The 72,089-nt window shown below is 39.7% G+C and overlaps 2 protein-coding genes across 2 annotated transcripts; one reads left to right on the top strand and one right to left on the bottom strand.

The window, feature by feature from the left end:
* Positions 1 to 11,866: 11,866 nt before the first annotated feature.
* On the top strand, positions 11,867 to 13,725 carry LOC128376921 (trace amine-associated receptor 1-like). Its single transcript, XM_053336769.1, has 4 exons — positions 11,867 to 11,975; positions 12,987 to 13,196; positions 13,269 to 13,592; positions 13,688 to 13,725. The coding sequence occupies exons 1-4, from the start codon at positions 11,867 to 11,869 to the stop codon at positions 13,723 to 13,725; spliced, it is 681 nt and encodes a 226-aa protein (XP_053192744.1).
* Positions 13,726 to 30,962: 17,237 nt separating this feature from the next.
* LOC128376920 (adhesion G protein-coupled receptor F5-like) lies at positions 30,963 to 66,755 on the bottom strand. The gene is made up of 41 exons (XM_053336768.1): positions 66,644 to 66,755; positions 60,555 to 60,661; positions 60,407 to 60,461; positions 60,080 to 60,232; positions 59,830 to 59,994; positions 59,157 to 59,309; positions 57,687 to 57,845; positions 56,558 to 56,701; positions 56,276 to 56,446; positions 55,831 to 55,971; positions 54,528 to 54,698; positions 53,369 to 53,518; positions 52,853 to 52,997; positions 52,024 to 52,059; positions 51,422 to 51,493; positions 51,080 to 51,151; positions 50,893 to 50,964; positions 50,497 to 50,565; positions 48,631 to 48,702; positions 48,289 to 48,360; positions 48,102 to 48,173; positions 47,706 to 47,774; positions 45,830 to 45,901; positions 45,488 to 45,559; positions 45,301 to 45,372; positions 43,452 to 43,520; positions 42,866 to 42,928; positions 40,926 to 41,134; positions 40,102 to 40,208; positions 39,925 to 39,983; positions 39,673 to 39,812; positions 39,380 to 39,592; positions 38,193 to 38,399; positions 37,938 to 38,087; positions 37,667 to 37,842; positions 33,724 to 33,888; positions 32,203 to 33,603; positions 32,046 to 32,087; positions 31,706 to 31,765; positions 31,471 to 31,537; positions 30,963 to 31,387 (listed from the first exon to the last, which is right to left on the bottom strand). Exons 1-41 carry the CDS (start codon positions 66,753 to 66,755, stop codon positions 31,314 to 31,316), a joined length of 5,850 nt encoding a protein of 1,949 aa, XP_053192743.1. The 3' UTR covers positions 30,963 to 31,313.
* Positions 66,756 to 72,089: the final 5,334 nt, after the last annotated feature.

The following is a 72,089-nucleotide window of genomic DNA, read 5'->3' as shown; positions in this document are numbered from 1 at the left end:
ACTTATGAAAACCATCTGGAGTGAAAGACGGGACCAGTATTTGCACCAGACTGGACATATAATCCTCCAGCTAAAGTGTGCAGGTAAAGATAAGATAAATTACTTCTTTAAAATATCTGAGTGAATAAAAGAGAGAAAATAAAAATAAAAAATACACTGAAATAAGTAGTTTCAGGCCATAAACTGGTGGCTTCAAACCGTTGGCCTATATAAAGTAAAGTGAGCTATGGATTTTAATATCCACACGTCAGGAAATTATAGTGTTTCCTAGACACACAGAAAAAAAAGCCATATGTGGAGTAAAGCAAAAGCAAATCACAGTTCTCTATCAACTGGAGATGAGATAGAGTAATATGTGGTACCACTGATCATAGTGTCTGTACTGTTCTCCCTGTGTGTTGTTTGCTTTTGAATACGTTGACACAGTTCAACAGTCAGTTAAACTCAGGTACTCTCCGAACCAGGATCGGAGCGTCTTGCTCCCTTTATTTCCTTAGCTAGAATACCACGAGTGAAACTGCAAAAATAAAAAACAATACAAAACCTCAGCGACACGCTGCAAAGAAAACCAACAAACACCAATAAACAATAATAACACTTAAAGAATAGCTAAAAAACGACACGGCGCAAAAGAGCCGTTTACCCTAACAGATACATTGTTGCTAAGCAACGCTCACTTTACACTTTCTTTCTATGACTTTATATCAGTTCACAAATTACTTTTGACTTAAGTTATATAATAAACATTACACATTAGAATACTAAACTCACCAACCTGTCATCACATATTATACATCATTTCAAATCAACAAACTTACAGCCATTGCCTTCGTGAGCATGACGAGGATGACTCAAATTGACCAGCCGTCCTTCTTAACTGCTGGTTGCTACGTTACTCTAGCCTTCAAAATAAAACTCCAGAGTGTGCGTCTTAAGAAGAATTTCTTACCGTTAAATCATATTTAATACATTCATTCTGAGAGCAGAACAGTGTCCATTTTAACAGTGTAGTCGCACCTTACCTTGCGAGAGTTTAGCAAAAAGTGAAATAAAAATAATGGTCCCAAAAGAAGTCACATACATCGGTGAGCGGGGTAGATCATGCCGAACCGTATCTCTTTCTTAAACAGCAAGGATTTCACGTGGTCGAAAGCAGCTCGCCTTTTCGCCACTGCAGCGCTGAAGTCCTCGTAGAACTTGATGTTATGACCCTGATAAGTCATACTGCGGTGTGCCTTTGCCCATAGTAAAACTCTCTCTTTATCGATATAGCGGTGAAAGCGCACTATCACGGGGCGGGATCCTTGACGAGGTCTGGGTCCGAGACTGCGATGGGCCCGGTCTAGTTCTGGTGTGGAGTTTGATTGAGCCTCTGCAGCCACTTCCTTGAATAAGTCTGCCATGAATTGTCTCGGATTATTCCCTTCAATGTCTTCAGGAAGCCCAATCACTCTTAGATTCTGTCGCTTTGAGTGAGACACCAAGTCCTCCACGGCAGCTTGGAGAGCACCGTGCTCTTCTGTCACCAAGGTAAGCTTGGAGCGCAGCTCAACTACTTCTTGCTCTAGGCTAGTGATGTTATCCGAATGAGTTGAGAGGGCCTTTTCCATCTCCGAGATTGTAGAGGTGTGTTTAGCCATGGTGGTGGTAATGGACTCAAGAGCTGAATTAATCGGGGCAAGGGCCACGTTCAGAGAGGCGGTGAGCTCCGCAGTGGTGCTTTTCCTGGATTTTTCCAGTTCGATGATGAGCATTTCCAAAGTGAAGGGGGGGTGGGGGCGGTGCTGACGCCATGTTGCTAGCTTCCCGAACAGAGATGGGGAGAGTCTGTTGTTGTGCCTGGTTTTTCCGAGTTTGTTTGCTCATTTATGTGTAGGTTCAGCGCGACGTTAATTAGAACAGGTAGTTACACTGAAAATAAACTTGAAACAATGACGAAATTAGGCAAGGCAAGGCAAGGCAGTTTTATTTATATAGCGCATTTCATACACAATGGCAACTCAATGTGCTTTACATAAAACAGAAACATTAAAACATACAATTAACCCCCTCCCCACCCCCCATAATAAAAACAAAGTACAGAAAAATAGAAAGACATACATAAAATGCTAGAATTGAGCATTAAATATAAGATTCATAAAATGATAAATTGGCTTTAAAATCAAAATTAATACAATTTCCCAAAATTATACGGAGGTGTGCCCCACACGTCTGTCCTCTACATCGTCAAACCGGAAGTCCACCCGCTGCCAAACCTAACAGGGGAAGGAACTCCTGCTCAAACAGGCACGAACATACCCCAGATAGGGCCCACCGCAAAGTCCTAGTCAAGTCAGTCACATTCACAACAAACAGAGACGGACCAAATAACTCTCCCAAATCTCCTACAACCTTCTCTTACAGGAAGTAACCAGCACTAACAACCTGACATTTCCCCTCCCAGAACAGTTGGTGAATAACCACAGCACAGTCAGCTAGTAGTACACTCCAACCAGGCAAACCAAAGACCATTGTCTGCAATAGGAGGAAACACCAACCAACCTAAACCGGGCCAATTTAGCAGTACAGATCAAATTTAAGCTAATTTAATCTCATACTGGATCCCGGATGAGCCCCCACTTGAGAGAGAGAGAGAGAGAGAGAGACTAGGCTGGCATTTATCACCTTGTTAGAGGCCTAGCCAGGTGTCAGCACCTTGCCCTAACAACCCTCCCTGACTATCACCTCCTGCAGGAAGTAATCAACTGCATGATGGCGAGCAGAAAGGGAGGGGTCGTAACAAGAGTAACTGCTTGTTCATCATATACAACCTCCTGGACAACTGTCAGATATTCTGCATGGAAGGTGGCAACCATATAGCTAGCTAACGTTAGACAGTGATTGATATACCGTTTGAAAGTGTTTCACCTAGTTTTGTGTAAAATAGTCTTTGTATGGTTGTTGCACTACACGTTTAGCTACACTGCATGTGTAGCTTGCAAACACAGCTACACAGGGCTTATTCTAAATATTTTTTACCATCTAGCCAAGATCTGACAAGTTAAATTGTAGGTCTAGGACTAACTCTTACATTAGCAACCCACTAATATGTGTGTGCCTGTATTGTCATGGTAATTATTTTTTCTTTTAAATCAAACCCCAGAAAACGTTGAACATCCTTACGTGTGGATGGAGTAGGTCACTCCATCACCGCCTTGACTTTCTCGGAGTCCATCTTAATCTGTCCCTCCCCAATGATATAACCCAGAAAGGAAACAGAACTCTTGTGGAACTCACACTTTTCAGCTTTCACAAACAGTTGATTTTCTAGAAGTCTCTGGAGAATCTGTTGTACAGCTTGCACATGAGAGGTCAGATCTGGAGAAAATATCAGAATATCATCTAGGTAAACATACACACATCTGTTTAACATATCCCTCAACACATCATTCACCAAAGCCTGAAACACAGCAGGTGCATTAGTTAGACCAAATGGCATCACCAAATACTCATAATGTCCGATGGGAGTGTTAAAAGCAGTTTTCCACTCGTCCCCTTCTCTAATTCTCACCAAATGGTATGCATTGCGGATGTCTAGTTTAGTGAAAACCATAGCTCCCTGGAGCTGATCGAGTGCTGAGGAGATCAGTGGGAGTGGGTATCTGTTCTTTACCGTAATGGTATTCAGACCTGTGTAATCTATGCTGGGACGGAGTGACTTGTCCTTCTTTTCAACAAAAAAGAATCCTGCCCCTGCTGGTGATGAAGAAGGTCTGATCATTCCAGCCTTAAGAGCAGTGTTTATGTAATCATCCATCGCTTGATGCTCAGGGGTGGACAGGGAGTATAACCGCCCCTTAGGAATGGGGGCACCTGCGAGAAGGTCTATGGCACAGTCATGGGGAGGGAGAGGATTTGCCCTGGATTTACTAAATACCTCTTTATGAGTAAGATAGCATTCTGGCACCCCTGAGAGATCTGGATAATCTGTATCAGTGTCCACTCCTGAAGCACATTCAGTAGCACTGGGCGTGGTTGAAGCAGGGAAGCAGTTCTGCCTGCAGCCCTCCCCCCAGCTCAGCACTCTGCTGGTGGCCCAGTCCATATGAGGGTTATGCTGTTTTAGCCATGGAATACCTAGGATTAATTGGTGATGAGAAGAGTGATACAGGTGAAACGACATTTGCTCTGTGTGACCATCCTCATACACCATTGACACGGGTGAAGTCTGGTGAGTTATGGTGCACATGAGGTGACCATCAAGAGCTGTGGCCGACAGATGATTGAGGAATGGGCTGGTTAGACAAATTAAGGTCTTTGGCTAGTTCATAGTCAGATCAGATTAGCATCAGCGCCCGAGTCCACCAGAGCTGGGCGGCTGAGAGAGAGAGAGTCAGATGTGAGAGTCATAGCCGTTAACTGTCTCTTTGTTTGATTCTGATAGTCAGTAACACTCACCAGGGCCTTGACTGAGGAGCCGAAAGAAGCCCTCTTCCCTGGACAACTGGCGACGAAATGACCCAACTGGCCACAGTATAGGCATCTCCCCTCACTCACTCTGCGTTGGCGTGCAGCAGGCGACAGTCGAGTGGGTCCCAGCTGCATGGGTTCTGGGATGTCCGATGACGATGTCTCCTCCGACTGTGGCTTTGATGGACTCGATGACCAGACTTGGCGACGAGGATGAGCTGGGGTTCGGTGCTGGTCCTGGAGCATGCGGGTCCGGTGACACTCTGCTAGGCGGTTGTCAATCCTTGAGGCGAGGGAAACTAAAGCATCCAACTCAGATGGTAGATCTAAGAGGGTTAGATGGTCCTTGACAGTCTCTGATAAGCCATTGAAAAAGGCATCTGCTAAAGCTGGCTGTTTCCACCCACTGTCTGCTGCTAGAGTACGAAACTCTATGGCGTAGTCTAAGACTGACCTTCTACCCTGTTTCAGGGCCACTAGAGCCCTTGCTGACTCCCTGCTCGGAATGGCAGACTGAAAAACTTGCTTAAATGTCTCTAAAAAAAGAGGCAGTGAGTTACAGACTGCAGATCCGCGAGTCCACTCTGCCGTAGCCCATGCCTTGGCACGATCAGAGAGATAGGATATGATGTAAGCTACCTTGGCATGGTCGGAGACAAAGGCGGATGCTTGGAACTCAAAATGCAGCTCGCATTGGGCAAGAAAAGGGCGACAATCACCGGACTCACCAGAAAAGCACTCAGGGCTAGACAGGCTTAGTAGCTGCGACTCTCGAGGGGCTGCAGGTGAAACAGGACCCATAGGTGGTGCTGCGGCAGCTGTTTCAGTACCTGGTGTACGGCCACTGCCTGCTCAAGCCCCTGGAGTTGAGAGATTACATAGTTCAATTGAGCAGACAGAGTGGCACAGGCAGCTTTATTGTTCTTGGAAGAGTCAGCCACTTCTCGGCGAACCATAGCTAGTTGCTCCTCCTGGTGATGCAGCTTCTGTCCTTGTGCCTGTAGCACAGCACGAACAGGATCTGACTCTGCTGAGTCCATGTCTTGACCAGATCGTACTATCAGGAACAGACCAATGGGACTCAAATGCAGAGACAGGACACAGGGATGAAGAGTTCTCAAGTCGTTTAATTCAGTCCAAAAGTCAGAAACCAGGAAGTCCAAAATCACAGGGCAGAAGTACAAAATCACAAGGCAGAAACTCGGAATCCAAAAGGCAAAAACTGGTCAATAACACTAATAATCTAAACTAGAATAACGCTGGAACTCTGACAGGGAACTGACAAGACAATCTAGCACAGAAGGGAAAGAGCACACCACATATATACACACACACACACTGGATAACGAGGCACAGGTGAAACACATTAGGAGAAGGGAGGCAAACAGGAGGGGAGGAAGTTAGACAAGACATACCCAAATAAAACAGGAAGTAGACAAGACAAAAAACTAACAACCAAAATACATCACAAAACTACCGGGCCCTGACAACCACGAGTGAAACTGCAAAATAAAAGACAATACAAAACGTTAGCCACACACTGTAAAGAAAACTAATAAACAGTAATGCTATGTAAACAATAGCTAAAGAACTACACGGCACAAATTAGCCGTTTACCTTAACAGTAGGCTGATACACATCGTAGCTAAGCAACGCACACTCTCTCTCAAATTACTTTTAGCATAACTTGTATGAATTCCCAGTCAATAAACATCACACGTTACAATACAAAACTTAACATTACATATTCGTCTTCATCCGTATTAAATATCAAATTATCAAACTACAGCCATTGCTTTCGTGAGCATGAGAAGAAAAGATTTACTGAGTGACCGGCGTCTTTCTTACTGTTGGTTGCTAAGTTACCGCAAGTAAACTATAACTATAGTATGTGTGTGTGTGTTTTTCTTATGCAGAATTTCTTGTCATAAATGTAATCTAATACATTCATTAAATAATTTCAAGTACCTTAAATCATGAAAATTATTCTGAGAGCAGAACAAGTATCCTAGCTAGTTTTACACAATGTTGTGACGTTAAGCATGTAACTTTATCAGTCTTGGCTGTTGCATTTCGATAAATAATACATTTATTGAGTAAAGTAATCAACAGCATCTGCCTGTGTTAAGTAGGGAGGGATGGTTACTTGTGAAATGAGATGTATGCCTCTATGTTGTTTTTCTTCTTCTAGTAGTCATCATGAAACGAGGAAGGGACATTGCAGCCTTTTTTGCCCCAGTAAATAAAAAAGTGAGAGAAACATATGAAGGTATTGAGAGAGCTGATGAGCTGGAAGAGGGAGAGCCAGAGAAGTTGGTTGAGGTTGGAGAGAAGGCAGGCGATGAAAGTGAGGGCACTGACACAGAGAGGGACATTCCAGAGGGTGAGGATGAAGAAGAGGGTGAGGAGGAAGAAAACATACAGGGACAGAGAGAGGAACAGCCAGAGGGACAGGAAGTGGATCCATGTGGATCATGTACTGCACCATCAGATTTGTGATGTAGAAAAGGTGTACATGCCATTTGCAAAGCAGTGTCATTACAATTCATAGTAAAAAATGGTGCTTTCTGCCATAAATTATTTTTGTGTCATTGATATGTGATTCTTATGTTAAAAAAAAACAAATACTTGGCCTACATTTTAAAATACATGCATAAATTAGTAAATAAATGTTGTTTATAGTGCCCTATGTTGTGCATCTTTCCACAGATATCAGCAAGTCCAAGAATGATGTAGCAGTACAGCCCAAGTTGAACATATTCCCAATCACTTTGATGGGGGACAGGAGACGGAGCTTTAGGCCAAACCTGACCAGGGCCAAGCATGACCTTCATCCATGGCTTGAATATTCTGTCATGATGGACTCCACTTATTGTCATGCGTGCCGACATTTTAGCACCCCAAATGCCCCAGACACTGTTTTTGTCTCCACACCTCGCTTTAGGAACTGGATAAAAGCAACTGAGAGAGATGCAGGGTTTTCAGTACATGCAAAATCTGATCTGCACAAGTATGCAATGATAGCATGGAGGGATTATCAAAGGGCTGTTAAAACTAATGCAACACTGGCAGATGTCCTTAACAAAGAACACACTAAACAAGTACAAGAAAATCGGGCATACATTAAAACAATTGGGGAAGTGCTGTTGCTTACAGCTACATAAAAACATGGCTCAAAGACGACATGATGAATCTGAGGAGTCCAATAACAAAGGGAACTTCAGGGAAATTCTTAGCACAGTTGCTAACCACGACCCAGTTGTTAAGAAAAGATTAACCTCCATTCACAATGCAAAATACACTAGCAAGATCATCCAGAATGAGGTTTTGGGTTGCTTGGCAGAAATGGTTCGGTCTGAAATCATAGAGGAAGTGAAGAACAGTGAGGTCTTTAGTAGCATGGATGAAACGAAGGATGTTTCAAAAAAAGAACAGATGTCTTTCATTCTCCAATACTATTATAATGGGACTATCAAGAAGAGTTTTCTCCCTTTTGAATCTGCAGAGAGACTAGATGCAGCAGGCCTTACTGGAAAAATAATGCACTTACTTGAGCACTATGGTCTGGACTACAAAGACAACTTGTAGACCAGGCGTATGATGGTGCTGCTGTTATGAGTGGTAAGCATTCAGGGGTTCAGGCAAGGATCAAAGAACAGGCTAAATTTGCCTTCCACATCCATTGTAGTGCACACTGTCTCAATCTAGTGTTAGTCGATGTAGTCAAAGATGTCCCAGAAACAGAGGAGTTTTTTCTTTGTTACAAAGCCTCTATATTTTTACATCTGGCTCATATTTGCACCCAAAATGACTGTCTCTACAAAGAGAAATGTATGGCAGTACAAGAGAGCTCCAAGTTAAGTGACACATGATGGGCATGCCGATTTCTAGCTCTACATAACATCATAGACACTCTACCTGCCCTTATAAGACTACTTCAGGAGATTGCTCAAGAACATCATGGGGAGAAAACTGTTGAGGCCCGAGGTCTCCTGGCTCAGATTGACTTTGATTTTGTTGTGCATCTTGTTATGCTGCGTAAGTTGTTTGGGGAGACAAAGCTGCTGTCTGACATGTTACAGTTACCAACTGTTGATCTGTCAAGAGCTGTTGACTTGGTAAATGCTTTAGTCCAGACATTGAAAGACTACAGGCAGGAGTCTTTCTTTGATAACTTGTGGGATGAAGCACTGAATATTTGTGAGCAATGTGATGCTGCGACACAGTCAGTGGCAAAATGTCAAAAAAAGCTGAGCTCTAGACTCAGTGGCTACTGCACACTAAGCACTGTTGGTCAGAGGGAGGTAGAAGGTGATAAAGATATGTTTCGCACTTCATTTTTCTATCCCATCATTGACAGCATGCTCAATGAGTTGAATAGACGTTTCTCCAGTACCAACTGTGAGCTCATGAGAAGCATACAGTCTCTCAGAGTGATGCCTTTCTAAAGGACAGCACTGTATTTTCATTTGGCCGTTTGTATAATGCAAACATTGATGATTTAGGGCATTAGCTCCATCAATTTAAGAGAATAATACAGGGGTGAAATCCAAAAGCCATGTAGTACAGTTGAGCTGATCCATTTCATTGAGCCATACAGAGAAGTTTTCTTTGAACTCTTTAGAATGTGCAAGATTGCCGTTACACTTCCAGTAAGTTCTGCCTCTTGCGAGCGCAGTTTCTCCACTCTGAAACTGATAAAAACCTTCCTGCGGTCCACCACTGCTGATGAGAGACTCAGTTATCTTGGTGTCCTGAGTATAGAATCCAGAAGGGCCAAGGCCTTAGATCTTAATGTATTTGTGGACTGTTTTGCTAGACAGCACAACCACGTGTCCTGTTGCTGTAGTGCTAGAGTTCTGAATAGCAGGAAACCAAATCTTTCACTATGGCAATATTTGCCAAGAATGACAGCAATCTATGTATATATATTTGATTAAAATTCAATTGATTCAGGATTCCGCCAATTCAAACATTCAAGTAATCACACTCAATTGTCCTCAGTAGCACTGGCTTCCATAAATAGAAATGGCACATTGTTGTACCCGTTTATTTGGTCAAAATACTGTTTTTGTTATATGTGATTGGTTTCTTTCAAATGTTACTTATGTTACACATTTCAGCATTGGCTCTGATAGCCCCAATAGCGGATGTGGAGTTTTGTTCATTAAAATAAATTGATGATATTGTTGACACTTATGTTAAATACTGACATTTCAGTGGCTCATCATCAGTTAAATATGATCTGATTTATATTTTTTGATTTACTGTTGTTGTATTATACGTGCCTTGTAAGGTGTCTTTGAGTTCTTTGAAAGGCGCCTTTAAATGAAATGCATTATTATTATTATTATTATTATAAATATTATTATCTGTGGTGACATTTTTTTCAGGGGTCCATGCCCAGCTTTTGCAGCATTGCCAATGGCAGAGCCGGCGGGGGGACTGATGACGGACGCCCCCCAAAAAAAAGAAGCAAAAGTAAAGTCCAAGGTCAGACTCTGGCTGTTGTATTTGTAAGGATAAATGTGTAAAAGTAAACATTTATCCTTACAAATACAAAAGTATATATATATATATATATATATATATATATATATATATATATATATATACATATATGCATGCACATAGTCCAGATCGGAGCAAGATTATTTAATTTCTAATTTTTGATGGCCCTACTTCATTGTTTCAATGGATGCACTCTTTATGTACAAAATAAACTTTTGTATGATTTTAATGTAAAGCAAAATTAAATAAATTTAAATATAATTTGTTTCAATTTTTTATGTGCCCCTCTGATTAAACACTGGCCCCACCTTGGCTCCCCCAGTAAAATTTGCAGCATTGCTATCCAATAGTGTTGCTACAGCATAGTTGTAGGTCATTGTATTTCCTTTATGAAAAAATAGGAAGGAGAGGGCTGCATTCCTTCCTCAGGTAAACTTAACGAAAAACATGAAGGTGCTCATTAGACTCACAGGGAGGTATCCAAGGTGAATAATAAAAATAAATACAAGGTGAATAAGAAAAATAATATATGTTATATATATATGAAATTAAAGCGTTATACACTTTCTTGAAGAGCTGCCTTGGACCATCTCTTTATTATACCATGGTATGTCCTCTCTTCCTTTTTGCTGGTTCTTCGGGGACTAGAAGAATGTAATGAGTTTCATTATGTTTTGATCGTAGGTGGACTCTCATTACATCACTTCCCATCTGGCGCCGGAGATGAGCGAAAGGGGCTGCAACAAGCACCGCAAGGAGACCCAGATCCTTGAACACTTTCAAGACTTCCTGCACGAGCTGGAAGGTATGTCTACAACTAGTCATTGAAGGTGTTGATTGTGATTTAAGATTTCCACTCTTGGGGTGTAGTGATCAAAGTATCAGGTGTCTGATGCAGCTGCCCACCAGAGACGGGGATTCAATTCCCAGTCCCGCCAGATTTCAAATATGTCCGGATTCCATAGGGTAGTCATATTTGGGCCGCCACTGCAGAGGATGGTTAGTTTAATTTTGGCATGAGGGTTTGTCACTCCACAGCGACCCAGTCTGGTGTTTGATTTACGGTGTTAAAATGCTTTAATGAGCATTACATCATATGTAAGCCAATATATATACTCACTGGAGTTTTTTTTTCAAGTTGCTGAACCAGATGCCACGTCTGAAGACACCACAACTGTACCCTCAGTGATGCAGTGGATTACATGTCAAGCAGACAGACATCTTCTTCTTTCCAGAACTTCAAGATCACAGTGAAGTTTGACAATGACTGTCACAAGATGCCTAACCACACAATCTGTTACCCAACAGTCAGCGCTTGCACAGACACCATAACATTCCCTGTTGCACACATGTCAGACTATGGGTCTTTCAAAAACGTCAAGACAACAGCCATTAAATATGGTGCAGGATTTGACAGAGTGTGATGCATTGTGATTCACGTGTGTAAGCCCATGTGTTATATCCTCGAATATGGCCAGATTCCACAGGGGAGTTGGGAACTTGTATAGCATGGTCTTTACCTTTACATACTGTTCAGGGTCTGAACAGTTTCCACTTGGATGCCAAGTGGCACTGACACAGGAAATTCATGATGTCACAGTGTTACATCCTCACTCTGGCTCCTTGGAGGGAGGTCATTTCTGCTTCATGGGCTCCATTCCATTCTGTCAGGAGACCATTACAACAGATACCTCCCTGTCAGGATGGGATGCAGTGTGGCAGAACCCAAAGGCTTGGGGGCTATGTTCTGCTCAGGACTGCACTGAGCATATCAATGTTCTGGAGCTACAGGCTGTGCACCTGACGCTCACATACTTTATCCCATTCCTGGGAGGCAGGCAATTGTGTGGTTAGACAATGTCTCAACTGACTTTTAAAACAACCACCAAGGGAGCACCAATTCTGCATGGTTGTTGCAGGAGTCCAGAAACCTCCTGATGTGGGTTGCAAGCCTCTGCTGGGGGAATGGCAGCTTCATCTAGAGGTGGTTCTCAGCATCTGGGACATCTATGGCAGTGTGGAGGTAGATCTTTTTGCCACAGAGGGATCGACTCGTTGCCTCCTCTGGCTCTCTTGGACAGAGGAGACCAGCACTCTTGACCATGACGCTCTTGCGCATGATTGACCACAGGGTCATCTTTATGCATTTCCATTAAGTTGAGAGCTGAGGTGAACTGAGGTAGTTAGAGGGCTGTTACATATGAAACCTCTAGAACTTGGAAGAGAAAACAGGTCATAGTCTAATAGCCAGGCTTGGCTCTAGACTCAGAGTTCATGTGTTGACCCACAGATACTGTTTCAGCAGGCGGCAAACTACAACCTATAGCTTAGTTCTGGAGCCACTGACGTGCAGGGTCAGGCCATGTACACACCATACACTGTCTAAAGGGTTAGGGTTAGGGTTAGGGCTAACCCTAACCCTGGTGCTTTTATTGATTTTCAGTGCAGTGAACTGTTTTCCACTGTCATGCAATCCATCAGAAAAACTGATGAACAAACACTATTCATTTGTGAGTATTCAGCAGTTTGTTAGTTTTTTATTACAAGTTTTAATTTAAAATGGATAATTAGGGGCATGCAATTCTTGCAAAGACCAAACACACACATATGCACACACCATTAGTCATCATGTTAAATGTGGGTACCCACATCTGATTGGATGACCACAATACTTGTTACATATTATAATGAGATATGGGTTTATTTATATTGTAACAATTCTAAAGTTTCTGCAGAGTACAGTGACTAAGGGCATGAAACACTAATGCATAGACTATACTGAGGTGTTCCAAGGTAAAAGAAACCAAAATTGAACTGAAATGTAACATGTCTCTTTTATTGTTGTTGTGCATGCATGCTGAATGAAATATACTTTTAATGTTTCTAATATTATGGATCATTATTGCAGAAATCAAGAAGCATGGAACCAGGGTTGACTATCAACGGGTCATATGTGCATCCCTGCTATGAATCAGACAATACAACTTATGTATTTAAAAGCAACCCTTCCATTATGTGTCTCTCAGTATACATTTTCCTCGGCTTATTATCCGTTACCACGATATGTGGGAACCTTCTTGTAATGACTTCCATCATTTACTTCAAACAGCTCCACACTCCTACTAACTACCTCATTCTTTCTCTGGCTGTGGCAGACCTGCTTGTTGGTGTTATAGTCTTTCCTTTCAGCATGGCTCTCTCTCTGAGCTCATGTCTGCATCATGAGGATTTATCTTGTAAAATACGAGACAGCTTTGATGTATCACTGTGCACATCTTCTATTCTGAACTTATGTTGTATATCCATTGACAGATACTATGCAGTGTGTCAGCCTCTGATATATAGAACTAAAATAAATGTTAATGTTACTTCAATAATGATCCTGGTGTGCTGGGGTATATCTGTTCTAATTGGAATAGGCATCATAATAGCAGGATTCAGTCAAGGAACATGTGAAGAAATGTGCTCTGTTGATGTTGTATTGGCAAATGTTATGGGACCTGTTTTCTCATTTTACTTCCCAGCAATCATAATGATCTGCATCTATCTGAAGATTTTCCTTGTTGCTCAGAAACAACTGAATAGCATCCAGAAGACAACTTGCCAGGATACAAAGTCTGGAGCAACTGTCAGTAAGATGGAGAGAAAGGCCACAAAAACTCTGGCTACTGTTATGGGGATTTTTCTGTTATGTTTGACTCCTTATTTTCTTTTTGTCATATTTCAGCCTTTATCTTATATGCCTCCACCAATTCCTGTGATTGAAGCACTTAATTGGCTTGCACTGTCAAATTCAATGCTCAATCCTTTTATATATGGTTTCTTTTACAGCTGGTTCCGATCAGCTTTCAGAATGATCATTACTGGAAAAATATTTCAAGGGAATATTTCCAATATAAAATTATTTTGATTACTTTATACATGACTGATATTTTAAGTTTGGAACAATAAACAGAAATAATTCAAATTAAATTGCAGTATAACATTTTTCGAAGGTTTGTTTTGTGTGAACACTATAATTTATTGTGTTTAAAAGGAAACTAAATATTGATATGAATAATATCAGTAATTACAGGCATTGTTAACTCCACCAAAACAGAAACAGACAATGTCAAGCATTAAAGTACAAGGCTGTCAGTATTCCATACATGTCTTTCTTTAAACTCACTGGTATTTCATTTCCTGGAAGAACAAAATTATTAATTGATCCTACTATACTTACAACTATTGCATTTTGCACATATTGCCTATGTGCCTAAAGCCTGACATCTAATCCCTCTGCGCCAAAGATCTGTCTACAACTAAAACACATCAGTGAGCCACACTGTTGCTAAGGTGATGTGTTCCTTCATCACAATGGACATGGGTACTGTTGTTTAATGTGAGTCAATTCCCCATACACCATTTTTCTGTGTGAACACTGTAAACACTCACTAGTATATCAAGCCACAGTTGAAAACACTCCCGCCAGTCAATTTCCCGCATTTTCTGTTTTTATTTTTTGTTGACAATATGAAAATTATGGAATGAAGCTTATCCTTTTATGCTTCAAGTATTTAATTTGTTTTCAATTATTTGGCAAAATGTACATGGGCTAAGAGAATTTAGAGTTTCATATAAAAAAACTGACATTAGCCATTTAAACTTTAGTTGACCCCAAATCTGTTCCCCACTTTGTGTGCTCTCTCTGGCATGTTTGTACACACCAGTGAAGCAGGAGTATTACCTCACCTTCACTCTGAGCCATTAGTACACAAACCTGACACCCTGTATTTCCTGTATTGTTGGGGACATTACCTGGAACACTGAACATTTGGTTGTGTGTGAAGCCTGCCAACCAGCAAGATCTTGCTCCCATTTGCAGCCCTGATCCTGTCTAATCTACCTTTTATAGCCAATAACATATTATAATTACAAACCAAGTTTGTGTTGAGCCACTATAGAGAGTAATACTAGTTTGTTGCTACCTATATGAACAACAGTCCAAACTATCCACCAGCAGGCATACTTGAGCCACTACCTGTTCCTCATCATCCCTAACCACATCCATGCTTTTGTGATTTGTGATTGGTAACCCAACCGTCTTGGCTACTTCTCTAAATCTGCTCACTGCCAAATAATCCTAAAAATGTTGTTTCTCATCTGGAGCTGGCCCATATACCCATATACAGTTTATGTGAAGGAATCACAAGTATATGAGGTGAGAACCTGAAAGTTGTTTTTTTTTTCAAGTCCAATACATGTTAAGAATAACAAAATAATCATGTACCTCAAACAAAAAAATCACCCATTCTTATCAGCAATATGCAGTGTAGCTGAGTGATGACATATTGAGGACAAACTAAACTAACCCCTCTGCTAGCACCCTCAGTCAGCACCTGATAGTGATTTTAATTATGCAGCCCATATATCAATGGAGAGAGTAGACAGGAGTCCAGGATGTCTTGTATTGAAAAGGTTGATTTGCTTGGCCAAGGAGAAGCGAACGAATGATCAGTACATGTTATATGCCCTGATGCTTCCTTCAATTCTGAAGTTTCCCTCCTCCGGGGATAGACTTTATACCACACAGATAATGCCACAGGTTGAGCCATGCCCAAATATGGGCAGATCCACCACATCTACAATATACAGAATTTAGTCTACTGGTCTATAGACAAAACATTGCTTAGACCTCACTCAGGACCTTTGTCCTACATCCAACACTATATCAACCTTCTGACTCCAGCTGCCTCTACCCCATTCAGGGAAAACAGTCAAACACATATCTGACCTCGGCTGATATAGCAACCCTATCAGAATGCCTCCTGTTTTCCCCAAAAGGAGCAGACTCACTGCTTACCACTATCTCAAAGGGAGACAGTGTCTAAACCTATCATTTGGTGAGGCCTTGCTATGACCGCAAAGCCTAGTTTGACCCAGTGCATATTAATGATGGAAAATTCCCTAACAGCACCCATGCAGCAACAGTCCCTGAGGTAAATACGCATAAACAGACACTATTAAGTTGCTTCATAGGAAATGTAGTAGGCCATCCAGTTTTTGGAGCTTAACCAAGCAGCAACTACCACAGCTAATGCTGAAGTCAATGCAGACTTACTTTGATGTTCAATACCGCCAATGGACACTAAATGCTGGCTCCAGAAATCCCTGGCTCCAGTTAACTCCTATTCAAAAAACTTATTTCCAGAAATACTAACTCATGTTACCCCTTTAGTGTCTGCTGGTGTTAATTTAAAACAAATTTACTTCTCTGTTATTAAGTTTTGAATAGATTTTGATGTCTGTCGTGTGGGTCTTGATTTAACGGTTGTAATTGACAGTTTGCTCACCTGCTGCTCTCACTGGCTCCTGGATTCCTGAGTCCAATTGCCACTGCTGCACACAGATGACTGCTGTTACTGTGGTGAGGAGAATGACAGAATATGCAGAGAACGTTATTTTTTTCCATGTGTTGATATTTTTGGAGTGTAATATTTTTGGTTTTACTAACAGCATTGGCTTTGTCACAAATATTTTCCTATATGGTGTTTTTTCTGGTAATAGTTTTGTGCTGTGACTCAATATGTTTGTTAACCTCTTCCACTAGAACCTCTAATTCCATGGGATCAAATTTCATTTTGTGCTTGCAGCTTTCTGCTCGTCCTAACATTAAGACACGCACAAACTCTCATTTCAATACTGCTGTCTGCACATGTTGTCATTGCGCAGTTATTCTTAGTAGATCACCCGCAAAATACATGCTAACCAAATGTTCAATCTGTTGCACTGCACATGCAATTTAGTACCCTTTATTTGGGATCTTAGTAAACCAGGCCCATGGTGTAGTAAAGGCGACTAAAGCAGTTTCATGTTCTTTTGGGTAAGTCCATGTCACATCTCAGATTTTTTGAGACAAGGCAAAGTCAATTCTCAATTGGGAGTTTGTGTACTTGGGTCCACTGTTTGTCCTTGGGCAAGTACTTAACCCCAAATTGCTCCTGATGGCTGTGCCAACTGTATGTGAATGTGTATAGGAATGTCAGCTACCTATGTGACATAGTGTAAAAGTGCTTTGAGTGGTCGAAAAAGACTAGAAAAAAGTTATATAAGTGCAGTCCTTTTTTTTTTTTTTCTCAAATATATTTTTATTAATTTTCTCACAATAACAAATGCATGTACAAAATATCCCATCCCTGCCCTTACCCTCCCACGCAACTTAACAGGCTAATATGCGGTGACATTCACATACATTAACCAATTGTTCTTCATTCCTGGAGTGATAGAGGTAGTAGCTGGAAGTCAGGTTCAGTTTGAGGAGAAAAAGATGGGCAGCATAAAACACACAATATGCACTTCAATACTATTTCAACAAGTAGGCATCTCCATACATATTTAAATATGCATACACATACTAGAAAGACGGTAAATAATAACAAAGAAAAAGTGTTAATGATACAAATATAGGTGGTTATGATATCACATATGTGGGGTTATTGACATAGAGACATGCTGAAAGCCACTAGTGGGTCAGGAAACCATCAAAGTGTTTCAAAAAAGGTCCCCACACCTTCTCAAACTTTTCTTTGGAGTTATGTATAGAGTAGTGTATTTTTTCGAGATTTAGGCACGACATAACCTCCAACACCCACTGAGCATGGGTGGGCGGGGCAGCATCCTTCCATTTCAATAGTACTGCACGTCTAGCAAGTAGAGAGGCAAAAGACAGCAATCGGCGTTTGGCCGGGGTCAGACATGGCTGGGTGCCCCGCATAGTACCAAAGATAGCCACAAGCGGATCAGGCTCTATATTTAGGCCGACAATGAGCGACATTGTTTGGAAGACTTCCCTCCAGAATTTCTCCAGACTAGGACACGTCCAGAACATGTGGATAAGAGAAGCCTCCTCTGTCTTACATTTGTCACAACATGGATCTACATTAGGATAGAAACGGGCCAATTTGGTTTTTGATATGTGGGTTCTGTGCACAACTTTAAATTGTAGCAGACAGTGACGGGCACAGAGAGAAGTGCTATTTATCAATTTGAAGATTGTCTCCCATGTGTCCTCAGGTATAGACATATTCAGATCCTGCTCCCAAGCTGTTTTAATTTTTACTAGGGGGGCTTGCCTTACACTTAGTAGTTCACCATATATGACTGATATTAACCTTTTGTGTGATGGCTGCAGACAAAGAAGCGAGTCAGCAATATTCAAATCGGGTTGTACAGGGAATTTTGGTATCTGGCAGCGAATAAAGGCTCTTATTTGTAAATACCTGAAAAAATGGGAATTTGGGAGGTTGAATTTTCTCATTAGTTGTTCAAATGTTGCACACATATTATCAATGAAGAGATCTTTAAAGCGACAGATACCTAGTCTTTGCCATTCTTGAAATTTTGGGTCTAGTAAGGAAGGTTGGAAGAGATGATTAGTTGTGATGGGGCTGGAGAGGCAAAAATCAAGAAGGCCAAAATGTCTCCTGAACTGAGCCCACACTCTCAGCGTGTGGCGGACAACGGGGTTATCTATGAGTGTGGTTGATGAGAAAGGGAGTGAAGATCCAAGAAGTGCTGGAATGGAGATGTTTTTGGCAGAGTCTACCTCCATTGTCACCCATAGAGGACAGTCAGATCTGCTGTGAAAATGGGACCAGAAGGTTAGACATCGAATGTTGGCTGCCCAGTAATAGAAACGAAAGTTGGGCAGTGCGATGCCGCCATCTTTTTTAGATTTTTGGAGGTGTGTCTTATGTAGTCGAGGCGACTTGCCCTTCCAAATGTAGGATGAGATGGCAGAGTCTAGAGAGTCAAAAAATGATTTAGGAACGAATGATGGCACAGATTGAAAAGTATATAAAAATTTTGGTAGAATATTCATTTTTATCGAATTAATTCGACCTGCCAAGGATGTTGAAAGAGGTGACCATTGCGATAGACAACGTCTTGTGTGATTTAGCAGAGTAAGAAAGTTTTCTTTGAAAAGGTGCATATGTTTTTTTGTTACAGCAATGCCAAGGTAAGTGAATTTGTTTTCCACAATCTTAAAGGGAAAGTTGGTGTATGCCACTGCTGACGTCCCCTCACTGACGACAAAGAGTTCAGACTTATTCAGATTTAGTTTGTAGCCTGAGAACTGGCTAAACCCATTCAGTAAATCCAGCAGGGCAGGTATTGAGATATCTGGATGCGAAATGAAACATAAAAGGTCGTCAGCATACAGAGACACCCTATGTTCAACACCACACCGCCGTATACCATAAGTCTTCTCACAGTTGCGTATCGCTATTGCTAAGGGCTCAATGGCCAGATCAAATAGAAGCGGGCTTAGAGGGCACCCTTGTCGGGTTCCACGACTGAGGGTAAACGGTTGTGAAAGCTGAGAGTTCGTCAGGACAGACGCGACAGGACATGAATATAAAAGTTTTATCCAAGTGATAAAACCAGGACCAAAGCCAAATCTTTCCAACGTTGCGAATAAATATGTCCACTCAACACGGTCGAATACCTTCTCTGCGTCCAGAGAGAGGACACATTCAGGAGCCCCACTGGAGGGAGAGTACAGAATATCAAACAAACGACGTGTGTTGAAATATGAGTGTCGGTTTTTGACAAAGCCAGTTTGATCATCTGATATAAGTGATGGTAGTATGCTTTCCAATCTACGGGCCAGAACTTTAGCTAGGATTTAGGTGTCAACATTTAAAAGAGATATTGGCCTATACGAGGAGCACTCAGTAGGGTCTTTGTCCTTTTTGGCAATAAGTGTGATGCACGCCTCGTAGAATGAGGATGGGAGGTTACCTTGTTTGAATGAATCAGATAAAACTACACTTAAGTGAGATGAAAGGAGAGGGGAGAATGCCTTAAAAAAATCTGCTGGAAACCCGTCAGGCCCAGGGGATTTACCAGATTGCAAACAGAGAATAGCTGCAGCAACCTCCTCCTTCGTTATAGGTTCCTCTAATTTCAATTTAGTGTCAGTAGAAAGTGTAGGGATATTGAGGCCACTTAAAAAATCATTCATTGATTGAGTGTTAGCAAATTCAGAGGTATATAGTTTGGAATAGTAGGTCCTGAATGTGTCATTAATCTTCACATGGTCTGAAGTGATTGTCCCATCCCCCATTTGAATTCTTGTGATATGCCCTTTTGTTCTAAGTCCTCTCAGTTGATTAACAAGCAATTTCCCTGCTTTGTCACCATGGATGTAAAACAGACTCTTATTTCGCAAAAGTTGACGTTCTATTTGGTATGTTGAAGCCAGAGTAAATTTAGTTTGAAGCTCAACTCGCTTATTGTAGAGATCAGGATCTTTAACGAGAGAGTATTTATGATCTATTTCCTTAATTTGCTTGGCCAATTCTAAACGTTCTTGCTGGGCCTTCCTCCTCATATTTGCCGTGAAAGAAATTATTTGTCCTCTGAGGTATGCCTTAAAAGCATCCCAGACTACTAAGGAGGATACATCAGGAGTGGCATTCAGCTGGAAGAAGAAAGATATGTGTTCCTTTATAAATTTCACAAATTCATCATTTGAAAGCAGGGTTGAATTAAAACGCCAGTGCTTTTTAATTTGAGGAAGGTTAGGTAAAGCCAGGGATAGTACGACAGGGGCGTGGTCTGAGATCACTATTCCCTGATAAGTGCAGGAACGAGCATATGGTAATAATTGATCATCAATACAGAAATAATCAATCCTAGTGAAAGTGTGGTGGACATGTGAGAAGAAAGAGTACTCTTTTTCACTTGGATGGAGGAACCGCCACACATCAGAGACACCAGAGCTAGCAAGAAAGGACTGAATGAGTGAGGCCGACTTACTCACTGAGTCAGGTTTGGGGGAGGAACGGTCCAGCACAGGATCTAGCCAACAGTTGAAATCACCGCCGAGGATAAGAGAGTATGAACTCAGATCAGGGAGGGATGAGAAAAAATTTTGGAAAAAATTCACATCATCCACATTTGGAGCATATACGTTAGCAAGAGCTACATTTATATCATATACTTTCCCTGTAACGATGAGGAAACGGCCATTAGTGTCTGATATTACATTGTGGTGTACAAAGGGGATATTTTGATCGATAAGAATTGAAACTCCCTTCGACTTTGCTTGGAAGGAAGAATGGAAGTGCTGCCCCGCCCACCGTGACATCAAGCGAGAATTATCAGAACCCCGAATATGTGTTTCTTGGAGAAAAATAAATGCTGCTTTGAACTGTTTAAGGTGAGAGAATATTCTCCTCCTTTTAACAGGATGGTTTAGACCTTTAACATTCCAGCTAACAAGATTTAATACTCTATCCAATTCCTTCAGATAAAAAACACAGGTTGATGAGTACATATAGTATGATAACTCCAGGTAATGAATCCATGACATGAACATGAAACAATAGATAAACAAATAACCGGCTGCACAGCCCTTGTGTGAGCCCATGAACCAATATTAGCCTTAGAATACGCCCCCCCCCCCACCCTCCCACCCCACACCAAGACAGCTGCAAAAGAACATAGCAGCAAGCTCATACAATTACCAAAAGAAAACCTTCCCGTTGCTTCTTCTTCATCTTCTTACTCCTTATCTTATTGTAAATATTCACAAAACACTCCTAAAACCGATGTATCTCCGTGCCTCCTCAGCCGACCGTAGCCACTTCTTGTCGCCACTGGAAAGTGTGATCCGGAGCCGGGCGGGATACAGCAGGGAGGGCCTAAGCCCTTGTATAGATCCGCCATCACCTCCCTGTACTCGGCGCGCTGGCTCAAGACCTCGGGGCAGTAGTCCTCCACGATCCGAACCGGCCGACCGCGGTACTCCAGTTTCCCCCTCCGTCGGGCCTCGCGGATCAGGAGCTCCTTTTGCTGGTAGTGGTGCAGGCGGAGAATAACGGGTCGCGGTCTCTGTCCGGCGGCCGGTTTGGCGGTCAGCGAGCGGTGGGCTCTATCAATCTCTGGTGGGGATGGAAGTGTATCCTTACCGAAGACTTCACACAGGAGGTCAGAGAAAAATAGTGTGGGTCGGTCGCCTTCAATGGACTCCGCCAGGCCCAAGATGCGGATGTTTTGCCGCCTGCTGCGGCCCTCAAGGTCTACCACTTTCGCCGCCAATTTTGTGTTGCTCTCCCGGAGATTGGAGCAGACGTTTTCCAGCTCGGTGACACGCTGGCTCAGGTCATCAGACGCCAGCTCGAGTGATGAAAGCCGCTGGCTATGTTCATCGACCACGGAGCGGACTTGTTCAAATTTTTTCTCCAGCTGAGTAAAAGAGGTCCTGAAGTCCGCGGCCAGCGCCTCCCTGTGCTGGTCGAGTAGCTGAGCCATAGCAGCCATCGATACCGGTAAGCTAGCACCGGCATTCTCGTCTTTCTTTCCAGATTTAGCGCGGTTCGAAGACATTATTATATAATTCGGTTTAAAAAAATTTAAAAATATTCAATGCGAATCGCCCAAATGACAAAATGATGGAGTGAGTGAGTGGATTTAGTTAAAGGTAGGCAGGAGCTCTAACGTGTGCGTCTACTCCATGCGGCTGTCAACCGGAAGTCCTAAGTGCAGTCCTTTTACCATTTGCATTACATCACAGTCCTTCTCTCCTTGTTCTCTGAAATTGTACTTGCTAAAATTAAGTGGATCAACTTAGATTGTTCCTATTTTCTGTGCCGTAAATCAGTTTGGATTTGAGTGGGTATGTCTGCACCAAAGGTTTGTGCTTTGCCTGTATTGGTGCGTCATAATTACAGAGGTCACAGAGCATATGAAGCAAACTGGTTTTGAACTGCCCATACATGTATTAGCTCTATTTTACATGTGTAACTACAGTCATTGCGTGTGGGGCTCTGAATGCTTCCAAAATGTGGGTTACAACAATGTACCTGCATGCTTCCTGTGAGGTCTTTTACTACTACTGCCGATCTGCTAAATGTGCTGTTAACATTACACATTCTGTCTAGACTTGTGGTCAGAGTGTACATTCTTGTATAAGAGCTCTGTTTTTGCTGTCTAATTTTTCTCTTTTTAGTAGACTTTTCTCCGACTCATGTTATGCATCATCTCTGGTGTCTCCCTGATGTGCTGAAGTCAGTCGGTAGAACTCTGAGGCTTGCCCCTGCACAGAGCAGAACAGCTTGCTGATCACTTTATTCACTCTTTATTAATATTGAATGTGCTGTATGTCCAGATTGCACCAAATTTGACACTGCACTCACAGATATACTCCCGCCAAGTGTGGAGTCGATCCTTTGAATGGCTCAGTAAAGTAATTACATGACTTGTTACTTAGCAGCAAAAGTGTAGCGTTATATTACTTGTTACTTTACTTTTGCTACTCAGCCGTCAAATCAGATGCCTTCCTCCTCCTCCAGAGCAGCCTGAGCTAAAAGCAGAGACAGCATGCACAGCAGCACCTTCATCCCTCCCCTAAACCCTCGTTGATCCTTAACCCTCCTTCATCACTTTGTACCCAACTCTTATCCAACCCTTCCTGAATCTATACATGTCCCGCCCTGCCCTTGGATGCTCTCAAGCGCTGGCTTATTGTCTTGCTCGAAAACCCGGATTGCGCTGGGTGCACCATTCCACACAGTCATTCCTTCCTTTCCCACCAACTCTCAGTCACCCACTCAGCCCTCTTCTTAATTTCCTACTGGTCTATTCTTTTCCGACACCTCCCATTCGTGCCGCAACATTTGGTCTGCTCTCACCAACTGTCACATTTTGAGACACTATGGGTTAATGAATAAAATGTGGGATTTATTTAGCCCATTTGATAGTACTCATTTTCCAGTGTTCTGTATCAGCGCAATAGGTGTTGTTACTCAGTAACTGCTTGCACATCACTAGATTCATTCCTAGTTCAGATTTCTCTAGGCAACTTAATAATTGCCCATGCTATCACCTTCATCTGCTTGGAAGGCCAAGCAGTTGGCTTTCTAAAGAACACATTACAAGTGCTTTCAAAATCTGGCCCATTTATCCAGACTTCAGGTGATTTCCTGGGGTTTGCTGGAAAGGATTCTGTTTCTTTCATCATATGTTTTCCTTTGGGTTGCAAAAGCAGACCAATAAACTTCTGATCCTGGCTAACAACTACAGCCTCTATCACATTCACCACGTTCCCAATTTTCTCTTCTTCTTCTCCACCACCCTCACCTCCTTGATCCAAACTTACTACTCTTACAAGAGCTTTGTCAGATCTCTGTGTTACTCTTTCTGAAGAGAAAACCTCAGGGCCGAGCACCTCCATCAAAGTCTTAGGCATCATCCTGGACTCAATTACTTTCCAGGCATCTCAGACAAATTCAGTGCATTATTTTGCCTGTCAATCTGCTAGCAGACCGATGCACCAAACACCAGCTACTTGCCCTTCTCAGCCACCTCAATTATGCCATCCATCCTTCCTGCCTCAGATTCTTCCTCTCCTTTCCCTTCATCGATTCACCTTCCTACCTCACCCCTTCCCACATTCCTTCATATTCTCTTCTCTCCTCTTCTCAACCCTTTTGATTCAATCTGGTGCAAACCTCTCCCATGTCTCATTCTAGGTACTGTCAGCTCGGCTGGAACCACCACACTGAGTCTCTGCCTGGTCTTCATTACATCCCCAGGCCAACATAAGTGATGATACCACTACCTCTACCTGACATTACAACCATCAATCCATCCATCTTCAACATCCGATACCTAACCCTAATCCTATTTCCACTAAACCTTAATCACATTTTGTTGTGATGTGTGCCTTGCAAGTACATTAAAATAACTTTCTAGTCTTCTGACCACCCAAAGTACTTTTACACTACAAGCCACATTCACACACCAATCACAGAAAGCTACCATGCAGGGTGCTGCTGCTACCATCAAGAGCAATTTGGGGTTCAGAGCCCAAGGACACTTCGACATATGGACTGGAGGAGCTGAACTGATTAGTGATCGACCCACTCACGGTTTTGAGCCACAGCCTCCCCTGTAAATCCAAGCTGACTACAACTGGTCTCTAATCTATGAACTTTTTAGAGTCAAACAGTATAGTTTTGTTTATTGTACATTGTGTTCACGTGATACTCAGCTTTCAAATTTGACTTCCTGTCTGCTAGAAGACATGCTTGACATGATCCTGATGCAATACTGCAATTGTTTTCTCTATTACCATATCATTGTTGTCGTCATTCAGCTGTTCTTACTTTGTTCCAACTTGTAACTTTGTTTGGAAACATTTTCAGAAATAAACATTAAATAATTGCCCAGTGACAATTAGAGAGTTGCTCATAGAGCACACCTGTGGGAGAAACACGGCTCTGTTTACCAGCAAAGCAGCTCTGGGACCAAAGACTCAACAGTCATTCACACCTCTAATAGGAGTTGCATCAGGTGTCGGGATGCATAATATGATTGCATCAGACTGTAAAAAAAGTATGAAGTAAATATTCATGACCAAATGCATTTTTAGTAATATAACCTTTGGACAGTTTAATGTATGAATGAAACAGATTTAAACTGTAGGAACCTAATTTATATATTAGGTTATTATAATGAATTATATATTTCATATATATTTCTTTATATATTTCATATTTATATGATAATGATTAGATTACACTGCCTCTTCCTGACCAAGTGTTATTCCATTATATAAACTTAACTGTAGTCTCAACAGGAAAAATCATTGAAGAAACATGATGAACATTCAACTCACCAAATGCAGATTTCAAATTTGGAGAAGCAATAATTGTAAGGCAAGGCAAGGCAAGGCAGTTTTATTTATATAGCGCATTTCATACACAATGGCAACTCAATGTGCTTTACATAAAACAGAAACATTAAAACATACAATTAACCCCCCCCCCCACCCCCACCCCCCATAATAAAAACAAAGTACATAAAAATAGAAAGACATACATAAAATGCTAGAATTGAGCATTAAATATAAGATTGCAGCATAAAATAATAATTAGCTTTAAAATCATTAAAAGGACATAGAGTGCAAATGAAAGATTAAAATGTAAAGTGCTTTAAAAGAGCTCAATCATAAGCACAGGAGAAGAGAAATGTTTTTAACCTGGATTTAAAAGTGTTCACAGTTGGGGCTGATTTCAGTTCTGCTGGTAGTTTGTTCCAGTTGTGTGCAGCATAACAGCTACAAGCTGCTTCTCCATGTTTAGTTTGAACTCTGGGCTCAACTATCTGACCTGAGTCAGTAGATCTCAGAGCTCTACTGGGTTTATGTTCTACTAACATGTCATTCATGTATTCTGGACCTAAACCATTCAGTGATTTGTAGACCAGTAGCAGAACTTTAAAATCTATTCTATAGCTGACTGGGAGCCAGTGTAAAGACTTTAGAACTGACTGGGAGCCAGTGTAAAGACTTTAGAACTGACTGGGAGCCAGTGTAAAGACTTTAGAACTGACTGGGAGCCAGTGTAAAGACTTTAGAACTGACTGGGAGCCAGTGTAAAGACTTTAGAACTGACTGGGAGCCAGTGTAAAGACTTTAGAACTGACTGGGAGCCAGTGTAAAGACTTTAGAACTGACTGGGAGCCAGTGTAAAGACTTTAGAACTGACTGGGAGCCAGTGTAAAGACTTTAGAACTGGAGTAATGTGCTCTGATCTCTTTGTTCTGGTTAAAACTCGAGCTGCAGCTGTTTAACGCTTTTTTGTGGGAGTTCAGTCAGAAGTTTTTGAATCATGAAATTGTAAAATCAAACCTGTCTCTCATCATATATAATTTGCAATGTGCTACCTTTAAATTTGCTTACTTCATTGAGAAAAAGTGCAAGGTTTCAAGGTTAAATTGGCTCTTCATCAGGTACAGAGGTATCAAGAGCAATTCTGGGTTTGAAACATACTTTTTACAATGTCATAATGTCAAAAAGAATTAAGCGAGCATATAATGTTGCAAGTCGTTGGCAAGCAGAAATCACTATTTGGTCAAGCCAAATGACTTGTAATGGGTTGCTTTTCAAGTTTAGCACAATCAGAGTCAGAATCTTTCTTAGCCAAGTGTGTTTTCACATACAAAGTCATTTCACCTGGTTTATTGGCACTCAATGTATTTCAGACACAATCTAAAGAAATGGTTGGTGTGCACTACTTCTAGTAAATCAGACTGAAAATTTAAGTAGACCCTTGACCTCACTTATTCTTTGTACATTACTTACTATTAGCATATGGGTAGTGACATGCTATGGGCTTCCAAATCTTCCAATACTCTGATTTACAGTGTACAGAGTTAATTATTACTTGTAAGAACTGGAAACAAACACTGAAACTTTTTTTTACTGTTACTGTTCTGACAGCACTCAGTAAAGCAAAGCAAATGCAGCATTGACACACAAAGTAGTGCTTAGTGCTGTGATTGTTTCTTCAGGCTTTTATGGTTACACAAGGTAGTAGGCTAGTTAGCCAGACATGACAATGATTGCAATTTATGTTAGGACAGATAAAACAGGTGTATAGTCAATAACAGGCTGTGGTGGTACTGGCCCACCCACATTACTCACGCAGCCAGGTTTGATCAATAAAAATGTTGTAATAATAAATATTATTATTATTATTATTATTTCATCATTATTATAATAATATTATATTATTATATGTTTGTATCAACTTGATTTATTGTTGTGTTGTTTGTGTTGAATTTGTTGTGTGATTAAAATAAAACTGGTAAAACAGTTGTGGTAGGAGGTCTCAAGAATGTAAATGGTTGTTCTGGTTCTGACACTAAGCTCCTTTCAACCAACTAGCTAGCAGGCTTTTCAGGTGATGTAAACAACCACAATGGCTAAAAGTTTTATTAAAAGTTTAGTAAGGAGAAACATGACTGCCTCGGTTGACTTAGCCCACCAGACATTACCCTGGTAGTACAGCTCTTTCCCCTGGTCAGCCTGACACGGATCAACCTGCTGATTTATGTGAAATGTATTAACCAATTTGTAGGTATTTCCATGCACAATCAAGAATGTAAAATCAATGTGCCTCTTATCAAAGTGGTATAGACACTTTTCTTGGTTGGAATAGTGAGAGAGGACGTGGTTTTCTGTAAAATGAGTAGACTTGGTTATTAGTGAGTTGCCCCTGGTAGTAAAGCAACAATGGCTGTAAGCTGTAATGAGTGAAATTGCTATCACTATCACTTTTTTTCTTTTTACAATAATAATAATAATAATAATAATAATAATAATTTTATGCTGCAATCTTATATTTAATGCATGTTATGTATTTCTTTCTATTTTTCTGTGCTTTGTTTTTATTATGGGGGTGGGGGTGGGGAGGGGGTTAATTGTATGTTTTAATGTTTCTGTTTTATGTAAAGCACATTGAGTTGCCATTGTGTATGAAATGCGCTATATAAATAAAACTGCCTTGCCTTGCCTTACAATTGTTTATTCTACTCAACTACATTATTTAACACAATCTGAATTCATCATCAACAAGACTGATAATGTCAAGGAGCATTTCTGTTATGAACCAGGAAATTCCTCTTGCATAATGGCAATGGACACTTCAACAGTACATGTGTTTTTATACATGTTAATTGGAAGTACTGTTTCTATAATCATAATAAGTGGAAACCTTGTGTTAATTACGTCCATCATTCACTTCAAACTGCTCCACACTCCTACTAAATACTGCATTCTCTCTCTGGCTGCTGCTGACCTGCTTGTTGGGACTTTAGCTTTGTTGTTCAACATGGCACTGTCTGTAGAGTCATGTTTGTATTTTGGGGTTAGGGTTAGGGTTAGGTCATTTGATTTTACCTGACAAACTAGAAGTCATCATCATCAATCAATCTTTATTTGTATAGCGCCAAATCACAACAGAGTTATCTCAAGGCACTTTACACATAGAGCAGGTTCTAAACCGAACTCTTCAGGTTTTAACTTTAAAGAGACCCAACATTCCCACATGAGCAACAGAGGCAAGAAAAAACTCCCTTTTAACAGGAAGAAACCTCAGGCAAACCCTAACCAGACAGAGTGGGTGGCCATCTGCCTCGACCGGTTGGGGTTCAGAGGAGAGAAAGGTAGGATAGAGGAGAGAAGCACAATTGTGGACACACATGAATGACTTCTGTTTGACTTCTTGCTGATTTCATTATAGATTCTCTATCTCTGGCTTGGTTTTACAACAATCCATATATTGATCCATTTGCTTGGAGCTTGTAATGGCAGGAGTACGCCAGGGAGTGGCTCTGCGGGACTGTGGGGTCAGTGTGTGTTCAGTAATGTTAAGATGACAAAGTGTTAATAAAGCTATGGAGATAACAGTACGTTGTTGTTCTTGACTTATGAAAATAGAGATTGTCAGGTCCAGGCAACCTAAAACACTTAAAATATAAGACAAAGGAGACAAGACAACAGGATTAGAGTTTCTACTTGCAAGGAGAACGCCAGAGATCTGCTCAGTTTCTATCTCTAACCCGTTCTGAGCAAACCTTGCCGAACCCTTTCTTTTTATTGGCTTCAGGATTTCCCTAATTTACATAGTCATTTTTGCTCTAAAGGGTGGGGGTCACACATCGGTCACAAATAGGTCACTGATCGGTCGCTGGTCTGCTTCAGGTGGACACACACACTTCAAAGACATTCTCAGCAGGGTTACAGATTGGCCACAGATCTTCAGATAGACGTCCTGAGCAGATCCTGAGCAGGGTCACAGGTCCTGAAAAACAACTTTAAAACAGCATGCTTGTAGACTATAAAGACTAATGATTACAGAAAGGGTAAATATGGGATAACTTACATACAATAATTCCAACAGAGATCAACAATACAGAGCTTGTCTTTAAGATCAACTGATTTTGTATCAAAGTCTCAGAGTCCTGCACAGGTTTGGGTACCCGCGGGTGAAATAGGTGAAAAATCCCCTACTGTGTAACTTGTTGGTACAGGTCCGGTCGGACATATGTATACCATGGGTCTTAAGTGCAATGCTTAAACTATTAACATAATTTTTGCAAGTGTAAAAATATATATTTTTTGTAACATATCCACAACAATATGCCCACAGTTCAAATTGATAAAAGCCTTTTTAAATCATGTAGTTTATTTGTGCATGTGTCTCCCAGAACTCTTCTTTATGTATGCTTCATTTTATGCTTTATTTATATTGTGACCCTTTGAAGGGAGCCAATTTCTAGGTTAGGAAACGCTGGACTAAACTACCTAATTGTATATGTTATTTAAAAGTAGCTCCACCTTGACCTGCTACAACAGTATCATGCTGCTTACACATTGATGCATCACTATAAACAATCTATATAATATATCTAATATCACTCACATTCGGTCATTTTACTGCAAAGTGAGCACTCATTTTGGCATTAAAGTATTTTATGGGAAGTGATGTTAATGAACTATAGCTAACACAGTTTACCACATGAGAAGTTTGTCACCTAAATCAGTGAAAGATCAACATCACTAGTCTGCATACATGACATTTCTTTGTTCAAGCTTCTTAGAAAAAAACACAGTTTCAATCAGGAAAATCTTTTTATTCATAATTTATAAAAATAAATGATTTGAAAAATTAAATCCTCACTGAACAACTCAATGAACACAAACATTACAGCAGTTCGGAGTTCAGAGTTCATCACAACGAGCAAATGATTTGTCGTTCTTATTTCTACTGTTCTACTATTTATACTGCATTACTGTGATAGCTTGCAAAAGTAGTAGTTAGCACTGTACTCAGTCTGCAGTAGCTCATTGCCAGTTTACTTGAGGGGACGCAGAAAGTGGTACTGTAGGTCATGGGCATGGGAAGGTAATCAAAATGAATCATGGAGGCATAGAAACTAGTCTGTGATGCACCACTAAAGTGGACACACCAAAAGGGTTATTACATTGATCATTGATTCATGACTTACAAGTTGCCTCTTTCTTACTGGTTCCTCAGAAAGTACTTGGGCTTTTGTGCACTCCGAGTGTTATAATCAAACAAAGCAGCACTAGACTTCAAACTTGAGCAGCTACAGCTACCAGCAAATGGTGACTCCTTCTTCACAGTTTCATTCACAACATTGTGTCACTGAAAATTAATACATTTCAGCAATATCCCACTTACTATATCATATGCTTTCCTCTGGCTTCTCAGCATAAAGATGTGAAGAGTGACAATACAGTGAAGCCTTCTACAAACATAATGTAAGGCTGTCTATCACATCATATACATTCTGATTTTGCAACACCTTCTGACTCCAAAACCACATTGTCAACTTGACATACAAAATGCATTTTAAGACTCAGTGCTGTGAGATAATGAGTTCTACATAAAGTATTATACAATTTCTGATTATATACAGAAAAATCTTTAAACAGATAGATATTTCAAATCAATTATAAAGTCAGCTTGATGTGTACAGATGTATGTGTTAATTCAGATACTGACAAATGACTCTGATTGCTCATTGCTGCTCGAGCGGTTTGCAGCTCCCGACACATTGTACATATCTGAAGGACAAACAACAGATAATTGTTAAGATAGACAATTCAAACAAGTAGTGAAGCTGCTAAATGAAAAAACAATAACTTACATCTCCTTCCGCGTAGTCTGCTTATCAAGTTCATTCCACCGAGAGAAGAAATGCCAGCACTTGTACTCTGTTGCAAAAACAAGCAAACGGGAAGAAAAAAATGGTAAAACTTTAGGATATAGTCATTGAGATTATAGCTATGAGAAGGATATATTATGGTACAAAGAAACCAGCTCAATTTTAGTTGTAAGCAATTGTAAGCTTTGTTATATATGTATTTTAAAAATCCACTTACTCTTGTTGGATTTGAACCTGTGCTTGATGTAGGTAATGTTCTTGAGAGCCGAGATCGGATCTACAGGCACAATCAAATTCATGTCAACTTCAAAATTAACTGTATTCTTCAACTGTGCAATTTTAACTATACAATTGTAGTAAACAGTAGTAAATATTAATAGTAAGTAGTAGTAATAGTAGTAATGGTTATAGTTTACATTGTGCTACTGCTACTTTTACTTGAGTAAAGGATTACATATTTCTTCCATTACTCCCACAGTAGAGTTAATCTCCTCATCTAGCAGACAAGAATTTCACATTTCCCCAAACATCAAAGTATTCCTTTAAAGTCAAATTACCTTTGAATCCAACAATGTCCCAAACACTAAAATGAAGAAACCCTGAGAAAAATGAGACATGCACATTTTCTGGTTATCATATGAAAACAACACACACACATAAATACTGCCTTGAAGCAAGTAAAGGACAATCTTGTATCTCAGTGGATGCAAATACCTGTAGTGAATTGAAGAATGCAAAGGCAATATGGATTCCTTTATTTGTTGATGATACCATGGTTCCCACTCCCAAAGACCATGTAAGACCAAATAAAGGAGTCAAAATGATCAAGCATCTTGCAATGACAACCAGTGTATGCTTTTCATCTGCTTGGGACACGTCTCCCATGCCTCTCCTCAGCATTTTGAACAAGACCACAATTACAATCAAAATGTTGATTACAACTATGGTCAAGGCAGGTATCACCAAAGCCAGCAGGGCCTTCGTCTTGCTCCAGTTCAGCCAACAGGCATCAGATGTCCTGATGTATCCATTTCCTGGTGCTGTAACAGCAACAGTGATGACAGCTATAATTAGAGGGCACACATAACCTACAGTGAAGCCAATGGCCAACATAGTTGACTTGGACATGTGGGAGAAGACCATAACCGTCCGGTAGAAGAGAAGAAGTCCTGACACCAGCATCCAAAAGAAAAGAGCAAGGTAGAAAAAGTGCATAAAAAATGTTGCTGTGCTACATTGTCCTACTGGAACTGTGTAGTCCTCCCCTGGGTTTTCAAGGGGGTTCTTAACAATAGCAGCACTAATGATGAAACAAATGTTTGCGATCAACAGAGAGAGGGCAGTGTTTACAATGGAAACATGACGCATGAAAGCAGTGCTGTTTCTGGTCATGGCTTTCCATACATATCCTTCAATAATCAGACATATAACTAAGCTTGCCATAGATATCCCAACTCCAACATAAGTGATTACATCCAAGACTTGTCTCAGAGATGGAGGGATGTCAGTGGCCATCAGAATTGAGAATGAGGTGAGATGGTTGCAATTGCAGGTTACTGTGTTGTTTATGTCAGAAATAAATGTACACCCCTCATCATCCCAAGCACCTTGATCCTTAAACAGCGTGAAGTTCCAGAAGACGCACTGTGGGTTTAGTATCAGAGAGTTATTTTGCTTATCAAAGCTCATAGTGACATTCTGAATTTTTACACTTGTTCTCACGAGTACCACAGCAGCATTAATGGCGTTAGCAGGGACACTTTGATTGTTGGTGGCATTGAAAAGGCTGGGGTCATAACTTGAGTTCCGAGCTGGCATAACATTATGAAGGGTTGAAAATATGATGGTGGTTATACTGATATTGTTAGTATTGGTGTCTGGAATGTCAATGACAACACTGGAGTTCAGTTCTTCTTTGAAGGCATTGTTAAATGAGGTTCTATTGAGCTGGATCCGTGGAGTTGTAATGCTAAACTCCCCAACTACATCTTCAGAGAGAGCCTCCAGTGAACCCAGTAATTTTGAGCTGGCACTGCCGATTTCATTTTCATTCAGAGTGTCCCAGGACTCTTTTGCGTCATCACCAATGATGGCATCAACTGTTGTTAGTATGTTCTGCAGGTGATGAGACATTCACAGTGAGGATACAACTTCATATCACAACATGCACAAACTGTCATGTCTGTCAGAGCATTTGTTGGCAGAACACATATCCTTCACCAAAGTTCATCTTACCGTCATGACAACTTCATCAACAGTAGTGGAAACATTTGCAACACTGTTTATGATGTCAACGATTGCTGATATGGTTGCAGATGAATCTGCAATTTCAGTTTGTTCACTCTGGACAGCAGTATTTAGATCTTCCACAAATTGTGGCACTTCCACAGGATTCAAATTCTGAAAGAATGGAACATTAAAAACACAAAAGGTTATGACACTTAATTGTGTTGATGTATAAGACTACAACCTATTGAGGGCAAATACTGTTTTTGCCGGCCAATACAAACTAAACAAAACACATTTTAGGCCAAAAACAGTGAAGAGCAGGCTAGAAGGGTGTGATGCTATTGAGTGGACATGCCTCGTTGTCATTTTAAAATATGGTTAAATGGTTAGCATTGATATATAGCGCGCAAGTGGTCGAGTGGTTAGAGCACATGCCACATACGCAGCCAACCCCGGTTCGAATCCCGATCAGCGGTCCTTTGCTGCATGTCACACCCCCTCTCTCTCCCATGTTTCCTGTCAGTCTAATGATGAATAAAGGTGTCTATGCCAACAAAATCTTAAAAAAAAAAAGAATTGATATCATACTCACTTTAGTAGGAACACAATCAAATACATTCTAATACAACACCTCTGCCAAAAATTCTACTTTTATAAAGTTTATACATTTTCATTTGTTTGACATTGTCAGAAAGGTGATCATTCTACTAAATATTGTTTATTATCAAGGTAGTAGTAGGTGGTACTGATGTACTGGAGTGCATTCTATTGAAAAGTGTTCATTATATTTGTTTACTCCATTAACATACAACAGTGGGACCAAATATCAGGAACCTTTTTCAGTATTAAGCTAATAAAGTGCTTGGTGAGTATGTATGCCATATGTATGTCAAGACAGTTATTGGTTGCTATTATCATTTCTCCTCAACATACTGGCCATGAAGCATTTTTCCCCTTGCACCTTTTGGCAGTTTGTTTAAAATTGGACTGTAGAAAGGTGAATGGCAAAGAGACATTAAAGAGAAGAGGAATGCCAAACAAGAACAACAATAACACTGCAATCCTTAATCACTAAGTGATGAAGATGCCTGAAAAAATGCATGTAAAGCTAATATTAGGTATCAGCAGTCTGAGTTACGCAATTTGTGTTGGTATCATTCAAAGTTATAGTCCTTTTAGTGCCAAATTCCATCTATTTGGTGCCCTTATCATTTAGGAAACTATACAAAATTTGATAGAAAACCAGCAGGTTATGCTGTACAGTATATTCTTAATACAGAACTATGCAAATGTCAAACGTATAAATTGTTTCACCAATTTCAATGCCTGTCCAACGTATACATTACAAGTTGTATAATGTAGAATTTCAATTAAAATTGGATCAGAACATTCACATGTCCCCTCCCTGAGCTACTACCTTACCGTGGTGGAGGGGTTTGCGTGTCCCAATGACCCCAGGAGCTCAGTTGTCGGGGGCTTTATGCCCCTGGTAGGGTCTCCCATGGCAAACAGGTCCCGGGGGAGGGGCCAGACAAAAGGTAGCTCAGAAGACCTCAATGACGAGCAACACAGTTGGTCTTTCGTGTCCCTTGCCCGGACGCGGGTCACCGGGGCCCCCCCCTGGAGCCAGGCCTGGGGGTGGGGCTCGGAGGCGAGCGCTTGGTGGCCGGGCCTTCACCCATGGGGCCCGGCCGGGCACAGCCCGAAAAAGGGACATGGGACCCCTCTCCCACAGACCCACCACCAGTGAGGGGGGCCAAAGGGGTCGGGTGCGTAGTGAGCTGGGCGGCAGCCGAAGGCGGGGACCTTGGCGGTCCGATCCTCGGCTGCAGAAGCTAGCTCTAGGGACGTGGAACGTCACTTCTCTGGTGGGGAAGGAGCCTGAGCTGGTGCGTGAGGTTGAGAAGTTCCGGCTAGATATAGTCGGCCTCACCTCGACGCACAGCAAGGGCTCTGGAACCAGTCTCCTCGAGAGGGGGTTGGACTCTCGTCCACTCTGGAGTTGCCACTGGTGTCAGGCGCCGGGCGGGGGTGGCAATACTTATTGCCCCCCGGCTTGATGCCTGTATGTTGGAGTTTACCCCGGTAGACGAGAGGGTGGCCTCCCTCCGCCTTCGGGTGGGGGGACGGATCCTGACTGTTGTTTGTGCCTATGGTCCGAACAGCAGCTCAGAGTATCCAGCCTTTTTGGACTCCTTGGAGGGGGTGCTGGAAAACACTCCCCCTGGGGATTCCCTCGTTCTGCTGGGGGACTTCAATGCCCATGTTGGTAGCGACAGTGAGACCTGGAAGGGTGTGATTGGGAGGAACGGCCCCCCCGATCTGAACCCGAGCGGTGTTCTGTTATTGGACTTCTGTGCTCGTTACGGATTGTCCATAACGAACACCATGTTCAAGCATAAGGGTGTCCATATGTGCACTTGGCACCAGGACACCCTAGGCCGCAGTTCGATGATTGACTTTGTAGTCGTGTCGTCGGACTTGTGGCCGCATGTCTTGGACACTCGGGTGAAGAGAGGGGCGGAGCTGTCAACTGATCACCACCTGGTGGTGAGTTGGCTCCGATGGTGGAGGAGGATGCCGATCAGACCTGGCAGGCCCAAACGCATTGTGAGGGTCTGCTGGGAACGTCTGGCAGAGTCTCCTGTCAGAGAGAGTTTCAACGCACACCTCCGGGAGAGCTTCAACCATGTACCGGGGGAGGTGGGGGACATTGAGTCTGAGTGGGCCATGTTCCGTGCCTCCATTGTTAAGGCGGCTGACTGGAGCTGTGGCCGCAAGGTGGTCGGTGCCTGTCGGGGCGGCAATCCCCGAACCCGCTGGTGGACACCGGCGGTGAGGGACGCCGTCAAGCTGAAGAAGGAGTCCTATAGGTCCTTTTTGGCCTGTAGGACTCCGGAGGCAGCAGACAGGTACCGGCAGACCAATGTGGTCCTGTTGGCTTCATCAGACCGTGACCTCCAACTCTCACTGGATCGGTTCGCAGCCGAGTGTGAAGCGGCCGGGATGAGAATCAGCACCTCCAAATCCGAGGCCATGGTCCTCAACCGGAAAAGGGTGGAGTGCACTCTTCGGGTCGGGGATGAGATTCTGCCTCAAGTGGAGGAGTTCAAGTACCTCGGGGTCTTGTTCACGAGTGAGGGAAGGATGGAACGGGAGATCGACAGGCGGATCGGTGCGGCGTCTGCAGTAATGCGGACTCTGCACAGATCCGTCGTGGTGAAGAGAGGCCGAAAGGCGAAGCTCTCGATTTACCAGTCGATCTTCGTTCCTACCCTCACCTATGGTCATGAGCTTTGGGTAGTGACCGAAAGAACAAGATCGCGGGTACAAGCGGCCGAAATGAGCTTCCTCCGTAGGGTGGCTGGGCTCTCCCTTAGAGATAGGGTGAGAAGCTCAGTTATCCGGAGGGAGCTCGGAGTAGACCCGCTGCTCCTCCACGTCGAGAGGAGCCAGATGAGGTGGTTCGGGCATCTAATCAGGATGCCTCCCGGACGCCTCCCTGGTGAGGTGTTCAGGGCACGTCCCACCGGTAGGAGACCCCAGGGAAGACCCAGGACACGCTGGAAAGACTATGTCTCTCGGCTGGCCTGGGAACGCCTCGGGGTCCCCCTGGAAGAGCTGGACGAAGTGGCTGGGGAGAGGGAAGTCTGGGCTTCCCTGCTTAGGCTGCTGCCCCCGCGACCCGACCCCGGATAAGCGGCATGAAGATGGATGGATGGACATTCACATGTGAAAGATTGACAATATGATGATAAATGTACTAAGTAAAGTTATTATAATTGTTATAGAGAATAATGAATAGATCAATCCCCCCAGTTGTTGTACAGAAATAGCTCTGGTTTCCAGTACACAGATGCCCAGCTTGATCTGCATTTAGTGTTAATAACTAATATTTTCCTGAACTGTGTGTTTCAGAGATTTCTAAGAGGAATGATTGGTTACCTACCACTGACTCAATTAATATTTCCTTGATTTTTGATACAATGCAGTTGTCCGCCTCAAGTGTCCACACTCCTCCCCTACAGACAGCAGTCTTGCTTCCCTCTTGACCTTCCTCACATTGTATGGTTGATTTGTCACCTTCTCGTCCTTTCCCATACTGAGCATCATCACACTCAGCAGCTTAAGAGATAAATTATCAATCAATTAGTGTTACATAATAAAATAGTGGAATCAGCAAAGGAACCATATAGTCACATTTCATATGTTGCTCTTACTTCCTCTGAAAATGATCATTGTTGTCGTCATTTGATAACCACTTGGTTCATCCACCCTACATGTAAACCTCAGTTCCTGCTCTGACACAGTGCAGCTGTTTATCACGTGTTTATAAATGATGCAGTAGGAGTCAGGTTCAGTGTTGGTATCTGTGAACAATTGATTATTTTGTTATTAATATGAACTGTCAATAGCTGCTTCCAGTTTCTCAGTGTGGCTAGATTGAAGAGTTTTCAATGTTAGTTTATACTCACCTGAATTTAAAAGATTTGTGCTAAACCACTTGACTCTATAGTTGGACTGCACACAACATTTCAGTGGTTGTTCCAGTCCCTCCGAGCATTCAACGTTAATTTTACTCTGTAGTCGCACGATGGGAGCTAGTTTGATGTCCGCTGCTTTTACAGTTCCGTTTTGGAAGAATTCCATTACTTCACCAACCAGAGTACATTCATAAAATCCTATGATTAAGAGAAACAGTATTATTGATGGTATACTTTGAAATAAAAAATTACAATAGTCAGTACGTCAGTATTTCACTGTGACTAAATATTTTGATTGTGGCAATATTTGGGTGTGACTGTAAGTGATTTCAGTACAACATTCATTGTAAGAAGAAGTAATATATATATATATATTTATATGTATATACATATACATATATATATCTGATATATACTTTTATTGTCCCCTTAGGGAAATTTGTTTTGGACTCGAGTGCTGCACACACACAAATGCCCCCACAGTTACACAGACAGACACACGACAAATATTGCATATTTATTTATTTAAATTCAAAATGAGCTAATATTTTTCATGAAATTGTAAAAATGTCTCACTTTCAACATTTGATATTGTCGTCTATGTCGTATTTTGAATAAAATATGGGTTTATGAGATTTGTATTGTTGTTGTATTATATTGATTTTATTTACATTTTACACAGCGTCCCAACTTTTTTGCAATTGAGGTTGTACATACTGTAGAGGGTAAAGTGGTCCACATTTTTACTGTACCTCTACTGAAGTTCCTGTTCTTCTGCTTTTTTTGTTTTATGGCAGGTAGCAACCACTATTATAGTGAATTAATGCCACCCACTATGTTGGAGTGTGAAATGCTTGAAATGAAGGTTGCTTGGAAACCGGAGGTGTGTACAGTTACTGTATGTAATGACTTGGCTCTCTAGCCTGTGGAAAAGCAAACCAGCTAGTTCAACTGTGAACTGGCCCAAGCATTAGGTTCTAGTTGGTGGAAAGGGGGTGTAATTCATAATATGGATATTATGTCAAGAAGCAGAGGAATTAATCTTGCCTCAAAAGTAAAGTCAGAAAACTGTTATTTTACTCTGTAGAAGGCAGTTAAATCCATTTCACATTCTGACATCATTCTTTCTTCTTTCTTTCCTATAGTGTATACTTTGGTAACTCTTAGCTTGAACTTACCAGCATCAGCAGGAATGACATTGTCAATTCTAAGTGTAGACTTTATGTTAGAGGTAGTTATTGTATATCTTCCACCCGCAATTTTAGATCCTTTAAATTTCCATACAGATCTGGAAATTCGTCCCATATTAAAGTCTTCATTCAGAGGCCCACACGTTAGTATCATTTGTCCACCAGTATAAGTGAGACGTGGAACGTTGATTGAAGATGAACCTTTAAGAAAAAAAAAATCAGTTAGACGTTTAATTGAGTTAAACAAAGACTAAGAGACTACTAGCTTTCTTTTAACTTACTGCTGTAAACTGCGGTTACAGAGCCAATGACAGGGGCAATAGGCTCCATTGCTTTTGTGATATTTTTATTTGCTTCAGCTATTTCAGCTGGGTTAACTTGGCTTGTCTGAACAACATAGTTTGTGATGATGCTTCCTCGGCTGTAATAAAAACAAACAACAAGGACAAAAGCCAGTTGATTTGTTGAGGTATTAAATGTGTACCAATTTTTTCCTCCAAAATGTTGTTAAAGCCATAATTACAGTAACATACCTGAAGCCAGTCACACTAGCATCAATGAACCCAGTAATTACTTTATACTGATTCCTCAACTGTGGGAGAGATTTTGTTCATGATATTAACATAAGAACTGAAAAACTACAGACAACTGAATTCATGAGTTCTGAAAATAGTAGTTAGAGTTGGTTATGATGTCAACAATGCACTTACCACTGGCTCAATACTTGTTTTAAGATCTTGGTATGCAGAACTTGTTGCATCATTCAAGTCTTCTGTGAAGTCCTTTTCTAATCTGATTGACATTGCCACATCAAATCCTGTTTATTTGGGTGAAAGATGGAATAACATTAGTAAAACTATGGTTAAAGATTTCAGGACTTTTTCCTGATGTGAAAAAGCAAATGGAGACCAGGAATAAGTCAGGCAGACAGGACACAAAATAACACACAAGACAAGAAACAAGTGGTAATTATGTTTCATAGACAACAGCAACTTTGTAATATATTTTAAAACAATTTTGTTACTACAGCTCTTAGATATCAAATGGAATTTATTCCAGTTGCGCTCAGTCATACATAGATATTATTTAAAAAGTTTATTCTCTGAGCTGTTGTTCCCATGTTCTAATTTCATATCAGCAGGTAATTCTAAACACAGTACATATACATATACAGTAACCCTCATATCTATTCACTAATTAACATTCACATGACAAATTAGCATTGTGTTAAATTATTTGTCACTTATCATCATTTGGGAAAAGGATCCTAAGAATAGTGGTTCAGTGAAGAGACATTTGCAAGGCTATGCTTGTATATTATCATCATAACAGCCATCCTCTGTGGTGATATTGACACCATGGTTGAGGCTGAAATTTTAAACTTCAATTTTCAGACTAATGGTCACACAAATGAAACAGTAAAATGTTTAAAATATGTAATATAAAATATACTATCATTCATCAAATAAAATGTAATTTGTGATGGATGATCTGTAGTGCCTCCTTCGCCCCTCTTCTTTCAGTAAAACAATACCTGTAACAGGAGCAGGTGATGTTGTAGCAGATGGCAAAGCAGTAGTAGTTGATCTGCCTATTGTTATAGGGATAACGGCTGTTGTGAAGGCGTCAATGGTGGTAGTGGTTGTAGCAGTAGTCGTGGTGGGGATAGTAGTTGTAATGAGGGTTGTGGTTACAGCTGGAATAGAAGTAGCTTCTGTTGTGGAGCTCACTGTGGTACTTTGGCTGGTCACATGAGTAGCTACGAATGGGACAGTTTAAACATAATACAATGTAAAGTACAAACAATCTATAGTTTTTCAAAAAAATAAATACTACATTTCAAGTCACTGGGTGTTAGGATTAAATACTGTGAAATACTGTGAAATATCACATCACATTATTGTAAAGCACCTGCTTGTAACAACTGTTATTGGTGTTGCAGCTGTCATAGCAATAGATGTCAAATGTAAAAATAATTAAATTAAAATTATAGATAAAAACTAAAATGCCTCAAATGAAGAAAAGAAAGGAATATTTTCAAACAAATATCAACTTTGGGAGTGTAAGCCCATCACTTCTAAATACCTACTGGTAATGATAGGTGTTGGTTGAGTAGTGGTTGTTGTAGTTGGTTGAGCTTTGGTTGTTGTAGCAACAGGTGGTGTCTCTGCAAAGAGCATTTGATAACAATGTGTTGTTGCTATATTATTAATATAATGTCTTTAAGATGTATTTACTGTAATAATTATTTGTAAGGACTTACTTGTTACAGTTGTTGCTGGTGTTGTAGCAACGGTGGGTGAATCTGAAAAGACCATTTTACAATTATGTATGTATGTAAACAGACACATACAATCCCTAAACTGCCAACAAACTATGAAAACTTTTTAAAAAAAAATCGTAATATCGTGGTTGACACACTATTGTAAGTAGTAAATGCCTTTTATCTCATAACTTACTGGTAAATTCAGTTGTTGGGGTAGATGATTGCGAAGTTGTGTCCTGATGTGTTGTTGCATGAGGTGTTACGTCTACAGAGACAATGTTATGACCATGTGGTATTGGTTAGAAAACATAGCGATTCATTATTCAAGCCCAAACCATTTATTGTAATGTTTTAACACATTTGAATGTACACATATTTCACATAATCTTAATTAACTTAAAGACTGTGTAAAGTGAATTCAGACATTTTCTTCTAAACACATTAAATAGGTCATAAATGTATTTCTAAAAAAGGTGTAAAAAGCATTTCAACCATTTAGCTTCACAAACTGTGTTTCAAGATTTCTGTGTTCAGGATTTAGTGGGCGGGTCTGAAAATCACCCGTCCCTGCTGCTGTAGAGGTATAAATACATTCAGTGCACACTACTACTACTATGGTCCACAGTTAGCCAGTTAGCTGAGTTAGCCGCCGAGTTAGCCACCGAGCTAGCAGCTGAGTTAGCCGCAGAAAACTTTCAGGCGTAGCGTTCATGTTTCGGGTATAGGTGGTGACTTTGATTGACAGGTGACGCTTGGTAGGGGGCGGGGTTTCAGTGGACTCGGCAGGCACTCCCACAGCGTTTGACAGCAGAGAAAAAGGCTGAGTTTTACACAACTTTGAAGCTTAATTTCATATGTTTGGCGATGTTTTAATCATTCAAATTTGGCAGGGTGGTTAACAACACACTTTTCTGTGGTATGTCAAACTCAGAACACATTTATTCTTACTTTACATGGACTTTAATAAATGTCCAATTAAACAAAGGAAAGCAACAGGCAGTATCACTTTGTGACCATATGTTATTGCTGACACTACAAACTTTTACTTTTAACAAATTTGACTACCTATTTACTAGAGGTATGTTGTATACCTCACTTTCAAACTAATTGAATTGTTTTAACAAGAAAGGCCATTGTTCAATTCTTGGTATTGTAAGTTTCTTAGAGTTCTGATTTTTATACTATAAAAAATCATTTTAAATACTCACCTGTTGTTGGTGGTGTGGTGACTCTTGATGTGTTCATATCGGTTGTAGGAACTGTTGTTGAATCTGAAAGGACCATTTCATCATGATATTTGTTAAGTGAAAAAAATACAGAGGGGCCATGGAGAGAAAAATAACACATTTGTTCTCTCGATTTAATAATTCATGCTCTCATTTTAATGTATTTCACTCTCATGCCATTCTCCCATCCAGCGTGTACCCTCATTGTGGATCACTTGGGCTGAATAAGACATTATTTTGATTCTGGTCTGGACGTATGTGGAAACAGTTTAAGCAAAACACTGTGTTCTCTCTGAGATCCTTTATAATACAGAGTATAGAATACAGGATAATGGACTTTTTTGGCATAAACACTTCCATGTTCCTGAGGATTTCATCCAGTTCATAAAGACTCAGCTTCAGGGTTTTGGACATGGATTAAACATCCCTGTATTTTTAACACTGACAATTTAACTATATACGTACTTCACATGACATTAATGAAAACAATAACCCCTTTGTAACAAGGAAAACTACTGTAGTAGAATAAACTAGTAGAAAACTATGAGAATAATGCTGAATCACTCACGTGTAATCAGTGTTGTCGGTGTTGAAGCTGTCGTAGTGTTCATATGTGTTGTAGCAACAGGAGTTGGACCTGAAAACATAACATGTAAGTGCAGATTAATAACAAAAAATCTATGTTATCTAGGGCTGGGCGATATGGCTGAAATCTCTATCACGATATAAGTGTTTCATATTGGTCGATATCGATAATTATTGAAATATTGTATGACCTATTTAATCCTTACTCTAATTGTAGGCAATAAGCATTTAGGAAAAATGCATGTCAACACATATGTTCAATGTTAAAATCACAGTTGAAAACTGAACAATTATCAATAATAAAGTGCTTTTTATTAAGTGTTATAAAAACATGTGCATAGCAAACCTGTGCAAATGTAGCAAACATGTGTAAACATAGCAAACATGTGTAAACATAGCAAAACCTGATATGAGAAGAACAATGATATTTTCTACTGTAAGTTTAGTGCAAAAATATATGCAGTATTTTATAAACAAAATAAAATAAAGTAAAACTGAGGTAGACTTATACATCTGTAACATCTGAACTATTTATTTTAGCTCAAGGTTTTGTGCTAAGAACACCAGCTGGTTGACCTTCTCTGGTTTTAAAGCTGCCCTGGTGCATGTAACAATATTACCCCCAGCAAGTGAACCCTGCTTGAGGGAGGCAGTTTTCCAGGGAATCCCGGGAAATCGACGATTTTTTAAAAGGCAACACTAGCTGAGCCCTGGTCATTTCAAGCAACACTAAATGCAACGTGGAGACATTATGCATATGGGTTCCCAATCCGACCATTTTTGTGTATTATTTTGTCATTATTAAGGCAAAAGAACTAAATTTATGTCCATCGATTTATAATGAATAGGCTATAGGCTTAATATTAGTTTGCATCCAGCGTGCTGCGATGACTTCATTACATCTGCTGCACCGCTGCTACCACAATTATGAAATGCTAAGTTTCTACAGTCTGTGACTGTGTCTAATAAAAGTAATATTTTACAAATCTGCATTATATAAGCTAACGAAATTCGTTAAAGTAAGTCATTTGGCGACTTCTAAGTCATTAAACTAAGTCTTACTTTTACTGGAGTAATTACCTCGTTCGCACCTGTCATTGTAGCCTACATCTTGTATTGGAAAACTTTGAATTAAAACCTACTGAGCGAACTCTCCCGTTCTCTCCTATGAACGAGTCGGACAACAACGTGTATCAAACATGAAGCAAAGTGAAAAAATAATAAAGAACGTAACAACAACACCCACGAACAAAAAAACCAAACATGCATTAGCCGCACCGTAGTAAAAGCTGCAGTGTTCAAAGTGGCTATTAGCGTGTCACTGCTCATTCGTTGCTAGGCACCAGATGACAAGTGCCTTTGCTAATGCAACCAAGCTTGCTTTGCAACGATTTAAACCCATAACCAGAGAGCGCTCTGGCTAAATTTACGCCGGTTTCTTGAGAAAAAAAAAATTCTATCGAAACGTTCTATCGAACACATTTTCTATTGATATCGAGTACGTGTCTATCGAGATACATATCGTTATCGTTTTATCGCCCAGCCCTAATGTTATCCCTTATTGGTATAACAACAATTCTGGTAACTACACTTATATGAAAGAAATGATTGGTGTTTTAGTGTTCAGATGTGTTGTAGTAATTAGTTTTTTCACACTGCAAAGATAATTGTATAACCATGTTAGTGCTGGTGATAGAAACCAAAACTATTGAAGCACAGATCATATACTGTGAAGTGTTACTGCATATTTACTGGACAAGGATGTCACATAAATCAGATATGAACATTAAATAAACCAATATAACATGGAGGGCCTTGTAAAAAAAACATACTCATGGATACAGTTGTTGGTGAAGTTGTGGGTGTTGTAGTGTTCAGGTGTGTTGTAGCAATAGGTGTTGAGTCTGCAAAGACCATTATATGCCCATGTGTTATTACATACTGTGATACCATACATTCCCAACAATAACTGTATACAAATGAAAGCACTTCTTTCAAAAAGCATTGTTAAGCACTTACTTGTCATAACTGTTGGTGGTATTGTGGTAGCTACTGCTGTGTTCATGTTTGTTGTAGCAGGTGTTGTTGAATCTGAAAAACAAACAAACAATTAAACCAAATTAAACCAGGGATCATAATTTCAAGAAATGAAGTTATCCTCAGAAATTCTATAAACCTCATTTATTCTATAAACCTACAGTTAAATACAGTCGTTAATGAAGTTGTGAGTGTTGTAGTGTTCAGATGTGTTGTAGTGACAGCTGTTGAATCTGGAAAGAGCATAATGTGTAAAATAAAATCTTTCAAGTGAACATAGATTCCTGAAAAGACAACACCATTTCTTATTTCCCCAAAACTTACTGGTGTCTACAGTTGTTGGTGAAGTTGTGAGTGTTGTAGTGTTCAGATGTGTTGTAGCAATTGATGTTGAATCTGCAAAGACCATTTTATAATCATATGTTATAGCCAAAATGATTCTACAAAGTGCATATAATGTAAAGAGCAGTATATGACCATGTTAGTAAAAGGAATTCCCCACAATGAGTGTAATATTTGTGTGTGTGTGTGTGTGTGTGTGTGTGTTTGTGTGTGTGTGTGTGTGTGTGTATTACTTGTCATAATTGTTGGTGGTATTGTGGTATCTACTGTTGTGTTCATGTTTGTTGTAGCAGGTGTTGTTGAATCTTGAAAAAAACAAAGACCGTGTAAAGTGAATTCAGACATTTTCTTGTCTCATTGTAAGGAGGGCAGACACCCTCCCTACATTTAAGAGTAGGCTTAAAATTTTCCTTTTTGATAAAACTTATAGTTAGGGCTCTTAGAGCTCTTAATTTATGCTGCTATAGACTAAGACTGCCGGGGGACTCCCATGATGCTCTAAGCTCCTCTCTCCTCCTCCCTCTCTCTCTCTATCCATCCATCTATATCCATTAACATTCATGTACTATTAATTGCATTCAATAAGCTAAACTTCTTCCCCGGAGTTGTCTGTGCTTTTTTGTCTCACAGGTAATCTGGGCCTGTAGACGTCCGGATGACAGATTCCAGTCACGGACCATCTGGCTTCATTGTTGATTTTCATTGTGCTTCTCTCCTCTATCCTTCCTTTCTCTCCTCTCTACCCCAACCGGTCGAGGCAGATGGCCGCCCACTCTGAGTCTGGTTCTGCCTGAGGTTTCTTCCTGTTAAAAGGGAGTTTTTTCTTGCCACTGTTGCTCATGTGGGAATGTTGGGTCTCTTTAAAGTTAAAACCTGAAGAGTTCGGTTTAGAACCTGCTCTATGTTTAAAGTGCCTTGAGATAACTCTGTTGTGATTTGGCGCTATACAAAGATTTTTTAATTGATTGATTCTTCTACATTAAATAGGTCATAAATGTATTTCTAAAAAATGTGTAAAATTAATTCTGAAGCTAGGCTTCACAAAATGTGTTTCAAGATTTCTGTGTTCAGGATTTAATGGGCAGGTCTGGAAATCACTGAGGCAGTGATTGGCATAAACCCGCCCCTGCTTCTGTGGAGGTATAAATACATTCAGCACACACTACTACTACTACAGTCTACAGTTAGCCAGGTTAGCCGCCAAGCTAGCAGCCGAGTTAGCCGACAAGCTAGCCGCTGAGCTACTAACTAAGGAAGCAGCTGAGTTAGCCGCAGAAAGCGTTCAGACGTAGCGTCCATGTTTCTGGTAGAGGTGGTGACTTTGATTGACAGGTGACACTTGGTAGGGGGAGGGGTTCAGCGAATTCGGCGGGCACTCCCACAGCGTTTGGGAGCAGAGAAAGAGGCTGAGTTTTACACAACTTTGAAGCCTAATTTCAAATATTTGGTGATTTTTTTAATCATTCAAATTTGGCAGGGTGGTTAACAACACACTTTTCTGTGGTATGTCAAACCCAGAACACCTATTTATTCTTACTTTACACAGACTTTAAACCAAATTAAAGAAATGAAGTTATATTTTAAAAGAAATCCTCAGAAAGGATTCAGCCCCTTCATTTATTCTATAAACCTACAGTTAAATAGAGTCATGGGTGAAGTTATGAGCGTTGTAATGTTCTGATTCAGCTTCAGGGTTTTGGACATGGATTATCCATCCTTGTATTTTTAACACTGATATTTTAACTATATACATATTTCACATGACATTAATGAAAACAATAACCCCTTTGTAACAAGGAAAACTACTGTAGTAGAATAAACTAGTAGAAAACTATGAGAATAATGCTGAATCACTCACGTGTAATCAGTGTTGTCGGTGTTGAAGCTGTCGTAGTGTTCATATGTGTTGTAGCAACAGGAGTTGGACCTGAAAACATAACATGTAAGTGCAGATTAATAACAAAAAATCTATGTTATCCCTTATTGGTATAACAACAATTCTGGTAACTACACTTATATGAAAGAAATGATTGGTGTTTTAGTGTTCAGATGTGTTGTAGTAATTAGTTTTTTCACACTGCAAAGATAATTGTATAACCATGTTAGTGCTGGTGATAGAAACCAAAACTATTGAAGCACAGATCATATACTGTGAAGTGTTACTGCATATTTACTGGACAAGGATGTCACATAAATCAGATATGAACATTAAATAAACCAATATAACATGGAGGGCCTTGTAAAAAAAACATACTCATGGATACAGTTGTTGGTGAAGTTGTGGGTGTTGTAGTGTTCAGGTGTGTTGTAGCAATAGGTGTTGAGTCTGCAAAGACCATTATATGCCCATGTGTTATTACATACTGTGATACCATACATTCCCAACAATAACTGTATACAAATGAAAGCACTTCTTTCAAAAAGCATTGTTAAGCACTTACTTGTCATAACTGTTGGTGGTATTGTGGTAGCTACTGCTGTGTTCATGTTTGTTGTAGCAGGTGTTGTTGAATCTGAAAAACAAACAAACAATTAAACCAAATTAAACCAGGGATCATAATTTCAAGAAATGAAGTTATCCTCAGAAATTCTATAAACCTCATTTATTCTATAAACCTACAGTTAAATACAGTCGTTAATGAAGTTGTGAGTGTTGTAGTGTTCAGATGTGTTGTAGTGACAGCTGTTGAATCTGGAAAGAGCATAATGTGTAAAATAAAATCTTTCAAGTGAACATAGATTCCTGAAAAGACAACACCATTTCTTATTTCCCCAAAACTTACTGGTGTCTACAGTTGTTGGTGAAGTTGTGAGTGTTGTAGTGTTCAGATGTGTTGTAGCAATTGATGTTGAATCTGCAAAGACCATTTTATAATCATATGTTATAGCCAAAATGATTCTACAAAGTGCATATAATGTAAAGAGCAGTATATGACCATGTTAGTAAAAGGAATTCCCCACAATGAGTGTAATATTTGTGTGTGTGTGTGTGTGTGTTTGTGTGTGTGTGTGTGTGTGTATTACTTGTCATAATTGTTGGTGGTATTGTGGTATCTACTGTTGTGTTCATGTTTGTTGTAGCAGGTGTTGTTGAATCTTGAAAAAAACAAAGACCGTGTAAAGTGAATTCAGACATTTTCTTGTCTCATTGTAAGGAGGGCAGACACCCTCCCTACATTTAAGAGTAGGCTTAAAATTTTCCTTTTTGATAAAACTTATAGTTAGGGCTCTTAGAGCTCTTAATTTATGCTGCTATAGACTAAGACTGCCGGGGGACTCCCATGATGCTCTAAGCTCCTCTCTCCTCCTCCCTCTCTCTCTCTATCCATCCATCTATATCCATTAACATTCATGTACTATTAATTGCATTCAATAAGCTAAACTTCTTCCCAGGAGTTGTCTGTGCTTTCTCGTCTCACAGGTAATCTGGGCCTGTAGACTTCCGGATGACAGATTCCAGTCCCGGACCATCTGGCTTCATTGTTGATTTTCATTGTGCTTCTCTCCTCTATCCTTCCTTTCTCTCCTCTCAACCCCAACCGGTCGAGGCAGATGGCCGCCCACTCTGAGTCTGGTTCTGAGGTTTCTTCCTGTTAAAAGGGAGTTTTTTCTTGCCACTGTTGCTCATGTGGGAATGTTGGGTCTCTTTAAAGTTAAAACCTGAAGAGTTCGGTTTAGAACCTGCTCTATGTTTAAAGTGCCTTGAGATAACTCTGTTGTGATTTGGCGCTATACAAAGATTTTTTAATTGATTGATTCTTCTAAACACATTAAATAGGTCATAAATGTATTTCTAAAAAATGTGTAAAATTAATTCTGAAGCTAGGCTTCACAAAATGTGTTTCAAGATTTCTGTGTTCAGGATTTAATGGGCAGGTCTGGAAATCACTGAGGCAGTGATTGGCATAAACCCGCCCCTGCTTCTGTGGAGGTATAAATACATTCAGCACACACTACTACTACTACAGTCTACAGTTAGCCAGGTTAGCCGCCGAGCTAGCAGCCGAGTTAGCCGACAAGCTAGCCGCTGAGCTACTAACTAAGGAAGCAGCTGAGTTAGCCGCAGAAAGCGTTCAGACGTAGCGTCCATGTTTCTGGTAGAGGTGGTGACTTTGATTGACAGGTGACACTTGGTAGGGGGAGGGGTTCAGCGAACTCGGCGGGCACTCCCACAGCGTTTGGGAGCAGAGAAAGAGGCTGAGTTTTACACAACTTTGAAGCCTAATTTCAAATATTTGGTGATTTTTTTAATCATTCAAATTTGGCAGGGTGGTTAACAACACACTTTTCTGTGGTATGTCAAACCCAGAACACCTATTTATTCTTACTTTACACAGACTTTAAACCAAATTAAAGAAATGAAGTTATATTTTAAAAGAAATCCTCAGAAAGGATTCAGCCCCTTCATTTATTCTATAAACCTACAGTTAAATAGAGTCATGGGTGAAGTTATGAGCGTTGTAATGTTCTGATTCAGCTTCAGGGTTTTGGACATGGATTATCCATCCTTGTATTTTTAACACTGATATTTTAACTATATACATATTTCAAATGACATTAATGAAAACAATAACCCCTTTGTAACAAGGAAAACTACTGTAGTAGAATAAACTAGTAGAAAACTATGAGAATAATGCTGAATCACTCACGTGTAATCAGTGTTGTCGGTGTTGAAGCTGTCGTAGTGTTCATATGTGTTGTAGCAACAGGAGTTGGACCTGAAAACATAACATGTAAGTGCAGATTAATAACAAAAAATCTATGTTATCCCTTATTGGTATAACAACAATTCTGGTAACTACACTTATATGAAAGAAATGATTGGTGTTTTAGTGTTCAGATGTGTTGTAGTAATTAGTTTTTTCACACTGCAAAGATAATTGTATAACCATGTTAGTGCTGGTGATAGAAACCAAAACTATTGAAGCACAGATCATATACTGTGAAGTGTTACTGCATATTTACTGGACAAGGATGTCACATAAATCAGATATGAACATTAAATAAACCAATATAACATGGAGGGCCTTGTAAAAAAAACATACTCATGGATACAGTTGTTGGTGAAGTTGTGGGTGTTGTAGTGTTCAGGTGTGTTGTAGCAATAGGTGTTGAGTCTGCAAAGACCATTATATGCCCATGTGTTATTACATACTGTGATACCATACATTCCCAACAATAACTGTATACAAATGAAAGCACTTCTTTCAAAAAGCATTGTTAAGCACTTACTTGTCATAACTGTTGGTGGTATTGTGGTAGCTACTGCTGTGTTCATGTTTGTTGTAGCAGGTGTTGTTGAATCTGAAAAACAAACAAACAATTAAACCAAATTAAACCAGGGATCATAATTTCAAGAAATGAAGTTATCCTCAGAAATTCTATAAACCTCATTTATTCTATAAACCTACAGTTAAATACAGTCGTTAATGAAGTTGTGAGTGTTGTAGTGTTCAGATGTGTTGTAGTGACAGCTGTTGAATCTGGAAAGAGCATAATGTGTAAAATAAAATCTTTCAAGTGAACATAGATTCCTGAAAAGACAACACCATTTCTTATTTCCCCAAAACTTACTGGTGTCTACAGTTGTTGGTGAAGTTGTGAGTGTTGTAGTGTTCAGATGTGTTGTAGCAATTGATGTTGAATCTGCAAAGACCATTTTATAATCATATGTTATAGCCAAAATGATTCTACAAAGTGCATATAATGTAAAGAGCAGTATATGACCATGTTAGTAAAAGGAATTCCCCACAATGAGTGTAATATTTGTGTGTGTGTGTGTGTGTGTGTGTGTGTGTGTGTGTGTGTGTGTGTGTGTGTGTGTGTGTGTGTGTGTATTATTTTTCACTATATACATATGTATATATATATATATATATACATAATAAAAGAGGTGATTCCCATCTATTCTGATCTTAAATCTAATGGTTGTAATGGTCATACTTGTGGGTGATGTAGTGTTCACAGGTGGAGTTTCAGTAATTGTTGAGTCTGCAAAGAGCATGTTCATGTGTTATTGTTGACAAAAGGCTAAAGACTAGCCTAACTGTTAGAGCAGTCAACTGCGGACAACATATCAGAAGCTTGATGAGTCAGAGGAAATGTGTGACAGGTTGAGTACAGGTTGACAACCAACAATTGTGCACTATTCACAAATTTAGTGTTGTATTTCATACCTGCTGGAGGAGTTGTTGATGGGCAAATGGAGAAGTCTGTTTGAAAAAGAGACATTTCAGAGTCATTTCTGAAAACAAACAACCGTGTACATATGTACATATAAATAATGCAAGTACTTTATAAATGGCATCTTGAGGATTGGCAATTGTTTGGAGGTTCCTACCTGACAGTGGCTGGCAATAAACTCCATCTGGAGGAATGGCATTGATGCATCCACAAGTATTGTCAGTTACATTGTCACATTTGCCAAAAGTGGAGCACATATGACAAGGCCAACGATACTGTTCCTCACATCTGCATTGGAATGTTGTACTATCTGGGTAACAAACTAAAAAGAGAATCGTAATTGAAAATATATGTTTGAATTGTTGAATTTGAATTATTTGCAAACTAATTAATTCTGAGGATGTGTCATTATTTTTACCTGTAGAAATATTGACATCCAAGACCAGTATATTGTTGCTGGTGATGGGGTAACTGATATTGCTCAGAATGGTCTTCAGTTGATTTACAACTGTGACATCTGAGACATTCAACTCAATAGAAACGATGTATTTAAAAACTGGAGGAGCTGTAGGGAGATATTAAAATAAAACATGGCATAGTGTTAAAAATACATCTCTTGGAGTACCAAAATTACAACCATCCATTTAGTACTGTCTTAGTCTTACTCGTTGGTGATGGAGAGGGTGTTGTAACAGAACAAACTGTAAAATCTGTAAAAGAAGAAATATAGATATAAATATAAATGTAAATGAAAGTATCTGCTTTACTTCTATGTGAATAGTTCAAAACTGCTTACTGTGCTGATCAACAGGCTGGCAATACTGTCCATCAGTAGGGAGGGCATTGATGCATCCACATGTGTCATCAGTGATGTTGTCACAGGATCCATACAGGAAACACTGGTCACATGACCAACGATACTGATCCTCACATCTGCACTGGAAACCAGCACCACTCGGAGAGCAGACTGGAAACAATTATATCATGATGAAATATGTCTACTGAGAAAGCATCTGTAATACATCTATTGATAATCAATCAATCAATCAATCAATCAATCTTTATTTGTATAGCGTCAAATCACAACAGAGTTATCTCAAGGCACTTTACACATAGAGCAGGTTCTAAACCGAACTCTTCAGGTTTTAACTTTAAAGAGACCCAACATTCCCACATGAGTAACAGTTTTTTCATCAGATAAAGCATCTGATGAAAAAACTAAAGCTAAAGAAAAAATCAATAGAGTTCTACTCTATTGATTTTTTTTTTGCGATGCCTGAAGTATGCATATGAGACCACAAAATTCCTTAAAAAAAAATACACCATAAATATTCTTACCTGTAGAAAGGTTAACATTTGTTATTTCTATGTCTTTGTTGATGATGATGGAGTAATTGAGGTTCCCAAGAAGGAATCTCAGTTGAGCTATTGTTGTAGCTGTAGCGTTCAACTCAATAGAAATGAGGTATTTGTAAAGAAATGGTGTCACTGCAAAGACAGAAATTAAAGGAGAGTTACAGAAATTAAGTGGAGTTGCAGTATCACTTGTAATCCGAACTGTGTTTATCTTTTTTCCACAGATTAAAAAGTGCCTTCTCAGTCTCACTTGTTGTTGGTGGAGATGTAGTTGTTGGTGGAGGTGTTGTAAGAGGACAAGCTGTAAAGTCTGTAAGAAGGAAGAGAGTGAGCATTATCTGCTGAAGCTACACATTGTATTGGCTTAAATTTACCGTAACTTGCCATATTTTATTGACACTGCAAGTGAAAAAGTTGGTTGATGTTACATTTCAGGAAAATACATTTACATTATATATTTTCAACAATAGATGGCACTGTTTCCAAGAGATTCCTCCTGCCTGATGCAAGCTGCTATCTTGAGATGACTCAAACGCCAGGAATGATAGGGTTAGGGTTAGACACTGGAATTGTCTTGAATGGAAAAGTGTCTCAAAGAAGCTGGTTTTGTCAGTTTTTCAAAGCTTAAGAGAGGCTGAATGTAAATTGTCTTAGTATGTTGGTCAAAGTGACAAAGTAATCAAATATCTACCACATCAGTGTCACATATTGTCATGTTACAAGATTGTGACTCAACATAACAGAGCCAGTCTTTTCCAGTTTCTAACATTACAGTATTTTACCTCCAAGAGGTTGACATTAAAGATTAGAGAATGGATCTTAATTATGCTGTCAGCTTTGGAAACAGCTGAATGCCATGTGATTCTGAAGCCTATTTATTATGTTTATTGTATTTAATTCGAATAACTAATGTGGTTACTTAGATTAAATTAATTCTTATTAATTTGCATGTTTTTTTCAAATGTGACAATATGTGTTGGATATCTCCGTACATTGATCTGATAAAAGTGTGTATTCAACGTGTTGAATCATCACTTTTTGAATTTTTTAAAATTTCAAATCAATGTGTTGCCAACGGGTTTTTACAGTAAGGTGTATCATACACTGGTGTGAATGCAATAATTACTGGAATCCAACTTACTGTGCTGATCAACAGGCTGGCAATACTGTCCATCAGTAGGGAGGGCATTGATGCATCCACATGTGTCATCAGTGATGTTGTCACAGGATCCATACAGGAAACACTGGTCACATGACCAACGATACTGATCCTCACAACTGCACTGGAAACCAGCACCGCTCGGAGAGCAGACTGGAAAGAATTGCATATATCATGTAATAAACTTACAGTTTACATAAATACAGTGAAAATATCACATATGTAGCTGATAGTTATAATGTATCACTGTTTATACTATTATTGTCATTTTGTACATGTTTCAGGTGTCTTTGTGTGTCTGTGTTGCTTAAGAGGGCTGTCAACTTTTATTTTGAAAATACCGCTTTTATTTTGACATTCTGTGTTTTGCTGCGCTGTGGCAGAGAGTGAGAAGTAAACAGGAGAAGGTGAAGACGCACATGTGCTGTAGTTAAACTAAACTGTAAAGTTAAGGACCAATTTAAGTGGTTACAAAGTGTTTAAGTGTTCAAGAATCATCCGAAGACCAGAGATAATTCCTCCTTTACACAGCACGCAGCCAACGAGCTCATTCATGTGTTTTTTCTGTATTTACTTTGCAGAATATTTTCATGTTTATGTTTACTTTTCTGATGTAATCGTTAATATTGTGTGTATATGTATGTTATAGTTTTCACGGTGGATTTGGAGGGAGCTTCAAATAAACCAGTACCAAGAAAGCCACTTGTGTTGTTCGTGCCTCGAGGGAGTTATACATAGTATCCAGCTTTGAAAGACTTAAGAACATTTACAAATGATATTGTTCTGTTTGAATTCATTGCAGATAAATAATGACTTTAATAAAGAAAATTCCTCAACTGTGTGCAAATGTGAACTGAGATACAAATTGTCTCTAAATGTGCAATGGTGGATTGGGATTTATTACTGTGTACCTATATCTGGAATTTTACACCAAGAAAATGTGAAAGTTTCCCCTGACCACACACAGGAATCCTAACCCTAACCCATTTATGTTTTTTCTTACAGTCTGGTGTGTTTGGTTAAGCCACACATAAACTTCAACCATGCACTACAGATGTATCGCAAAGCAGCACATGTAAATTACTAAAACTAATTACATGTATTATGTATATGATAATTCTCTCTACTGTATATAGGTCATATTCTCATTTGTGAAACTTGAGGTGATGCATACCATATTTGGAGATTTTAAGCATATAGGTTAAAGAAAATATAACAAAGATCTTAAAAAATCAGAGGAGTATATGTATAGGTCAAGTCAGTTAAAAAAAAGGATTATTCTCACCTGTAGAGATGTTAACATCAGTGACCTGTTTGCCATTGCTGAAGTTGACTGGGTAATTGATGTTTCTCAGTCGGTCTATCACTGATACATCTGTGGTGTTCAACTCAATAGAAAGCAGGTATTCATAAACAACTGGAGGAGCTGCAGAAGCAGAAGATGAAAGAATGATGGCACCATCAATAGTTTACATGTCAAGAGAGAAGAAAAGCAAAAAATATTGTGATGAATTACAGTAACGTCTTCTCAAGTCTACCTGTTGATGGTGGTTGTGAAGTGGTTGTCAGTTGTGAAGTTGCTGGTGAAGTTGTTGTCAGAAGACATACTGTTGTGTCTGTAGACAGAAATTCAATTGTTGGTGAAAAAGTGTCTAAGTTCAACATTAGAACATGTTAAGTAAGAAAGATTTCAACCTTATATCTTGATGGCAACTGAACACAATACTCACTTTGGTCCTGTATTGGCTGACAGAACTGTCCATCAGTGGGAATAGCTTTGATGCACCCACATGTGCTGTTTGTGTCACCTTTACATTTCCCATAGGTGTTACACTTGTCACAAGGCCAAAGATAGTTGTCCTCACAGCTGCATTCATATGCAGTGTCATTTTGGCTGCAAACTTAAGAAAACACAACATTTTAGCTTGGAAAGGTTCAAAAGTTCAAGCTACACACCTAAGGAAGATGCTATAACTCAAATCGATCCTTCGGGGGCTTAAATTTGTTCTTACCTGTAGTAATATTTGCATCTGATATGTTTATTTTTGTGCTGATTTGGATGGGGAAGGAGATGGTATTCAGGGTGTTTCTCAGCTGATCTGCATCTGTAGTGTTTACTTCAATGAAAATCTCGTATTCATACACAACTGGGGACACTGTTGGAAAAAAGGGAGATCAATTGTATTTAGATTGCCTTGTCTATGTACTGGGAGTTAGTCTTACAGTAGGCCTATGACGTATGTAGACATGATCAAACTGGGATAAATCACGTGAAGACCAGTATTGTCCTTTATGTTTTTTGTGTAAACTTTATAATGGAGGTGCAGGATCATATGGTCTGATGTCATTATCTCATCTGTGCAGATTATGTCCATTTTTGTGATGTTGATTGTGTCATTTAGTCTTATGGGGAAACTTGTGTTGTCCAAAGTGCTCCTCAGTTGTTCTATAAGTGTAATATCACTGACGCTGAGTTCAACTTCGACTGTGTATTCATACTGGATAAGCTGGATAACTATGGTGAATAAGGAAAGGGAAGAACATGCATCTATCCACATTAAATATATTAATATATCAAGATCGACTGATTTCCATGTAGAATGAAAAGATCACGATGCTTATGAAATGTTAGGAAAGGTAAATCTTAAAGGACGGCTTCACAAGTTTTACACGTGTCTTAAAACAAGTCAGGAGTTCATATGAACAGTAAAGAGATTTTCCTCTCTGTAATCATTCCTCCTGTTCATACTGAATATTAATAGATCTCCTTCACATGTGCTTTCAATGGAAGTGATGGAGGACTAAATCCACAGTGTGTCCACACACTTATTTAAAGTCTCTGATCAGCTTCTATTGAGCTTCATCAGTGTGAGTTAGTCATATCAGTGATATCTGACACATTTACTGTCTTTTAGTAGTATAGTATATAGCATCGTAAAGTAACAAAAAGAGTATAGTAACAGAGTATAGTAACTAAAAGAGGAACTTTGGCTCTAAAAACACTAACGTTGAAACATAGAAGATGAAGATTTGACTGAATATTGAATATGAATATTGATTTAATACAAAATGTGTGCACCCGTTCTTTTAATAAACATACATTTAGCATTTTTGAATTATTTCGCATAAAGTTCGTATCACCTGGCTGGCAGTATTGCCCATTAGATGGAAAACTGTTGATACAGCTGCACGTGTCATCAGTGTTGTCATCACATGCGCCATAAGTAATACAGTTTGTTTGCGACCATACAAACTGATCCTGACATCTGCACTGGAAGCTGGTACCATTTGGGGAGCACACTAAACAAGAAAAGACACGAGAATATAAACACAGACTGAGGGTTAGGGTTAGGGTTAGGGATTGATACTTGATTAAAGGTGTGTAGTATTTGCAGCGGTCTGATCTGTCAAAGCCTATTTTTGTACGTGGATGTAAGTGGATAAAAACTGTGTGAAAAATGTAGCACACTTTCTGTCATTGGATCAATCATTTAGAGGCCAACTGTGTTGGGCAGTGTAGGGTAAGGGTCTCTGTACAGCCAAGTAACAACAGTTTGTCACAGTTCCTTGTTGAACTTTGACTTTTTACTGCCTGCACTGTGAAGTGACTCTCCTGTTTGTTTTTTTTGTATTAGGGCAGTGACACATAGCACACTGGGTTTCTGATACATAGGCTTCCAAACATGTGAATATTTTCCAATTATTCAAAAGAATTATGAACAGAAAATAAATAAATCAGTTTGGGGACTCATAGTATGTGTAGCTAAAACTAACAAAAACTTCAAATTGAAACACTGAATAGAATATTGGGTGAGATAGGAGGATGGATACTTCCTAATTATTTGCATACAACTTATTAAATGTATTCTTTATTTTGTATTTTATTTGTAAGGGACCATGTAAACCCATTACACACAACTGTTACCATCTTATGTACTGTACCTGTACAGTTAATTATTTACTTATGTAGTCCTTTTTTAACCTTTGTGTCATCCTCTCGGGTCAAATTGACCCCGTCTGTTTTGACTGTTCCTTATTTCCTCCCTCCCTCCCTCCCTCCCTCCCTCCCTCCCTCCCTCCCTCCCTCCCTCCCTCCCTCTCTCCCTCCTTCTTTCCTTCCCCCCTTCCTTCTTTCCTTTCCTTTCCTCCCTTCCTTCCTTCTTCCCTCCCTTCCTTCCTTCCTTCCTTCCTCCTTTCCTTCCTTCTTCCTCCCTTCCTCCCTTCCTTCTTTCCTTCCTTCTGTCCTTCCTTCCTCCCTCTCTTCCTCCCTCCCTCCCTCCTTCTTACCTTTCCTCCCTTCTTTCCTCCCTCCTTTCCTTCCTTTCTTCCTCCTTTCCTCCTTTCCTTCCTTTTTCCTCCCTTCCTACCTTGATTTGAGGACAACAGGAGGGTTAAATATTTTTCTAAAGGGAGGGGGGGTCACATTGTTGTTCATTGTCTATAAGGATGTGTTGTAATGTGATTTAATATGAACATTTTTTTCCTCCAGATTTTGTGAAATGAATCACTTTGTAAATTGACGGGAGAATGGTGCAAAGCACTCTGGACCACATCTGCCTTAATTCACATTAACACCCATGAAGTTAAGACTGGAAGAAGCTCTATTCTTACCTGTGGTGATGTCAATGTCTGTGACATTCACAGTGGGACCCAGAGTCAGGGAGATACTACTGTTGTTCAGTAAGCTCCTCAGAAGCTCTATTGTTGCAACATCAGAAACATTCAGCTCCACATTCACTTCATACTCAGTTTGAGTGAGTAGCTCTGTGGGAAAAATGTAACAAGATTTAAGGGTTCATCTGATTAATTGTAGACTGCTGCTCATACTATAATTTAGTTAGTTAGTACTATAGTTAGTTAGTTTGTGTTTCTGCTGACGACGCACTTAAGAATCACTTTTTGTTTCACATATTCAAGGCCTGACATTCAGCTGATATATAAATGTATTATATTTATTCATTTTATGGACATAAGTTCTGTCTTTCTCTTAAATTCTTTAGAAGGGGCATATCATTTCCAACTCTGTCAAAAATGTGATTGATTGTTACTGGGAACTGGGTTCAGCTCTATGCTAAAGTGTTTGACTAGCAAGTTTATCAAAACCATATTTGTAGCTACATTGTCTGTATAGTGTAGTGTAAACCATTAACCATTAACCATTAATCATTACATTTTGTGTTTTGATGATATACTGTGTCTGTAGGTATTCTGCTAACTAAAAGAGGAAATACATGCCTCTGAATTCTTTGTGATTGAATTCATGAAGGAATTTGAAGTGAATTACCTGATACTGGCTGGCAGGACTGACCATCAGGTGGAATAGCATTGATGCATTTACAGATGCTGCCAGATATTTGATCGCAGGCTCCATATGTGACACAAGTGCTGTATGGCCAAGCAAACTGATCCTCACATCTACACTGGAAGCCAATGGCAGTCGGGGAACACACTGTCAGGAGAAAAGCATAGTTTTAATGTAGCATTAAGACTGCTAATATCTTAATAGGTTCTTTACTGAAGCTTGCTGCACTCACCTGTGGTGATATCGATGTCAGAGATGTCTGTCATGTTATCTAGTTGTATGGGGAAACTAGTGTTGTCCAAGAATGACTGAATCTTCTCGACTATTTCTCCATCAGAGGTGTTCACTACAACATCAATTATGTAATTCCATTGGTTTGTTTGAGCTGCAAATTTAAAAAGAAACAATATGAATTTTTATGTAAACATTTTAATATATCCTGACTTGAAAGTTCAGTGTATCTGCAAATGTTTAAACAACCATATTTTTAGTTTTTATCTCAAACAAAATTATAATTTCTTAAAAATCTTTCTTCAAACTATTAATTCAACAGACTGACCACTCCTTCTGTCCCTGATATGAGGTAGAACGTGTTCTTCTTCATCATCGTGCATCTGACACACAAATAATTGTCTTGTGTTATTTATCAAAACATGAAATCATGCTCCCATATTTGATGCTGAGTATGGTAAACACAGTGGACCTACCGGTGAGACCAAACTTGAATATTCAGTGAGTTTGCCTGTTTCCAAAATATAGACAGCAAGTAGAAGGGCAAAGATGGCAAAGTGATTCTTAGATATTGCCATTCCTTCTAAAGAAAGATTGAGAGGTAAAGAAAAAAACAAAAGAGAAACTATAAGTGGATTCCATTAGCTGCATTATGTCACTGATTGTTATTTGTATTTTTATACAAACAGTAGATGTTCAACTTTTCATATTAGTCATACATCTGACATGTAATTATGCCTTCACAAAAGAATGTTGATCCAGTTATTAATAAAAGGTTTCTTATCACGTACAAAGTTAATCAGCTGCTGAAAGTATCTAAAAGCCAACATGACTTGACAGGAAATTGTATTTTCAAAAAAACAATTAGTGAGGACTAATGTGAAATATCATTGTGTTACAATCAAATGGTTTTATTTATGGAACAACTGTGGTGAAAACATGTCAAACATTTAGTAAGTTAGAACCAAAGCGTGAAAACACCATATTAAACAAATATGAAGAGGACAAACAGACCTGAGAGAGAGTGATTGGATAATATATGGTTATTGATTTGTTTTTCTTGTTTGAAGTTACCTTTCCAGTTCAAACATACTGTAAAGGTGCTCTGTTTAAACATCTGTGTGTGTTCATAAATGAATAATCATCTCATTAGATGTAATTATTAACTTTGTCATTAAAATTCCCAGCATGATTTTGGAGGTGGTCCAAGATCAACCAATAAACTTTCAAATTGGTCTCTGCTAGATGCACAACTATGTCTTTCAAAGTCAAACTGAAACAATTCATATTTGCTTTCATTGGGGTTGGTAGATTTAGTCATAATTGTAATAATCTGGCTGGATACTGGAGGTAAATTAGAGTTCATGTTCATCATATCCAGACAAGCAAAGTGATGTGAATATCAGATTTAGGGCCAATACACACAAATTGTTTTGTTTTCTTGTATACACACCTTTTATTTGCTTTTCCTCTTCAAGGTAAGGTTAACTGCACCGGACAGAGTTTCAACATAGTGTTGGCTGTGAGTCAACAAGATCAAGTGTAGCTTGATGGCACATCAGCAGAGGATTTATCGTGTTTCAGATGCCAGAATATAGACCTGTTCAGAGCTGGAATACAATTGACAGCATTGTCATGTCAGTGAGGATTATTAGAGGTTATTAGTGTGGGTGAAAACCACTTAGGTCACTTAACAAAGGAACCTTTGTAGTTGATAAGTGTGAAAAACAGGAAAATCTGTCTGTTGAGAATAAGTAATGATCTTTAAAGAAGTTCTGCATTTTACACATCTCACTTATAACAATGTCTTGGACTTAGTGACTTTGTGACATCAACACAATAACTAACTATGTCAGCATTAGCAGTGCTTTAGCAACTAAAAAAAAGGGGGTTAGGGTTATAAATAAATAAAATGCTTAAAGCTGGAATGCAGGGCTTTTGACTTCCCTTTCTGGCAGTAAGAGCAAACGGTGGAGCTTGGCTGTGATTGGCTGACAGGAATGCAGAACACTCACATGTGCACCCTGAATGATGGATGGTCCACCGGCCTACCAGGATTTGTCCCAATATGCCTGATGGCCAGTACACCACTAGCTGTAACCTACTGCTGCAGCTGTAAAACTGTACTGTCACACAACTGTGTTAAATGACTCATTTCAGAATGTGATCCATTTGGTCTGATAACAATTGGGAAGTCTAGAAAAGTAGCATGATTAAACAGGAATATCACACGAGATTTAAAAAGTGTGAAATACAGAGATTTATTTGGCAGTGTTTAGCTTCATCAGTAATGTGTGAAGTTGTTTGGCCAGAGCTTGAGTGTAACGGAAGTTCATTTCTATGTAATAGTCCCACAGTGCAGGTTTGTAGAGGATGATTAACATTATCTGCACTACGATGAAAGTTAGCTTCAGTTAGGTGGCTAAAAGTCTGTAGATCAATTATTTAATCAACTTATCAGTGAATAAAAAATCCTCCTAATTGGACATTAAAGGACAATGACAAATATTTTATACTTTTAAAAATAATTGTTCAAAGTCTAATATTATTATTATTATTATTATTATTATGAATTAAACATTATTTATTGATGCATGTTGCTTGCTCGTTTGATAAACTTTTACTACATTTAGTCAGTTTCATAATTCAAAGACAAAAGTGCCAAAAATGAAGAAAAAGTTTGTTCTAGTCTTATTTTACAAATTCTAGTCTTAGAACATTTAAAAGCATATTACAACATTTTCTGAAAGTACTGAGTGCTTTGTCAGACTCACTTGCTAACTGCTAAAAGATAAGTGATGACAGGTGTGATAGAGAATCCAAACAACATGACCAGCTTCACACACATTGTTCTGTATCCAAACAGAATTACAATGACATATATACACAACTTGCACAAATAGATCAAATTAAAATAACATAAAAAAGTCTCACATCTACACTGGATATGGCTGGATAAATAAATAAAATATAAAAATGATGTAGAGAAACTGTGAAAAAAATAAACAAATCTGTGAAAAGATCACTCTGAGACTACATTTAAGATTTTAAAGGGGAAAAAAACGTATTTGGAAGAGGTGCCACAGATCATAAGAATACCACATATAATTATTCTAAGTGACACACCTGACTGAATTCTGTGCTTTTGATTTAGATCATAAGCTTTTCCCTTAAATTTGAATTAAATTAATATTAAATTAGGATGTGTTAAAAGATTATTCTACAGGTGTAAATGTTTAGTTATTTTATTATATCATACTTAATTAGATATATTGACTATCAGTATAAATACAGTTAATGACAGTTTGTAATTATCATCTAATCATCTTACATAAGTATTTTTTAAGAGACAATAAGAGCATCAGCTAACTATAAAAATAACACAACAGATGTTTATTGTCATTGCAAGTAAACAATGAAACTCTGTTTGAGCAGTCCAATTGCAGCATAAAAAATAGAATAAAATATATACACATAACACTAGTACACACACACACACACACACACACACACACACACACACACAAGCCCAAACACATCTCATCCCTACCTATGACCACATACACATTCATATACACATACAACTTTAAATGTGTTCTAAAATATGAATACATTTATAAATAAGAATGTAATCAAAATACAAACATAAAAACTCCCAGAATTCCACCTACATGTTAATGATAATGAAGTGAAAACACTGCAAAGATCAACCTGCTGAAATATTTAATATTTCAATCGCATGTTGATGCCTGTAGAATCTTTGACCTACTTTAATGTCAGTGAATAATTGATTTGTAGATCAAACAATGGTACCATGTCACAAACACATGAACTAACCCAACCATAGGCAGCATTTCTGCTACACAGAAAGCAGACAGCAACCAAAGTCAAGTCAGATGCAAACAGACTGACCATGGGGGGAAACCATTTCACCCTGAACTCTGTCCTTTCACACGCTCACACATACATTTGCAAAACCAGAGTTTGTTAAAAACAGCCTACAAAAGGATTCCCGTATTATAAGAAATGAGGTCAAACTGTAAACAGCCAGCTCCCTCAGTGAGCCCTTTCCTGAAAAACAGGACAAGTAATACATTCACAACAAATAAGCATTACCAAAGGAATATAAATCAGCCCCTCTTACCATAGTTCACTTTTCCTCTCTCTTCTTCTGCAACTGTTTCCTCTGTGTTTAGGATACACATTAGTACACATAAAAGTCTGCAGAGTGAAGAGGCTGTCAAACCCGTATGTTGAACTATGGGAAACATGCTGCGCAAAAACACTTCCTGAAATATAGTAAGGGACACACACACACATACACACACACACACACACACACACACACACACACACACACACACACACACACAATGTGCTGGCAGTGGCTCAACAGGTTTAATTATTCCCTCTGTTTCCTTGTCTGATTTTATTATCTTTGTCTTTGTCCAATGTGTATGTACACATGGCAGATGAACAGATTAAAATTATCTGAGAAGGAAAATACATTAAAAAAAACAAAACAAAAAAACCCTTTTACATTCCTTCCTGTAAAGTGGAAGATGCAACAACTGAGATAAGAACAATCCACTGCAAGGTGTCAAGGGTGTGTGTGTGCAGATGAATGCACTGGTGACTCTTTTATTCTCTCTATAATCTCTCTGTAATTTAAAATTATAAATAAAAATACATTGTTTGTTCAATGTAAGGCTTTTAGGTTTTAAGGAATGGTTTGTGGTGACGCAAATAAAATACAAATCTGACACCTTAACAGTGATGAGAATGTTGCCGGACATTGACATTAAACTGTCTAGTCTGAGCACTTCATTAAAACACATGCACAAGATTGACAAGTATGCTGACAAGTATTATTAATTAAATGTAGTATAGTGTGTTATGGACAGTGGGTTTGAGTGTGATTCAGGCTGGTGATGAAAAAATAAGAGATACTACATACTCAAATGTACCTAAAGTGTAAAAATGTCTGGTATTTTTGCACATTGATAAGCTTTAGCTCCATCGCACAGTATAGCTGATGTGTATTTACAGTAACTGCTGTAGGTTGAGAAGTGAATCTCTTGTTACTATCTGTCATTTAATGCCAGATATCCTCTTGCCTGGGCCTATAGAGATGTGTGCAGAGCAGCTGGGAGTGGCTAGAGGACATAATTATCTCGAACACCAGAATTATTACACTTGCTTCACTATGGTACTCTACCAAGCTCTCTACTACAACAGCATAATCACATTTTTTGATTATTATTACTATTGCTATTGCTAAAATGTTTCATATAAAATGGGTATAAATAGATTAATGTTACCATCTTGTCCTATTTGGTCTAACTCACTACTGGCTGCTGGGGGACACCCATTATATAATACATTTTGTTTTTTTCTATAGGCCAACTATTTAAAGTGGTATTTGTACCTTCTCTGATTTACCAGAATGAACTTTTTCAGCTTACTTACAAATTAAATCCATCATCGGTAAGAAGCTAAATGACAACACCACTCTTGTATTTAAAACAGAATCGAGCACAGCCTAAAGACAGCTAGTACAAAAAGGAGCACAATCTCATGTATCTATAAACTTTTATGACTTGCCCAACCTAATCCATTTATACCCATCCAACAGGCATGGGAGAAAGATCTTGGTACATCACTCACTTCAGAGTAGTGGAGTAACATTTGAGGGAAAAGTATCACTTCATCTAAGTGTATCCAATATACAATTATTCAATTTAAGATATTGTGCAGGGCCTATATGACCTCTTACCACTAACTGTGGAAGGCATATGTCTCTGACTCACCCTCCTTCCTATAGGACTGCCTGGCAGTCAGAACATTGTGGTCAGAACTGGAGTAGTGAAGGTTCTAACAGACATGTTTGAGGTCCAAATACCTGTTTGTCCAATTACATGCATTGTAGGACAAAGAATATATAATATCAAACTCTGTACATCATCTCATGAACTTGGGCTTTTTCTCAGCAAAAAGAATAATCCTTATGAACTAGAAGGCACACAAGCCCTCCTGCTTTGTACTTTGTGGATGGCTCAGAGACTATGTGGACTTGTGGACTATCTATTGAGTAGCAACTAACCTGCTCTTAGACTTTGATAAGGGCTTGCAAGGCACTGGGACATGCACGAGCATGTCAAAAAAATATTACATTAACGTGCTCCTGTAGACTATGCCTGGACACTGTCATTGGAGGCCAAGATAACATATACAATTGCAAAATAAATTGTGAATTGAGTATGAATTGTGAAAGTGCTATGTACTGTATGGCATTGTACAAGAACCTGTTCTGGATGTCTAACCCTTGATGTGGCTCCTGGCACCAACACTGCAGGGCACTGCCAGTCCTGGGACACACCTGGAGTTGGTATTAGCTTAGCTGTGGTTTCTGGTATTAAGGTTTAAAGGAAATTCACTCTTTGTTGACTGGAACAAAATCACATATACTCTCTGTGTGTCCTCTGAACATGCAGTATTCAAAACCATTGGTGCTGTGTCATGTACTGCCTGTGTTTTAACTTAATGTGGCTGCATTAAGTTAAACCTGTGTGGTGCAGGAGGTAGAGCGGTCGGCCATCAATTGGTTTGATTCCCGGCTCCTCAAGTTCCCATGCCGATGAGTTCTTGGGCAAGATACTGAACCGAAAATTGCTCATGACGGCTGTACCAATGGTGTATGAATGTTAGTCTCTTCCTTATGAGCAGGTTGGTACCCTGTGTGGTAGCCCTGTCATCAGTCTGTGAATGGGTGAATGTGACATGTAGTGTAAAAGTGCTTTAAGTGGTCAAAAGGCGACAAAAGGGTTATGTAAGTACAGTCCATTTACCATAATTGATCTAAGGCCGCATGTCTATAGAAATCTAAAGTATTGCAGTCTGCAGCTCCCTGGGAATCGTCACATGCACTTCCTCCTCCACCCCCTTTAAACACCTGCCATCAACAAGATAATCAATCGATGTTTTAAGATAATATGATCAAGGAAGCAAGTAAAAGGAAATATTTGTAAAGCTGTACAGCAGTAACATACAGTATTCGTGAGAGTTGAGAGAGGAGGAGCCGTTCTGTGTGAGAAAATTCTTATGTCACCAGATTAGAAGATAACACAGTCAGAGGTGACTTATGACAGACTAATGTGAATGTGTGCAATTATATTTAAACAGTTTCATATCTGCCTTCATATGAGAACGTCAATTCCCAATTCCTAATAGCATCATTCCATTTTATAATTAATTTAATTTTAAGAGGTGTTTCCCAAACCATCATAACTGGACACACTCTTAGAGAAGACTGTAGACTAATGAGTGACTCCTGTACACTCATCAGGAATCTACTGAACCTGCAAGAGGACACAAGAACAGCATGGTTTTATAGTTTTTGTTAACTTTAAGTCTATACCTGACATCATCATGAACACTGATGTTCTTACACTGTAGTGTGTAATACCTGACTGAAGGACATGTGGTCTGTCAGTAATTATTGATGGTGAGATACTTGAATGGTTCATTCATCTGAGGCTATAATTCACAGAAAAAATAATTCACTCTTCTGTTTTAATGTAAACTTATATGTTTGACAGACTATTGATACAGATAGTCTGAGTTATTATTGTAGGAGTAAAATGTACAATAATACTTATTTTGTGATCATCAAGAGTACATCAAGTACATCAAATGATCAAATGACTGTTATATTATATATATTATTAATATTATATTATTATATAATTTTTCTAAAATCTTCCCTTAGAAATGTGTGATATGACCATTAAATTGGAAAATCTGAAACCAGTTTCCTTGATTATCATAGTCAGAGTAATATCCAGAGCTATATGTTATATGTTCCTCTGAAACACCTTCATCAGATATTTTGGGAAGAAGGCATCTCTTTACACAGCCTGGTAGAATAGTTAAGCTTGTTCCATGTGTGAATGTCTCCCATGTAGTTTAGTGTCAGTTAAACTGCAAGTTTATTCTCATAAACTGCTTCAGTTCCGATAAAAAACACAAAAAACGTTGAGTCAGCAGACCCCCTTCCTGATCCCCTTATTGTGTTTGGTAAATCTCAGCAACAAACTCCATAGCTGCAGAGGTACTAAACAGTAGCATTGACACAAAGCAGAAAGAAAACAAAGCTCAGACAGTCAACATCAAAGCTGGAGTACTAGCTCTGCAGGTTTCCAGTAAGAATCGGAGATGTGACACCTCTCAAAACACATTCACGCTTGCTGTCTGTCAGCAGTGACATTTAAAACCACAACTTAAGAAGTGCTTACTGGGCCTACTGCTCATCCTACTACCACGTCTTGGAGCAGTGGTGGAATATTTTGTGATAAAAACAGAAGAACACCAGTTGCTTGATTGACATTTTTTACAGAATTTTGGACTTCTCTGCATTATTCAGACAACCTGCTTAAATTTTAAAACGGTGACATTGTTAAAGATGAAACCAGTGGTTTCCAACCTTTTTGTCTTTTGATGTCTTACAAAAAGCAGTGTGTAGTCGGCTCACATATCAGATGTCTATGAGTTGTTAACAGCTCCACCAAATAGTGATTTTTCCTCTTCAATAAATGTTGAAATGATCCAATATTCCAAAAATCAAAGATTAGAGAAAAAGTCCAAAAACTGAAAACACATTTGTGTATCAGAACTTTGTTTTTTCTTCTTTCCTCTCCCATTAATCATCTCACCAGCCCTCACATTAATCTGCTGACCCTTTGGAGGGGCCCCACCCCTAGGTTGGGAACCACTGGACTAAACTAGCTAACTGTATATAAAGTAGTATAAACTAGCTAACTGTATATAAAGTAGTGTAAACTAGCTAACTGTATATAAAGTAGTGTAAACTAGCTAACTGTATATAAAGTAGTATAAACTAGCTAACTGTAGGCTATAGGCCTATAAAGTAGCATAAACTAGCTAACTGTATATAAAGTAGCATAAACTAGCTAACTGTATATAAAGTAGTATAAACTAGCTAACTGTATATAAAGTAGCATGAACTAGCTAACTGTATATAAAGTAGTATAAACTAGCTAACTGTATATAAAGTAGTGTAAACTAGCTAACTGTATATAAAGTAGTATAAACTAGCTAACTGTATAGGCCTATAAAGTAGCATAAACTAGCTAACTGTATAAAAAGTAGTATAAACTAGCTAACTGTATATAAAGTAGTGTAAACTAGCTAACTGTATATAAAGTAGTATAAACTAGCTAACTGTATATAAAGTAGTACAAACTAGCTAACTGTATATAAAGTAGGGTAAACTAGCTTACTGTATATAAAGTAGCATAAACTAGCTAACTGTATATAAAGTAGTATAAACTAGCTAACTGTATATTGTGATGGACCTATTGGGGGAGGGGAGGTGGTTTGATGAGGCTGATTACCTGCAGCTGTGCTTGGGATGCTGGGGTTTAAAAGGGAGAGTTGAGAGGTCTGTCATTGTTGTTGCTGGGGGAGCATTGTTTGTGTTGCGAGCCGTACACTCAGGGAGCGGGAGGGGTGCTCGCAGCTTATAGTGTTGCCGGCATGAAGATAGTGAGTTAGGGGAGTTGTTCCAGTGCCAGGGAGGGGAGGCTAGACGCCTCCTGTAGCCAGAAAGGGCCCGGGGTTTAGGAGTGTGCGTGTGAGCCTCTGTTCTCCAGCCTTGGCGTTCAGCCCTCAGCCTGCTGCTGCGCGCTGACAGCACTGCCCGACCAAATCACTGTTCCCCGGGGAGTCGGACAGTGCCAAGCTCAGACCCCGGGGGAGGGTCTCGCCAACCGGGCGAGTTAAGTATTTTAAACCTGTTAGTTTATTTGTGTTTGTGTATTAATGTTTATAGGCCTAATTGTATATTTAGTTTATTTGTGTGTCTCTTGTTTAGCGGAAATAGAGGGAGGGGAGGTCAATCTGGTAGACCGCCGCTCGGGAGTGAGGGATGCTCTTATGCCCATAATTTGTAGTGTTAACTCTGGTGTGGAGCCTGTGTGGGCCTTAGTGTTGGTGCATTCGCGCCTGACTGGTGTGTACCCCTTTTTATGTGTGTGTATTTTTATATAGTGCTGTGCATTGACCGTGTGTCCTGAAGGTGGGGAGCGGTCCCCCCCCCCGGGGCGAAGAGGTAACCCGGGCGATATCCTCCTCCCCTTTTTTAGATTGTAGACATGAATTAATAAAGTGCCATTTTTGTAACTTCTGGTTGTGTGTGATCTCTGGCCTCCGATTAGGCCCATCTGGGCAGGTTTATTACACTGGTGTCAGAAGTGGGATCCACCCTAATAAATTTAGTTATTTGACTAATTTTCCCCCCTGTTATTAATAAATAACGCACACGAAATGTCGGAGGCCGAGAACACACAACCCTCGACGAGCAGTTTATTAGCTCAGTCGAACCACAACACAGGGCGCCCTGTATTTATGCCAGAGACATTCACTGGCACAGGGCGAGAGTGGTCCGATTGGGTAGGACAATTTGAAATGGCTGCTGAAGTTAATAACTGGGATGAGGATTTGAGGCTAAAATTTATGTCTCTGTTGTTGTCGGGCCGGGCGCGGGATATTTATAATGGGCTTCCCACTGAGTCCCGCGGACATTACGCACGGCTGAAGGAAGCGCTGGGGAGGTGTTTAGAGCCTTGCGATAGTGGGGACTGGAATCGGGCCCATTTTTTAGCACGGCGGCGCTTACACAATGAGACTGCACGAGAATTTGGCAACGCGTTACGCAGGCTAATAAGTAAGGCTTACCCAAATGCAGATATAAATACTCGCGATCTCTTTGCCAGAGACCACTTCATCGAACATGTAGGCAGTGGGGAATTGCGGGTTAACCTCCGTAGTGCCAAACCCTCTTCACTGGAAGATGCAATTAATCTTGCTTCTGAGCTTGAGCTGATAAGGAGCCTGGAACAAACACGCCTTGATACTGACACAAGAGTGCGCGGTGTTGTAGAAAAAACACAACATGACAAACAAATGGAAGTGTTGCTGGGCGTAGTTGAGGGTCTGCGCCAAGAGGTTAAGACGCTCCAGAATACTGTGCAGTCCATTAAAGATTCTTCTGATAGGGCTCCATCCACAATGCGCCCTGGCGCTGCAGCCCCCCGTGCGCCATCTAGTCGGGTTTCCAATCGAGGAGAAGTGTGTTGGGAGTGTGGGTGTAACCGGCACCTGAGACGGGATTGCCCGTATCTGTCGTTAAACTAGAGGGGGCCGGTACAGCAGGCCAAATGCCCGCCCCCTTTTCTCACTTAGTTGGAATGGCCTCACATAATCAGAATGGACCTGACATGTACCTTCGTGCCAAAATAGGTGGGTCAGAATGTCATGTGTTAGTTGATACCGGGGCTAATGCTTCCATTATACCCAAATCAGTGTGGTTGAGTGTGACTAATGGGGATGGGAAACTGATGGAGTATACCGGTGATGCTTCCGCTGCTAATGGGGGTCCCATGTGTGTTGTAGGACGGTGGCAGACAGTTTGCCAACTAGATTCTTTAGCCCTGGTTGCAGAATTTCTGGTGGCGGATGTCCCAACTTTTGACATTCTGTTAGGGTTTGATTTCCTGTCTAAATATGGGGCTGTTGTGGATGTGGGTAACCAGTGCTGCCACCTACTGGGTAGAAAGTTCCCTTTGGTCTCTGCTTCTAATGAAATTGCACCCCAAATTGTTACGGTTCACACGGATGCTGTTGTGCCCCCCCGTAGTGAATTTGTAATTTCAGGGGCTGTGGCGGGGCTACCTGAGGGGTGCACAACTGGCATGGTAGAGCCCCTGGCCCCCCTGTTTAAGCACCGTAGTGTTTTTGTGGCTAGAGTGGTCTGTAATGTTAATCGGGGTGTAGTACCTGTTAGGGTCATTAACGTCACCGAAGACCCCCTAATTTTAAAACAGGGCATGAGAATTGGGACATTGGACACTAATATCACTGTTATGGATAGCATAGATGACAGCAAGGAGGATGTTTCTAAAATATGCTCGTGGTCAGGTGACTCATTGGTA

The sequence above is a fragment of the Scomber japonicus genome, chromosome 17 (genome assembly GCF_027409825.1).
Source record: "Scomber japonicus isolate fScoJap1 chromosome 17, fScoJap1.pri, whole genome shotgun sequence".
In the NCBI taxonomy this organism is placed as follows: Eukaryota; Metazoa; Chordata; class Actinopteri; order Scombriformes; family Scombridae; genus Scomber; species Scomber japonicus.
Note: the sequence above shows the minus strand (reverse complement) of the source record. Positions and strands in the feature narration are given on the sequence as shown.

Excerpts from the sequence above, each read along its gene's own strand:
- LOC128376921 (XM_053336769.1), top strand. The coding sequence starts at position 11,867 with ATGGTTGTTGCAGGAGTCCAGAAACCTCCTGATGTGGGTTGCAAGCCT. Across the intron at positions 11,976-12,986 it reads CATCTGGGACATCTATGGCA|TATACATTTTCCTCGGCTTA; the intron begins GTGTGGAGGTAG and ends TGTGTCTCTCAG. Across the intron at positions 13,593-13,687 it reads AAAGTCTGGAGCAACTGTCA|CCTTTATCTTATATGCCTCC; the intron begins GTAAGATGGAGA and ends GTCATATTTCAG.
- LOC128376920 (XM_053336768.1), bottom strand. The coding sequence starts at position 66,755 with ATGAGCAATTTTCGGTTCAGTATCTTGCCCAAGAACTCATCGGCATGG. Across the intron at positions 57,846-59,156 it reads AGACATTGACATCACCACAG|TGTGCTCCCCAAATGGTACC; the intron begins GTAAGAATAGAG and ends TTTCTTGTTTAG. Across the intron at positions 37,843-37,937 it reads AATGATCATTTTCAGAGGAA|CTGCTGAGTGTGATGATGCT; the intron begins GTAAGAGCAACA and ends TTATCTCTTAAG.